Source organism: Arvicanthis niloticus, chromosome 13 (assembly GCF_011762505.2).
Source record: "Arvicanthis niloticus isolate mArvNil1 chromosome 13, mArvNil1.pat.X, whole genome shotgun sequence".
Classification (NCBI taxonomy): domain Eukaryota; kingdom Metazoa; phylum Chordata; class Mammalia; order Rodentia; family Muridae; genus Arvicanthis; species Arvicanthis niloticus.
This window is the reverse complement of record NC_047670.1, coordinates 11,441,132-11,513,220: the sequence shown is the minus strand read 5'-3', so window position 1 is coordinate 11,513,220 and position 72,089 is coordinate 11,441,132. Positions and strand designations below refer to the sequence as shown.

General features: G+C 38.0%; 1 pseudogene; it reads right to left on the bottom strand.

Annotated features, from left to right (window-relative positions):
- Window positions 1-52,213: 52,213 nt before the first annotated feature.
- LOC117718682 (uncharacterized) lies at window positions 52,214-56,632 on the bottom strand (annotated as a pseudogene).
- Window positions 56,633-72,089: the final 15,457 nt, after the last annotated feature.

Below are 72,089 nucleotides of genomic sequence, written 5' to 3'. Positions count from 1 at the left end.
ACAGCTTGTGAATATATCACATTGACGTTTCCTGTTTCCTAAGTGGAACTGGCTCTACAGGTATGTTTACAACACTTTAACTGATTTTCAATTTTGCACTTAGAAAAACTGGATGTAAGGGCTACTCTTGGTTGTCAATTTGACTACAATTATCACAGTACTGTTTACTTGCTCTGTGTGGACTCAATCACACATTCTCTATTGGTGTGGATGTATGGCTAAGGTATTACTGTTTAATGACTAAATATGAGAAAATGATTTTAAAACAATTCACTTTCATCATAACCCTTTTCCTAGTTCATGTCCCTTTCCCAACTATTTTACTTGAGAGCTTATGCTTTTTGCTTTGTTATGTGGGTACAGAATGACTGTCAATGTGTTTTTGTGTTACTTGGGATACGTAGATAGTGCTTTTAACCTTCACTTTTGTTTCTGAAATGTAGTCTTTGCAGTTAAGAGTAATTAGAAAGAGAATACTCTTGTTTCTGTAGAGTTAAAAATGAGATTCCTTGTTTAACCAAACTTCAAGAACTTCCATTTACTTTAGTGGCAAGTGAAACATTTATGTTAGAATAAAATGTTCTCTTCAAAAAAAAAAAAAGAAATTGGTAGAAATGTATTGATATCTGTCAATACATTTCTCATTTTTTTACAAAATAAATATAGCAAATAGGCATATTCAAAAGCTGTTTCTAATTTTCATTATTGAAGCATGAAAGCCCAAATGAATACCATGAAAACGTACACAAAAGATGTTATACTTTCCAGAAGGAGTCCTAAGGCTTAATTTCATTATATTTTTTATGGTATAGTATATAAAGCAAAATAAAAATGCTGATATAAGAGTTAAGTATAGCATTTATAGGCTTGATTTAATAACTGTGTAGCTAAGTTAGCTTGTAGGAAGAATGCATAATATCACCATCATTTTGTGGACTGACCCAGATTTTCGATCACAGAAAAGATCTCTAAGCAATTCTGCTTTAAGGACAACTGTCCATAATCTAATTTCTCATTTTTCAAAAGGAACAAAAATTCATAACAGACCTTCTTTCTACCTAGATGCTTTAACGCACTATTAATGATGTTAGGTAATGAGAAAGTAAGATTTATATTTACACATATATACAGATGATTGCTGAAAATGCTGTATTTCAAAGCTATGGACATTGTCATTTTGTTGTGAAGTAGTAAAGAAGGTCAGGGTATTAAATATGTTTAACTGTTGCTTCTATTTTTCATTATATTGTAAATACCTTCACCTTTCCTTCCTCTCCCACCAGTGTTCTCACCATATAACCATTATATCCTTTATTGCTTGCTTTCATTCAAAGTTATGGCCTCTTTTTATTAATTAATGTGATGTTTATATATGTATATTTTATACAAATATATTCCTGAACTTATCCTACTTGGTTTCTATAGTGTTTAGTGTATGTTTGTTTTCAAGACTGGTATTTTGGTATGGATTGGTGTGAAACTTGTAAAGATTTATATGCCTCTGCTTCCTAAGTGCTAGCATTAAAGGTATGCACTATTATGACTTGCAAAGTCAAAAACAAACAAAGAGATAAATTATATCTTGGTATTTTTTTCAGAGTGTAATATAGTTAATAAAACAACTGTTGAAGTGAGTACATTGATGAATGACACTGTAGAGTAATGACAGGCCCAAGCAGCTCTTGCTGACTTGAATTATAAAGGCTATAATGTGTTTGCTTTGGGGTGAAAGGGGAGACCTTAAGGTATTGACACATATAAAATGGTTAGAAATTTGGACTGGTCCTTACTGTTTTGTTTATTACTTTTCCAAGCTTGTATCTAGTGTAAAAATCTCTAATAAAAATGATTTTCTCTACAACTGTATCCTGGATTTTATCTTCATAGTTTAAAAGTGACTGTAAAATGTCACTTAGTTTGTTTCTAAAAATGGATAGTCTTCTATGATAAAACTTGATGTGCACCAGAAGCTGAAGGTTGTTTTTAGTCTCACTTACGGTTGTATTAAGTTAAACTGAGCATAACTTTTTGATATATTTATAAAAATTGAATGTGTACGAATTAATCCATACTAAAATTCTTATACTCCACAGATAATATTTGGCTAACAGGAAACACCAGACCAATGAGACTAGAATTATGCAATCTAAATTTATCAATTCCACCCTTTTAATATCACTGAAATGTTAATTTTACTATTTCTGAAGTCATATGACTCTTAAAACATCATACATAAAAATTAAGTCTACATATTTTGTATTGTTATTCCCACAAGGTCTATAATAAAAAGTTAAAACCATTACACATAGCTAGGACAATCAGTTCTCCTTAACCATTTTCATGTCTGGCGGACATGTACCTACCTAGGCTAGCAAAAGAGAACCAGAATTCAGAAGGATGAACAGGTTTTCAAATAAACACAAGTTTGGTTTGGAATATGAATATAAGAGACCTAAAATATGAAAAGCATGGAACCAAGAGTAAAAGTTTCAAACTGTCAAATAACACCAGAATGGTTTCAGCTCCTGAAATAATCTCTGTAGTTCCTTGTTGAGACAATAGAAAGACACAAAAGGCCAAGAAAGTTTAGTAATAGGTGGAGAATTATTCTTAGGACAGAAGATTTATGCTGGTGAATGATTCAGATCAATGAGTGAAAAGGAGACTTGAATTGTGAAAATGAAGCCTATCCCTGTTCCACTTGGGGTAGTTACCAGATGAGTATTTCCAAAATAAAATGGAGGAGTAGATTTGTGAAGAGATAAATCAATTACTGTTTGGGTCTTCTTAAACTGTTACTGTTTCACAACTGAGGACAAGGCAAGGCTGCTCTGGGCAGGAACACACAAGGAAGACTATAAACGTATACTGTGTTTTAATTTTTCTAGAGGTTACTTGTGAATTGAAAATATCAACTCTGCATTGCTTTTTACCACCAGTAACCATTAACTGAGTTGCATCTTCTATTAGTTACATTTAAGGCCATCAAAACAGTAGTTTCTAGTCCATATTTATGTTTGAGAGAATAATTTTGGAATAGATACACAATGCAAGAGATTAAAAGTCTCCAGTCATTTTAACCCTCTTAGGAATAGAGCTGAAGTAAGATATGCATTGGAGTGTTCTTCAGACTAGACGCTCATGGGAGTGAGGATCAGTCCACTGAACCCAAATTCAACCATCTCTCTTTATTGCCATGTGTGGTAATGAGGCTGAAGTAGGTACTGAGAATAGTGGGAGGATAGATTTGGAAACAAAGATGTTAAACCCTAGCCCTAGGACTGTTGAACAAGAAAACTCATCTATATTATTTTCAATTTTGTACCAGCAAAAGGACATTGGAGTAGACCTACCCAGGTTTTCTACAAACGAATATTTTAAGATTCTGCAGTTATGACATTCTGGGGGATCCATAGAACCCATAGCCAGCGCTAGCACGCCCTGTCCACCGCTTGCCCCTCCTGCAGTCTGAGGCCTGCGGGTAAGTGCACCCAGGAGCCCCCCAGACACATTCTGGGGGATCCATAGAACCCATAGCCAGCGCTAGCACGCCCCGTCCGATGCTCGCCCCTCTTGCAGTCTGAGGCCTGTGAGTGAGTGCACCTAGGAGCCCCCCAGACACATTCTGGGGGATCCATAGAACCCATAGCCAGCGCTAGCACGCCCCTTCCGCCGCTCGCCCCTCCTCCAGTCTGAGGCCTGCGGATAAGTGCACCCAGGAGTCCCCCAGACACATTCTGGGGGATCCATAGAACCCATAGCCAGCACTAGCACGCTCCTTCTGCTGCTCGCCCCCCCTCCGGTCTGAGGCCTGCAGGGTCTGAGTCCCAGACCAGACCTCTACCAGGTCTGCAGTTGTGTGGACCCCGGATTCCACCTGAGACATACTGGAAGGTCCGCTCAACCCAGAGCCACAGAGGAACAACTGAACTCAGAGTGTCAGACAACATACCCTGAGATATCCAAGAGGAGACACTGCACCCAGAACAGCAGACATCTAGCTGGACTGCTACCTTGGAGGCACCATATCCTGAGGCATCCTAGAGATACCACTGTAATCAGGGCAGCTGGAAAAAAACCACAAAGACATCTGGACTCCTAGAAGACCAAACAAAAGCGAGACAACTGGAAAGACAGGCTTCAATCAGAGACAGAAGTACAGGTAGCACTAGAATTAACCAGATGGCAAAAGGCAGGTGCAAGAACGTAAGCAACAGAAACCAAAGTTACATGGCATCATCAGAACCCAGTTCCCCCATCATAGCAAGCCCTGAACACCCCATCACACCAGAAAAGCAGGATTCAGAATTAAAATCACTTCTCATGATGATGATAGAGGACTTTAAGAAAGACATAAATAACACTCTCAAAGAACAGATAGAAACCCTTAGAGAGGAAACACAAAAATCCCTTAAGGAATTACAAGAAAATGCAACCAAACAGGAGAAGGAATTAAACAAAACCATGCAGGATCTAAAAACGGAAGTAGAAACAATAAAGAAATCACAAAGGGAGAACACCCTGGAGATAGAAAACTTAAAAAAACGATCAGGAGTCATAGATACAAGTATTACCAACAGAATACAAGAGATGGAAGAGAGAATCTCATGTGCAGAAGATACCATGGAAAACATAGACACAACTGTCAAAGAAAATGCAAAATACAAAAAGCTACTAACCCAAAATATACAAGAAATCCAAGACACAATGAGAAGGCCAAACCTAAGGATAATAGGAATAGATGAGGGGGAAGACTCCCAACTTAAAGGACCAGTAAATATTCTCAACAAAATTATAGAGGAAAACTTCCCTAACCTAAAGAAAGAGATGTCCATAAATATACAAGAAGCCTACAGAACTCCAAATAGTTTAGACCAGAAAAGAAATACTTCCCGCCACATAATAGTCAAAACATCAAATGTACAAAACAAAGAAAAAATACTAAAAGCAGTAAGGGAAAAAGGCAAAGTAACATATAAAGGCAGACCTATAAGAATTACACCAGACTTCTCACCAGAGACCATAAAAGCCAGAAGATCCTGGACTGATATCATACAGACCCTAAAAGAACATAAATGTCAGCCCAGACTACTATACCCAGCAAAACTGTCAATCATTATTGATGGAGAAACCAAAATATTCCATGACAAATCCAAATTTACACAGTATCTCAACACAAACCCAGCACTTCAAAGGATAATTGGTGGAAAACTCCATCACAAGGAGGGAAACTACAACCGGGAAAAAGCAGGAAAGTAATCTTCCAAAAACCATAAAAGAAGGTAGCTACACAAACATATCCCCACTGCCAATAACAAAAATAACAGGAAACAACACTCATTTTTCCTTAATATCTCTTAATATCAATGGACTCAATTCTCCAGTAAAAAGACATAGACTATCAGACTGGATACGTAAACAGGACCCAACATTTTGCTGCATTCAGGAAACGCACCTCTGTGGAAAGGACAGACACTACCTCAGAGTAAAAGGTTGGAAAACAATCTACCAAGCAAATGGTCCCAAGAAACAAGCTGGAGTAGCGATTCTAATATCAAATAAAATCAGTTTTCAACCAGAAGTAATCAAAAAAGATAAAGAAGGACACTTCATATTCATCAAAGGAAAAATGTACCAAGAGGAACTTGCAATTCTCAACATCTATGCCCCAAATGTAAGGGCACCCACATACATAAAAGACACTTTACTAAAACTTAAAGCATACATTGCACCCTACACAATAATAGTGGGAGATTTCAACACCCCACTCTCAGCTATGGACAGGTCATGGAAACAGAAACTAAATCGAGACACAATGAATCTAACAGAAGTTATGAACCAATTGGACTTAACTGACATCTATAGAACATTTCACCCTAAAACAAAAGAATACACCTTCTTCTCAGCACCTCATGGTACCTTCTCGAAAATAGACCATATAATTGGTCACAAAACAGGCCTCAACAGATACAAAAAGATTGAAATAATCCCCAGCACCTTATCAGACCACCATGGATTAAGACTTGTCTTTGACATGGACAAAAACATCAGAAAACCGACATACACGTGGCAACTGAACAATGCTCTACTCAATGACAACTTGGTCAAGGAAGAAATTAAGAAAGAAATTAAAGACTTTTTAGATTTAAATGAAAATGAGGACACATCATATCAAAACATGTGGGACTCATTGAAAGCAGTACTAAGAGGAAAAATCATAGCTCTAAGTGCTCACAAAAAGAAAGTGGAAAGAGCATACATCAACAACTTGACAGCAAACCTGAAAGCATTAGAACAAAAAGAAGCTAGTATACCCAAGAGGAGTAGACGGCAGGAAATAATCAAACTCAGGGCTGAAATCAACCAAGTCGAAACAAAAAGAACTATACAAAATATCAACAAAACCAGGAGCTGGTTCTTTGAGAAAATCAACAAGATAGACAAACCCTTAGCCAGACTAACCAAAGGGCGCAGAGACAGCATTCAAATTAATAAAATCAGAACTGAAAAGGGAGACATAACAACAGAAACAGAGGAAATTAAAAAAATTATCAGATCCTACTACAAAGGCCTATACTCAACAAAATTGGAAAATCTGGAGGAAATGGACAATTTTCTAGATAGATACCAGGTACCAAAGTTAAACGAGGAGCAGATAAACCACCTAAACAGTCCCATAACGCCTAAAGAAATAGACACAGTCATTAAAAATCTTCCCACCAAAAAATGTCCGGGGCCAGATGGTTTCAGTGCAGAGTTCTTTCAGACCTTCAAGGAAGACCTAATACCAATCCTCTTCAAGTTATTCCATCAAATAGAAACAGAAGGAACACTACCCAATTCATTCTATGAAGCTACCATTACACTCATACCTAAACCACAGAAAGACCCAACAAAGAGAGAGAACTACAGACCAATCTCTCTTATGAATATTGATGCAAAAATACTCAATAAAATTCTCGCAAACCGAATCCAACAACACATCAAAACAATTATCCATCAAGATCAAGTAGGCTTTATCCCAGGAATGCAGGGATGGTTCAATATTCGGAAATCCATCAATGTAATCCACTACATAAATAAACTCAGAGAGAAAAACCACATGGTCATATCACTAGATGCTGAGAAAGCATTTGACAAAATTCAACATCCCTTCATGTTAAAAGTCTTGGAAAGATCAGGAATACAAGGCCCATATCTAAACATAGTAAAAGCAATATACAGCAAGCCAGTAGCCAACATCAAACTAAATGGAGAGAAACTTGAAGCAATCCCACTAAGATCAGGGACTAGGCAAGGCTGCCCACTCTCACCTTACCTATTCAAAATAGTACTGGAAGTCTTAGCTAGAGCAATTAGACAACAAAAGGAAGTCAAAGGGATGCAGATAGGAAAGGAAGAAGTCAAAATTTCACTATTTGCAGATGACATGATAGTATACTTAAGTGAACCTAAAACTTCCACCAGAGAACTCCTAAACCTGATAAACAACTTTAGCAATGTGGCTGGATATAAAATCAACTCAAACAAATCAGTAGCCTTCCTCTACTCAAAGGATAAACAGGCAGAGAAAGAAATCAGGGAAATGACACCCTTCACAATAGCCACGAATAAAATAAATTATCTTGGAGTGAATCTAACAAAGCAAGTGAAAGATCTGTATGACAAGAACTTCAAGTCTCTCAAGAAAGAAATTGAAGAACACCTCAGAAGATGGAAAGATCTCCCATGCTCCTGGATTGGCAAGATTAATTTAGTAAAAATGGCTATCCTGCCAAAAGCAATCTACAGATTCAATGCAATACCCATCAAAATTCCAAATCAATTCTTCATAGAGATAGAAAAAGCAATTTACAAATTCATTTGGAATAACAAAAAACCTAGGATAGCGAGAACTATTCTCAACAATAAAAGAACCTCTGGGGGAATCACCATTCCGGACCTCAAATTGTACTACAGAGCAGTAGTGATAAAAACTGCTTGGTATTGGTACAGAGACAGAAAGGACGATCAATGGAACAGAATTGAAGACCCAGAAATGAACCCGCATACCTATGGTCACTTGATATTTGACAAGGGAGCTAAATTCATCCAGTGGAAAAAGGACAGCATTTTCAACAAGTGGTGCTGGCTCAACTGGAGGTCAACATGTAGAAGAATGCAAATTAATCCATTCTTATCTCCTTGCACAAAGCTCAACTCCAAGTGGATAAAGGACCTTCACATAAAGCCAGGTACACTGAAAATATTAGAAGAGAAGTTGGGGAAGACCCTCGAATACCTAGGCACAGGGGAAAAGTTCCTGAACAGAACACCAATGGCTTATGCTCTAAGATCAAGAATCGACAAATGGGACCTCATCAAATTGCAAAGCTTCTGTAAGGCAAAGGACACTGTCAACAAGACAAAACGGCAACCAACAGATTGGGAAAAGATCATTACCAATCCTACATCTGATAGGGGGCTAATATCGAATATTTACAAAGAACTCAAGAAATTAGACGCCAAACAACAAAATAACCCCATTAAAAAATGGGGTACAGAGCTAAACAAAGAATTCTCAACTGAGGAAACTCAAATGGCCGAGAAGCACCTTAAGAAATGCTCAACATCCTTAGTCATCAGGGAAATGCAAATCAAAACAACACTGAGATACCACCTCACACCAGTCAGAATGGCTAAGATCAAAAACTCAGGTGATAGTAGATGCTGGCGAGGATGTGAAGAAAGCGGAACACTCCTGCATTGTTGGTGGGGTTGCAAGCTGGTACAACCACTTTGGAAGTCAGTCTGGCGGTTCCTCAGAAAATTGGACATAGCACTACCTGAGGACCCAGCTATACCACTTCTGGGTATATACCCAGAAAATGCCTCAACAAATAACAAAGACATATGCTCCACTATGTTCATAGCAGCCCTATTTATAATAGCCAGAAGCTGGAAAGAACCCAGATGCCCTTCAACAGAGGAATGGATACAAAAAATGTGGTACATTTACACAATGGAATATTACTCAGCTATTAAAAATAATGAATTCGAGAAATTCTTAGGTAAATGGATGGATCTAGAAAATATCATCCTGAGTGAGGTAACCCAATCACAAAAGAACACACATGGTATTTACTCACTGATAAGCGGAGATTAGCCCAAAAGTTTGAAACAACAAAGATTCAACTACCAGAAGACACGAAGCTCATGAAGAAGAAAGAACAAGTGAGGATGCCTAGGTCTTTCTTAGAAGGAGTAACTAAATAACCAAGGGAGCAAATATGGAGACACAGTGTGGGTCAGAATCATAAGGGGGGGTTGTAGGGAGACCATTGTGTCTGGGTATTCATTCCATAGGCAGTCACCAAAAATAGACACTGATAGGGATGTCAGGATGGGAAAGCTGACAGCAGCCTGATAAGGCTGTCTCCTTAGAGGTCTCTCAGAGTCGGACATACCCAGAGACAGATACCCACAGCTATCCATTAATCTGATCAAAGTTCCCAATGGAGGAGTTAGAGAGTAAATTGAGGGAACCGTGAACCATACGGGCTGGTGGCCCTGTGAGGAGAGCAAGAATACCAACCAGCCAGAGCTCCCCAGGGTCTAAACCACCAGCCCAGGTGCACATAGGGAGAGACACATGACTCCAGCTGTATATGTAGGGGAGGATGGCCCTGTTGGGCATAGGTGGGAGACAAGATCATTGGTACCCTGAAGGCTGAGCACTGAGGGGGGGGGAATCTGAGGGTGGGGAGGGAGGCTGGGGGTAGGTGGGTAACACCTTCATAGAGGCAGGAGGAGGGGGGATGGGATAAGGGGTTCCTGGGTGGTGGGGGAAATATGGTAAGGGGATAAAAGTTGAAATGTAAATATTATATCCAATAAAAGAGGGGAAAAATTGAAAAGCGGTTAGAACCAACATTCTTAATAAAATGTCAGCCCTCTTTAAAAAAAAAAACTATCTTGATACTAAAATTTGTTTTGAGAATTGTATATTGCAGAATGATCAGCCTTGGTGTATCTACTCAACAAGCAAGCTGGGCAGACCTGCTCAAACCTCTGAGGTCCGTGAATTCCATCTGGAGGCAGCGAAGACACAGCATCAGAGGATTGTCAACTTGCTCTCCCCCCCCCCACTCCTCTTCTAATATCTCAACGCCCATAATCAGCTTGAAGAAGCTAATGATGAGTCAGCGCCCCTATTCCCTGGGCATGGGGACTGAGGTGGTAAATGTTGGGCTGTCTCCCTAGGGAAAAGTAGTGGTTTTGTCGGAATAGAGAGGATTAGCTAGGGTTTATTGCATAGCCATAACCTATTAGTAGAAATCTGTATAATTAATATCAAGATGAAGATATAAATTCTTAAATGGCACCAATTTACTTTGTTTACAAATTTTAAGGTTTTCATTGGCATGAGCTTCTTAGTGATATAAGAGTGAGATGAATATTGTTACTCTCATAGGCATTGTACCAGTATAACACACTTAGGAATACAAAGCTTAGACCCAGTCCTTCTTTAACTTTTTTAACTGATTTGAGATGGTCAGCCTGTGAGTTAAGGGACTATAGCAAATTCATGACTTGGAGTTTATTATAAGGGTGTTCTCTATGTTTTATTTAGAAATAGCTGAGTGGAGTTAACAGGCAACAGTCCAGATTACCTTACATGGATAGCTGGTTTTCAAAACATCAGAAATCCTTAGAATTGACATGACAAACATTTCAGTATTAATGTTCATTTTCATTAGAGACCTGTCTGCTCCGGACAGCTTCCTATGTTAAATTCTAAGAAGAAATTGAGCATCCTTGGAGTTACTCCAGTTGTGGTGAGACAGCCACTAGGCAAGAATTGCCACTTTCCTTCTACAGACAAATTACTGTCCAGAAAAGGACACACTTGCAGAATAGTCGACTGATTATATCTGCCTAGACAGAGTAATCAGCCCTTAATAATTCTGCAGCACTAAGGTCTGTCAGATGATCCTGGGCCAGAAGGCAGAAGAACAGATGCTCCAACGTTTTGAAGTAGAGCAAGTGTCCAGGTGTTCAGAGGTCTCTATAAATTGGCTAAGTTTTAGAAGCTATGCTTTGTGCTTCCCACAATTATAGTCAACTCAGTCATTCTGGATTTCTGATGGGGTTGAAAACTTATAGCTATTTACTTTGAGAGAAAAGATCTGAGTGTATGGTCATCAGCTGACATTCATCCTAAAGCCAAGGAAAAAGCCAGGTTCAGAACTAAGTGTTTTAGTTAGGATAGATGACAGAGGTGCTGGTTAGTCAACAAAAGGATGGACTGGGTATTAGGACTATCTTGTACCTCACTGGTACAAATAGGCATAATTATGCTCTAATTGTATTTCGAGAGAAAAGTTTCCTTTTAACAGGAAGGGTGATGTGTAGGAGGAGCTAAGGTGGGAGGAGTACTGAGAGGAAGAAAAGGAGTAAGAAGAGGAGAAGAAGAAGGAGAGGAGAAGCTAGGTGATGAAAGAGAGATAGAGGGGGGAGACAGGGAAGCAGATGTTCATGTATCTCCACCAGTCAAAGATAGTTGATATATCTAGGTTGGGTAGTGGGTTACACTTCTGATTGAACAATACCAAACTTATAAAGCCTATGATTAACATTTCTTAAAAAATGTATAAATGCAAAATGAAAAGGGGGCATGGGATAGGGGTTTTCTAAGGGGGGGGGATGGGGAAACAGGATGGTATCTGAAGTGTAAATGAAAGATCTAATAAAAAAAAAGTAAAAAAAAAAAAGATTCTGCAGTTATAAATAACATTTTTACTTTTGGAACATAGTTCATTCTTAGACTATGGCTATATATGTAATGATAAAGTATTTTTGCAGATGTGATAATCGTAATAGGTATCAGAAATATTTACATATGCATTTGAATACTTCTGTGAATGTTTATTTTTCTAGCTCTGTGATAGGCTTAATATCCATGACTAGGGTCTTTTGAGAAGTAAAAGCTATCCTAAGAATTTTAAATGTCTCATGATACTCTGGGAAAAGATACACACACACACACACACACACACACACACACACACACACACATGTCTGTGTGTGGGGGGGTGAGGGGTACTTACATGCACTCCTATTGTTCATCTCTATATCCTTATTTTTATCTTTCAAACTATTGTGAAGGAAGATCCTCAAAGAGATACTGAGGAGAAAGAAATGACTTGAATTATCTCCTTTTCATCAAATGATATATGTGCCAATTACAGCAGGCATTTTCTTCCTATGTTTCTTGTTAAATCTTCCTTAGAATTTTTAGCCATTTTGACCTTTGAAACCAAGTGGTGTAATTACCTCAGTGGCATCTTGCTAACCTTAAAGAATAATGCAACCTCACTTGCTCATAGAAATCGGCCATAGGAAGAACGAAGGCTCCTTAGATCTGAAACATTGCTTTGTGACAATTGTCTTGATTTTTTAAAGATTAATACTAGGGGAGCGGAAGTGTTCTAAGTCAGAGCACTGTGCAGGTTTCATTGTAATTAGTTTCTGTATTCAGATTAATTCATGGGCCCATTGTCAACAATTAAAATATCCAGACTAGATAAGGTAATCCATATGTTAGAGGAAATGAATGAATTTAAAGTGCATCGAATGTGAACAGAAGTCAGTGTGAAGTCAGGGTAGTAGGAAAGGGGAGATCAGGTGCAGAGGGTTTATCACTAGAATTTTTAATCTTAGTTTTAAATAGTTTTATATGTTTTTTCCTAAAAGGCACAACTTCTATTTTATGCTGCTGTTTGTTTATAAATGATCTTTTGATCAAATATAAACTACATGGAAACAAATCTACTATGTATGAATAATTTAGTCTCTTTATTTCATTTTAATATTGAGATGTCTTTATAATTTCATAGAGAGATTAGAAACTTCATTCTTTGCTTTAAATAAGCTGACATTTGCCAGTTTTGACCACCTGGAGTGTATGTGGGATGAAACACAGAAATGTTCTTGTTGGTTTAACTCTAAAATATCCCCATGTTTTTACATGTGTGTTTGGGATATCTAGTGATTTTAATCAGCATTTATTAAACATTTGGTCAAATATAATTTCCATGATTTGTATTTCTGTTGGGCCAGAAAGAATTAAATAGTGATTACCGTCTTTCTACTTGCAAACTGCATTTTGACTATGCTTTGCTCTGGATAAACAACGAGCAGCTTTTAGAAAAGCTTGAGCAGCGCTCAAGAGGCTGCATCTTCTGGAGAATATGTCTTGTCCTCCAGTACTGAGTGCCTAATGACCCTACCCCTCCTCCGCACCTCCCCCCCCCCAGACTTTTCTTTTCATGTGATAAGGAAAAGTCACTTCCCAAGCTCTTATTTGTATGGCTGTTTATGAAAATTGAGCTGTTTTGTTATGCTTCTTCTGCATGTCCATTTATGTTGACTGTAAGCTTTCACAGCATTTGCTCTAAGCATTGTTTCTGATCCTTAAGTAGAGCCATCCACTGTTGTCTAGTGGTCACACAGAAATCACTAACACTTCCAACCAGAGTTTATGGGTCTCTAAGGGAATACTTTAGCTTGAATTCCTTGAGGATGGCATTTACCTCTCTTCCTCAGCAGTAGCACTGGGATGCACCTTCAGGATGTACCCCAAATACCAAAGCCAAAATAGTGGAAATACTAGCTAATCACACATACTTTCCTCTGGGTTGATAACATATATTTTTTGTTTAAAATATAATTATAATTACATGAATATCTATGTTCTTTGGTAATTTATCTGGACCTGATTTTATAAAAAAACAAAAAACAAAAAACAAAACAAAACAAAAACCAAAAACTGATATCTTCTGTATTTTCATTCTGTCAGAATTGTAGAGTTGGAGCGCAGTGTGACTGATTCTTTTAGATTCATGTCTTTGGGATTAATCTATGAAGACCCTTGGGATTATTCCTTTCCTTCAACTCAACAGTACAACTTGTTCCTGAACTGACATCACACTACAGCTCACTGTATTCATAGTGTCAACAAGTCCATCTCCTCTTATTAATCTATGTACTTCTTTGAATAAGTAAGATGGAATGTGATTATTGGAGCAAAATAATAATACCAAATAATGATAATACCAAATATTCAAATTTTAGTCTTTATGTGAGTTTGTCGCTTGTGAATGAGACTTGCCTCCAACAAAACAAATTTGTATTTGTTAAGCAAATCCTGCTCTGTAAAATGTTTACCACAATGTTCATTTTTCTTTTTTAACAGGGTTAGAAAGAAAGGAAATTTTACATAAGGAAGTAGTTGAGGTAAACTTTAGAAGTTGTTTTTTTTTTAACAGTCTTTACTTCAAAAGAAGCTACTACCAAAGCTTTAAAAGTAGACCTCTGTATATTTAATTCAGTACCCATATAAGCCCAAATATATGTGAGACACCCTTCAATAGATTCTCTCTAGTAGCACCCTGTGCTTCATTTCAATGTGTTAATGCTATTAAACTATAGACTTTGACAAAAAGGTGGATGATCCTGCAGAGATTTTTGCCTCATGTCTATCTTTTAAATAACATCCACATGCTTTTTGTGGCACCAACCATGAACTCATATTTAGAGCTTAACTCTGAGAATCAAAAATCCTTAATACAATCTTGTCAAAGATATTGTTGACTTCCACCTGCAACCCCATTTCATTTAATTTACTTAGAATTAACTTAATCGCTTTGGTGGCCTGTGGAAATAAAAGCACTCTCATTCTTCATGGGGGTGTCATGTAATTAATGTATTGAATTTGTGAATTAAATAATGCTGGAGTGCTCAGGGTAGCTGAAGTACTTTTATAATGGTTACTTTGTCCTGCATGTATGCACAAATACTGTCTCAGGGGAAACAGCAGGGCACATTAGAGGCTGCTTAAAAGCTCTCCTTTGGTACCTAAGAGAACTCACATGAGCAACTAAGGATGCTTGGCTAGTATCTATAGTAGATTTTCACTCAGCTGTCTAAATGTTGAACAGTCCTCAAATTGTAAGAACTACCTCAACAGATTCATTCTCTGGCTGAAGACATGATAAATATTAGTTCTGAGAACAGATTTTATGTATAATGTGCAATTATATAATATATATATATATATATATATATATATATATATATATATATATATCATGCAAATAATTTACAAATAAAAAGAACAATATAAGGAAAATGGATTATCTTGTAGAAAAATCCCAATCAGATGACATACAGAATGGCAGAGATACTATCTAGACACTAACCCTACTTCTTACCTTTCTTAAGCAAATAGTAGTAGACTTGACTATGAGTTATGCATAACAAAAAAAGACTCTTCCTACAGCAGGGGAGAATGGGAAGAGAAGAGGTCATTACCTGATAATGCAACTGCTTTTATTTGAAAATAATTAGAAAGGGTAGCAAGAAATAAGTAGCCCAATATTATTTCACACAACCGAGTAATTCCGTGCATTAGTGACAACTTCCTGGGTTTCTTAGGAAACTTACCAAACACTTAACTTACCTATGCTCTTGTCTACCTCACTTTAAAACAGAGATGACAGTGTGATAGAGTATAGGACTATGCTAGAAGTTGATGTGATGATTGTCCAAACTTTGGGAAAGTTTAAAAAAAATCTTTAGTAGAAACTTTATTTTGTTCTTAACATCAATCTAAGGCACATTGACATCCTGAAGTTTCAAAATTTACCTTTATTTTGGATGTGTTCTATTTCTTTCTTTAAGGAATGATGTTTTATTGTGTTTGGGATTGTAAGGTGTTAGGGATAGAAAGAGCAAATCAAGTTTCTTTAGCATCCTTTGTCAGTTAACAAATTATATTAAAGACAAGAAAAAGCTTAACTACTGTCTAGTCATGAGACAAGACTATGATCTACATGGTATAACTCTTGGACTGTTGTGATTTCCTGTATAAGCCATTGAACAAGGAATTTTCTGAGAGTTCTACGGAACTGCTTTGTCACTATAGCTTTCAAGTCTTGGCTAAGCTACTTGCAAAAAATAATAACAAAATAAAATTTATATGATTATAACAACAATAATTAACTAAAAAGCCAGTATTCATTCTAAAATACAAAAATAAGTTAAAGTACAAATATATAAAATTTCTTTGTTTTTCATTTGTGTATATAAATAACTAAAGATATTGGTAGTCTTGTATTGATAGAAACAACTTGCAAAGAAAGGGGAATAGATACATATCTCCAGGAGCAAAATTGCTCTTTTAACCAGGACAACTGAATAGCTTCAGTCTCTCTGTATAAGTAGAGGCAATATAAAAGTTCCACAGGACACTTCAGATATTATAGACAGTTGATATGGAAGATTCCATCTGTAGGTAAGTTTCCATGCAGTTTCAAAAGACAGACTGGTTGATCACTTTTTTAACCTCAAGATTGAGTTATTTACTAAAAATAACTGTTTCTTGTTGTGGCGTGGTTCAGTGTTAGCACACACCTTTAGTCCCTGTGGCTATAATACATATACACTCTTATTATATACCTTTAGTTCCAAACAACAAAAATAAAGTTAGTCTGTAGAAGAAAGCACTCATGATAAAAAAAAAAAAAGTGACATCTAATTGAGTGGAAGACAAAGTGATGAATAAGAGAACATTTGACAGAATAGGATATGTCCAACTCCATGATTAGAGAAAAGAAAGAGAAGCTATTTAAGAGAGCATGGAGAGAGAAGAAAGAGGAGAGAAGAAGGCAGTTTTACTAGGACAGTTATATAGAGACAGGCTTGAGAGAGAACAAGTTAGACACAGATGAAAACAGAATGAGCCAGGGAATGAGGAGCCAGCAGATCAGAACATATTACCAACACTAATATAAAGCCAAGAAGAACAGTTCCATTAGAAATTTAGAGAAGCTACATTGAATCAGTCAGTGTGGAGAGGTGTTTTAAGCCAGAATAGTTGAGTTGAACCAGCAATCCATAGTTCAGAAAGAACTAGAACGGGTAAGCTTATTCCACAGTAAGTCTCAGAGGCTGAAACTTTCTAGGCCTAGATAAGACTTTATGGATGCTAGAAGCTTCCAGCACTAGGCCTACAATAACAGATTGAGGCAGTAAGTCTCTGAGGTTACAAGTATATCCAATGAATAACAGATACTTTTATTCTGTACTTCTACAAGTGGAGGCCCTGTGAATGCTGCCACAGTCTCTGTGGCTTCATGTTTGTTGGTTCTGCTGTTTAGGTCTTTTTTCCTCAGTGTCTTCCATATGCTTAGGTTTTTAAAATCTTTATACGTCCACTTCTGCATAGTTTCCTCAACCCTGAGAGAAACGATTTGATAAAGGCAACTGCTAGGGGCAAGAAACATTTTTAAAAAACATATTTTTAAGCATTTTAAAAATTTTTTCTTTATTTTTCCTTTTCTTTTCTTCCTTTGAGATTATAACATAATTGCATCATTTATCCCTAACTTTTCCTTCCTCCAAACCTTCCATATAGCTCTCCATACTTTTTTTTAAGATTCATAGCCTCTTTTCATTAATTGTTGTTACAGGCACATATGTACATACATACATACATACATACATACATACACACATACAGAGATTCATGTGTTTGTGTGTGTGCGTGAAGATATATTTAGGCTACTTATCAATGATTGGCTTTAATATATATTCTGAAAAATAATGTGCCCAGTCTATATAATGTTTCTTGTATATATGTTATGCTTTCAAGGCTGAACATTCAGTATTAGATAACCAATTGTTGATTCTTCCCTGGTAAAAACAATTGCTCTCATTATCAGCATTGTTCAGGTGCTTGTATTTCTTTGTATAAGTTGATGTCAAATAGCCTTTTTCTTTTCCTATTGAGTATTCTAGTTCAGGTTCCAGGCCCATATTATATATATATTTTTTATTTTTGAATGAACCATTTGTTTTTGATTTTGTGGATTTTTTTTTAATTTCTCTGTCTTCTTGATGCTAATATTCTGCCAAACCTATGGCTGCCAAAGATTCACTCCCATTTTGACAGCTTCCTGTTCATTTGGTTGCTTGTGCCTTTTCTTGTATAGTAGCTTTTTAGTGTTATAAAGTCTGACTTGTCTATTGTTGACCTTAGTTCTTGGGTAAGTGGGGTCCTACAGAGAAAGTCTTTTTCTACATCTTTATGGTGTATCATACTGCCTATGCTTTCTTGTGGCAGTATCTGTGTTTCAGGTTGCACTTTTAGGTCTTTAATCCATTTAGAGTTATTTTTGGTGAAAGTTGGTAGATATGGGCCTAATTACATTCTTCTTCATGTAGACCATCTTTTTGAAGATCCTTCCTATTTTAGCATGTGTTTTTTCTTTTTTTGACATCTTTGAGAAATCTTAGGTGGTTGAGTTTATATTTACTCATGTTTAATCATTAGTTTTGCTTTAAGGGTATATACTCCTGTTTTGTGCCAGCAAAATGCACACTGCATACACAGACACACACACAGACATGCACACACATACAGACACACACACACATAGACACACACACACTTTTTATTATGACTCCTCATAAACCATAGGAAGATGTTTTGCATTTCTGTAAAGAATGAGATTGGGATTTTGATTGAGATTATATTGAATCTATAAATGGTTTCCGTAAAATGTTCATTTTCACAATTGAATGTCTTTATCTCCTTCTTCAGGGGTTTAATGTTTTCATTATAAAGGTCCATCACCTCCCTGGTTAGGCTTATTCATTCATATATATATATATATATATGAATATATATATATATGTCAATAAATATTTTTATATATATAAAATATTTATTGAGATTATTGTGAATGGGACTTTGTTCATGATTGTACTCTGTAAAACTTTACATGGAGTATAGAAAAATCTATTCATTTGAGACAGTTTATTTTGTACCCTGCCATATTACTGAATTTATACATAATTTATAGAAGTTTTCGGTCTTTGATGTAGAATGCATGTCATAGTTGGGTATCTTTCTTATTTACATCCTTTTAATTTCCTTCTTTTACCTTACTGCTCCAGGTAGTGTTCTTTGAGCATAACATTGACAAGGAGAGAATGGTACACAAGCATCTCATATTACTAATTTCAGTGGAATTTCCTCAAGTATTTCTGCATTTACTTGTGGGCTATGGGTTTTGTGTTAGATTAATTTCAAAATTTGCAACTTACAGATGGTCAAAATGCAAGTATGGACAATGGATTGCAGCTTATTAAAGGGTCAAAACTGGTCAGAAGTGAGTTATGTAGTTCATACTTAAAGCTTAGAAATGTAGTATTGCAACAGAAAACTATCATTCCTAATATGAGATGATGTAAAAAAAATACAGAATGGGGTCATCATGGCATTTTCTGGTACTCAGAGGTTTTATTGGAAGGGGTATTTCTGTGTCTTCTGAAGATGTGTCCTTGGGTCATGTGTCAGGGACTCTTGACTTGATCAATTGCATTGGATCATGTGATTGCTGTCCTGTAGAAGAGACTTAGAATATAGTTATTAGAGGGCTGTATGCAGATAATTTGAGTATAGATATAAACAAATTTTCCAGGAAGGTTGGAGCAGTGGGAGGAAAAGAGGTAGGAGAAAGAAGGAGTAGAGTTGATTCATGATGATATTGACTGGTCCCATTGCCAGGAAAGATGCACCAAGATGAGCTAGAAAAACATAGCAAGGAGCTACAGAGCATACATATGGACACTTGATTTTTGACAAAGAAGCCAAAACCATAAAATGGAAAAGAGAGAAGATCTTCAACAAATGGTGATGCTCTATCCATATGTCTCTGTGTAGAAGAATGAAATTGAATCTATATTTGACATCCTGCTCAAAGCTTAATTCCAAATTGATCAAAGAACTCAATGTAAAACCAGATACACTTGATCTAATAGAACAGAAATTGGAGCATAACCTTGAACATGTTAGTACAGGAAACAAGTTCTTGAACAGAACACCAATGGCTCAGGCACTAAGGTCAATAATTAATAAAGGAGACCTCATGAAATTGAAAACCTTCTATAAGGCAAAGGACAACATCACTAGGACAAAACAATTGCCTTACAGATTGGGAAAAGATCTTCACCAACCCTATATCTGACAGATGGCTAATATCCAAAATATATGAAGAACTCAAGAATTTAGACACCAACAATCAAAATAACCCAAATAAAAAAATAGGGCTCAGAGATAAATATAATTTACAATAGAGGAATCTTGAATGACCATGAAGTACTTACAGATATGTTCTATATCCTTAGTTACCAGGGAAACATAAATCAAATTAATTCTGAGATTCTACCTTATAACTATCAGAATGGCAAAGATTAAAAACTCAAAGGACAGCACATGCTGGGGAGGTGGTGGAGCAAGGGAAACACTACTCCACTACTAGACGGAGTACAAATTGTACAACTACTCTGGAAATCAAGTTGGTACTTTCTCAGAAAATTGGGAATAGTTATATCTCAAGACCCAAATATACAAGTCCTGGCCATATACCAAAATGATGCTCCACTGTCCCAAAAGGACAATTCTTCCATGTTCATAGCAGCTTTATTTTTAGTATCCAGTAACCATGACAGAAGAAAATAGAGGGTTAATATAAATATCTGAATTCCACATATCTGAATGTGGAAAAGGAATAGGAATCCATTTTATCCAGAGCTTCTCCACAGCACCTAAAGGGTCTTTGTGCAGATGTATCAGGAAGATATAAGTTAAGTTGTTGGGAGAGCTTGCATGGAACATTTTATTGGGGTATAGTATAAGGTTCAATAAGTAAATATTTACAGGATAGTATTAAAAACACATCTCTGGTTAATATCAAATTGTAATACACATACTCCAAAATGAATCAATTTAATTCTAAGCTGAATTCCCTCAAAAAAAGTGATTTTCAAGTTTTAATTTTTAAATTTAAAAGTATATTCCTAGAAACAGTGTCTGATCAGTAAAGAATAAATGATTGACTTTAGAAAGTTCTTTTAATTAATTAACAAAACATTTTTAAAAAATCCCTACATGTTCATTCCATACACTCAACAAATAGATGAAAGTAGTCAGTCATGTCAAATGTGTAATGAATAATTTAAACTGAATTAATAGAAAAGGTTAAAGCAATCCTTTAACCAACCAAATTTTTAAAAGCTTTAACAAATACTGCCTTTGGATTTTCTTAGAAAACATAGTGGTAAACTCACACAGCATGAACCTTCTTTAACCTTTAATCTTTACTTTAGTAAAGATGGTGACTAGTCACATGGCTGCCAACATGGCTGCCACATGGTTGTCATTTACTGTGAATGTAGGTCACAAGTCAAGATAGCAGCAAGCTACATGGTACTCCAAGGTGAGCCCAGCAGATGCATATTCTTTTCCTAAATAATCTTTGAGTACAACTTACATACATGGTATGGTATAGCAAATCATTATCTATAAGTGAACTTTTAAATAATATTCAAGGAACATAGAAATCTAAGACACAGAAAGTTAGTTTTCAACAAAAGCTTTACAGATAGTAAACAAAACCAAGAGAAATGAGTTGTGGAGATAATTCAGAAAATTAAACCCCTTGTCATTTGTATAATCTATAGGAAGTAATTTACTTCATAGCTTATCTCAGGTTCAAGTGTCTTTCTTTTATTAGACTTTTCTTCCTTTGTCTACCTTTCCCTGTCACAGAGGCAGTTGGATGGCCCGACCATGGACTGAGACTTTGGAAGAAAATTTGTAACAAACATGCTTGTGTCTGAGGCATTTGGACCAAAATCCAACTCTAGATCCAGCCTTCTTGGTAGAGTAGAAGAGCCAGCGAGGAACAATTTTCCATACCCCCCCCCAAAAAAAAAAAACATTTGAATTTCTCTGAAACTGAACTCAGTGATCTACTCAGTATCTGTAAAGAAGTTTTGTGTGTGTTTGCAGATGGGAGAAGACAACCTGCAATGTTTTTAGCTTTTACCAGTTAAAGATACAAACAGAATTTCCTAGGTTTGGAGAGGCAGAAACATAAATAGGCAAAACGGCCTACGGCAAAATGGTTACAAAAAGGCATTCTGGCTCTGGGTATGGTTGTAAGTCCGAGCTTTGAGAAAAATTTAGGTGAGCTGGATGGTTTATGGGGGACAGAAGACTACCTTTCAATCTTATGAAGTTACTTATATAAGTTTAGGTATAAGAAATAGAATGTTCTGAATGTAGGACAGTGGTGGCAATTTATCCAGTATACATTGAGGCAACATCTGTCTTGAAAGGGAAAGAACAGTCACAATTTTCAATTCTTCTAGTTTGAGCTCCTTTAAGTTATCCCTCAAACAGGCCAAAGGAATATCTTTTGGTACAAAAAAAATTAAAACCCACAACGGGGCCCAAAACTAAGTTACAGACATGGTCAATGTCCACCTGTGTTGAGTGTCATCTATGTCTGGAAATGACCAAATGCTCTTGGAACATAGGTGATATCACCAAATATATAATTCCAGTGTATAAAGAGCCATGAGGCCTTTAGAAGGTTGTAACAGTTTTCCGCTGAAGGAGTGAGGTCCTGTAGCCAGTAGAAAATCTCCAGTCCCTTTAACTGAGGGGATTTTAAGAAAGCTCCAGTGAGCTCCAGAAACCCAAATAGGGCACCTCCGTGTTATGTCCAACAGATTACCTTGTACAAGCCTTTAGCTATGTTGGATGAATCTTCTGCTTAAGTGAAATATGATCTCCCATCTAGGCCAGACTGTGTAAGGTAAGTAAGGTGAAAAAGAACCCAGTGAAAAGACAAGGTTGCCTGAGAAACAGGTGGCTCTTCCATTCTCTTTCAAGTCAGGGCATTTAAAAAAGCCAGGGAGGTTAAACCATGCATGGGTGGGCTTTAACATCACATCTCAGATCTTTGTAAAACCTTTGTTCAATTTAAAAAGCAGCTGTAGACAGAAATCAAAGACGTTTGCTTCCTCTGACTTTAGAGAGGACCATGGAGACTCATGGCGAGGGACATCTTTGCCATTCATTTGCAGATGGCCAAAATGCCAACAGGCAAAGATGGACTGCAGCCTCATATAGGGACAGAAAGAGTTTCTATAGTCAAGGGAATCTGGGGAGCTGACTCTCCTAGTGGGAAACTATCATTTCTTACATATAGCTCTTCTTAGTTTATTTTGTTTTAAGCCATGTTTCTCCTATTCTACTTTAATATGGAGCAATGTATTTGTATTTTGTATTTGTATTTTGTCTATTGATTTGTCTATTGGAGTAAGTAGGGTATTGAAATTACCTATGCTTTTAAATCTAGTAGTATATGTGATGTGGGTGTATCAGAGTTTGGTACATATATGTTTACAATAGTTATGTCTTCTAAGTAAATTGTTTTCTTGAGTAGAGTGAGTTATTGTGGGGCTGTAGCGCATGTGTGGGCCTGGGTTCTGTTGGACTGAGTTGTGGATCCAGTGTGTCTGCCACCCCAGGTGGCTAGGGCCATGGCTCAGGGGGCAGAAGTGTGGGAATTTGACTGAGTTTACTCCACATGGTGCTGGATTGATGTGGGGCTACGGGAAGCTACAGAGCTCCACTCAGGACATGGGGAGATCTCAATCTGAGGTCCCATGTAGGCCAAGGCTCTTGGCTTGGGGACCCCAGGGAAAGAAGGCGGAAGAGAATTGACTGGTCTCAGACTCTTGGGCTATGAGGTGCAGCTGTGAGGCCACTGAAGAGTTGAGATGGGAGTGGTGTGTATGGGCTGGACCAAGCGCAGCCAAAAGGGGTGAGGAGGAGAAGCTCCGGCTATGCCCCTGCAGGGTAGATGAGACTCTTGGTTGAGGCAATTTGCTTGGCTGGGTCATGACTGGCTCAGCTAGCTTGCTTGAGTTGGTGGGTTCTGTGGCTGGAACTCAGAGATGTCCTCAGAGGGAGATTAGATGGTAGCTTGGCTTGGTAGTTGAAGACCTTTTCCATCATCTCCCACAGTGGGCCTCAAGTACAAGAGGTAGTCCATGGTCTTAAAACATTTATTGTCGTGGCAAAAAGTGAATGAATCTGTACCCTGTGTTCTCATGGAAGGCCTGAGGTTAAATACCTTTTGCAAGTAAAAGGAGGGTCTGGGAAGGAATGCTTAATTGGCTACACTTAATTGGCCTTTAGGTATCTCATTAATATGGAGATCTCTTGAGGCTCTGTGGCCTGTAGTCATGCCCTCTACCTGTGCTATAGTGACACAATCCTCTCTTTGGGAGGGGCTGTAGAGGGCTGTCTTAAGTGAAAGGAACCAGGGCTCAGGAGCAAGATCGAACATCTACCATCCCTTTAGGGTCTCTGGGGTTTGAGGCCTGTGCTTGACCAGGTACCCATCTGCCTCTCACAGCCCAGTGCCCCACAAGTTATCTCTCTAATTTCTATCAATTAGTTTTAGTTCAAATTTACTTTTTTAGATATTACAACAATGATATCTATTGGGAGCCGACTTTTAGCAGAAAGTGGCTAGATTATCTTTTCAGCCATCTGGAACCATATTCCCTGATAAGAGATTTGGTTTTCAATAGCCTACAACAACTGAAGCACACTCTGATATCCCACATATTTTGTGTTGCTGTTTATTGCCCCCAGCTGCAAGGCACACGTGGTAGCCACGCCTGCAAGGCATGCAGTTCACGTGCTGTCCACGTGCTATCCAGGCCATATATGCCTGTAAGGCGCACGTGGTATCCAAGCCTGCAAGGCACACAGTGCACGTGCTATCCACGCTATAGACGCCTGTAAGTCTTACGTCATATCAACACCTGCAAGGCACGTGGTATCCACGCACCTACAAAGCACGTGGCAAAAGCGTATAAATACCTCAGAATTCCCTTCAATAAAGGAGACTTGAGACTTGAGACTTGAGACTTGATCACACCCTGTCTTGTCTCCATTCTTCGTGTCTCCTGCTCCTGCAGCCCCACTCTCTCTCTTGACCAGAGCACTTAGCCGAAAAGTGTTGAGGCAGAGTACGGGCCGCAACAGATATCTGCTTGAATCTTAACACCATTTGATTAGAGTATGTTTTCTTGGTACCATTTGATTAGAGTATGTTAGAGTAAGTTTTCTTCTATAATTTTGTTGAAATTATGTTTACTGGCTCTTTAAGTTGGAAGTTTTCACTTTCATCTATACCTATTATCCATAGGTTTGGTCTTCTCATTGTATCCTGGATTTCCTCGATGTTTTGTGTTAGGAGCTTTTTGCATTTTGCATTTTCTTTGACAGTTTTGTCAATGATTTCCATGGTATCTTCTGCATATGAGATTCTCTCTTCCATCTCTTGTATTCTGTTGGTGAAGCTTACATCTATGACTCCTGATTTCTTTCCTAGGTTTTCTATCTCCAGGGCAGTCTCTCTTTGGGATTTCTTCATTTTTTTCTACTTCCATTTTTAGATCCTACATGGGTTTTTTTTTTAATTCTTTCACCTGTTTGGTTGTGTTTTCTTGTAATTCTTTAAGGGATTTTTGTGTTTCCTCTTTAAGGGCTTCTACCTGTTTACCTGTGTTCTCCTAAATTTCTTTAAGGGAGTTATTTATGTTCTTCTTAAAGTCCTCTGTCATCATCATGAAGGTTATTTTAAATCTGAATCCTCCTTTTCCAGTGTGATGTGGAGTCCAGGACTTGCTATGGTGGGAGAACTAGGTTCTGGTGATGCCGGGTAACCTTGGTTACTGTTGCTTATGTTCTTGCACTTGCCTTTTGCCATCTGGTTATCTCTAGTGCTACCCAAACTCACTGTTTCTGAGTGGAGCCTGTCTCTTCTGTTATCTTGCTTGTGTAAGAACTTCTCAGAGTCCAATTGTTTCTGTGATCCTTTGATACTGAGATCCTGGGTGGAAGAGCTCCTGGGACCCTGAAATCCTGTGATTTTTGTGTGTTAGAGCTTCTGAGAATCTAGCTTTCTCAACTGCTCTGAATGTCATGGACTCTCAGCTGTTCTGAGTACAGTGGTTCCTCTAGGATGGGTCAAGATATGATGTCTTCGAGGGAGTAGGCCAGCTAGGATTCCATGGCTCTTAGTGCAGTGGTTCCGCTAGGATGGGTCAAGATGTGGTGTCTTCATGGGAGCAGACCATCTAGGAGTCTGCCCCATCAGAAAGACCAAAACAAGTGTTAATATATAACAATACTAAAATATTTTCTGGTATGAGTCCACACAAAGAAAAAAATTAGAAATCAATAGAGTGACTTGATTAAAAAAATACACAAACACTTGATTATTAAACAGTACATATTTGGCTAAACAGTACTCATAGAAGAAATTAGGGAGAAAATATAAAATTTTCTAGAATCAAATGAAAATGAAAGCATCATGGACCAGAGCTTTTACAATATAGCCAAAGTATGTTTAAGAGGAAAGTTTTAGATATAAGTTTATGCATAAAGAGATATAATAGAAATAGCCTAATGATATAGCCAAATCTTTAGGAGTACTCAAATTCAACTGAAGGCAAAAATAAAATAAAATAAAATAAAATAAAATAAAATAAAATAAAATAAAATAAAAATATAAAAGAGCAGGTCGTAATACTAGATTGCTTACATAGCACTAAAAGAAAATATGCAATTATGGGGGGCGGAGGGGTAGATGAGAATAATAGTCTTAACCAACACTAGACCCTGCATACTAAAATATTCTCCTGACTGACAAGATATGACCACTGAAGTAGTATTGACATAATGGTTATGGAGCAACTAACTGCTTTTTATTAGATGTAGAGCTTTCACCGCAGGAGAGATTACATGTTTAGTGCAGTTAAAGCCCATGACCAGGAGAATCATACCGCCTTAGAAGAAAACATATGTCTGTTATTTGCTAAAGATCATCTTGTCAAACTCTTTTTTAAAATATGTATGTTTGTACTCAGAAATGTCTACCGTGATCTTCTTAGTTACTGGTAGATTATCTATAACTAGTGGACTTTCCTAAACCCTAGCCATATGATCAGCATAATTGAACCTGGGGAGTTATTGTAAAACATGAAAAGGGTACATGTCTAGGAGTAGGTTTCCCACAAAGACTATCTGGGGATAAAAGACTAACATGGATGGCACCCTCTAACAGGCTGGCAAGAAAGGCTCAATGAAAAAATGTGTATTTGTATGTTTCTGTTGCTTTCTAAGTGAGAACATCTATTACTATAAAAGCTGACTTCCATAGACCTCAGACTCCAGATGCATCAGCTTTTCAACATTGCCAGAAGACCAACATTTTTTTAGAGAGGTTCTATAATGCCATGTCTACAGCAGGCATTATTGTTGCTAGTATAGGACCAATAGATTATGTGATTTGTCAAAAAGGAATCTTTAAAGTAGCACAATAGGATTTATCTCTCACTCTTATACTAATTGCATGTGATTACATTCTTAAAACTAAAAATCATTAATGTATAATAGATTTAATAGAATTGAACTCTGGATCATTTTTGTTTCTATTGTTTCATTTATTTTGATATGAAAATAACATTTATACAAACAAAACTTATTTTTAATTTTTCTACAGATTTATTTTACTTTTTAAAAAAATTTATGTATGTGTGAGTATGTGACTCATGTGTGCCTGTGTTTTTAGAGTCCCAGAAGAGGTCATTGTATTCCTTAGAGAGCAGTTACAGAAGGTTGTGAACTACAAAAATCTATTTCTCTGGAAAATCAGCAAGTTCTCTGAACTGCTAAGCCATCTTTTTATTCCAAACTTATGTTCTGTTAGTTCATGAAAATTATCTATAGGTTAAACCCTCCAGTTTGTTTTTATCCAACTCTCACATTGCCTCAACTGTCATATATTTTCACCAGTATGAGATACCAGGCAATATGCCCATGCAAAATTTTCAGAGAAAAAATTTTAAAATTAACTTTAATATCTACTTGTTTAAATTCAACAACAATAAGTTGAGATTCAGTCTTTGTGGTTTATTATTATTATTACTTTTGAATATTACAATGACATAAATATATTTTCTTTTTATCAAGAGACTCAGATTAGCAAGTAAAAGAAATAAACATATAAATAAGTGAGCAAACAAATAAATAAATAAAGTCTGTAAATGGCTCTAACTCTACTGACTATAATAGAATGCAACCAGTATAAACCGGGAAAGTCAGCAATCTTTTTTTTGGGGGGGGGGATATTTTATTTATTTACATTTCAGATGTTACCCCTTTCCCCATCCCTCACAACCTTCATCTTATCCTCTCTCCTCCAGCTTCTATGAGGGTGTGCCCCCACCTACCCACTCTCTCCCACCTCCCCACTCTCAAATTCCCCCACACTGGGACATCCAGCTATCTTAAATGGAGTTTCGTCTGTTCTCTCTAAAATTTACAGATTATGACAATGAATCCCAAGCTAAGAAAGCAAAGATAGAAATAAGATGCTACAAATGGTGAACTCAGCAGACCAATACCACATACTTGTTTCAAACATACCCAAAGTTTATCATATGCTGAGGAAAACTGTATATCAAGAATCAAAATTATCTTATGGTATTATCAAAACTCAGGATATATACCTAGAAAACTGTCAATGATACTTTCTAAAGATGCAATCCCCATACTATGAGACAACAAGAGTGATTTTAACAGCTGATGCTGTGACAATACTATAGCCAAATGCAAAAGACTGAGGTTGGATCTTGTTATCATAATGTAAGTCATATCGAGTGGATTAAAGTCCCAAACAAAAAGCTAGAACTATAAAGCAATTTTTTAGGAAGTTAAAAACAAATTTAAGATCACTATATATATTATCCCTTGTTCTTTTTGTACCCTTTAAACACTCCCACATATCTCTCTTTGTTTTCTTCAAAGTTCATGACCTCTTATTTTTATATATTAATTGTTGTTACATGCACATACATGTAATGTGTGTGTGTGTGTGTGTATGTATGTGTATGTGTATACAACTTTCTCAGTTTTTATAATGTTGATATTGGACAACCAATCGGAGAGTCTTCCTGAGGAAGACATTTTCTGCTCTCAGCATTCTTTAGGCCTATATTTCTTTGTGTAAGTGTGCGGGCTCTTGGACATTCTGGTGTCCATGTTAACATATCTATTGCTGCTGTCCTGATTCCGTTTGTTTAGTTAGGAGACCTAATGGATATAGCTTTTGACATTTCTAGGAGATATGATTTCGTATAAAACTTATCCCATTATTCTTATACTCTTTCTGCCTCCTCTTCCACAATGTTTCCTGAGTCTGAGGTGCAGAAGTTTATTTGTTTGGTTTTTGGAGTTATATCCATTAGGAATCAAATAACAAAAGTATTAACCATAATATGGAAAAATATTATAGATGCAGAGAATTTCAGTTCTAATGTACAAATAAATTTTGAAAATCAAATGAAGTGTCATGATAAAAAATCTTAGATGACATTTATTATCATAAAAAATGAGGTTTACTTTGGAGCCAGTATGATCAAAAAGTAATTACCATAACTTTTCATATGATAGATAATTTACAATTTTAACTTACATGATTTTTAAAAATAACTTCAGACATAATGGTAATTTTTATAAGATAGATACCAACAGCCCAAATAACATAATTTTATTTTTTATGCTACAATTTTAAGTTTAATTTGTTATGCAAGAGTAAATGACAAATATAGTATCCAAATCAGTTAACTAATATTGCTTGATTTTATTTTCTCCCTTCCCAGTTTCCACTCCACAAACCCCTATCCCATCCTCCTACCCCTGCTTCTATGAGGGTGGTTCTCCTTATACCCGCTCCCACCTCACTGCCCTAGCATTCCTCTACACTGGAACATCGAGCCTTCACAGGACTAAGAGCCTCTCCTCGCATTGATGCCAGATAAGACCAACCTCTGCTACATATGCAGTGGGAGCCATGGGTCCCTCCATGTGTTTTGTTGGTGATTTAGTCCTTGGAAGCTCTGGGGGCTCAGGGTCTGGTAAGTTGATAATGATGTTCCTCCTATGGGGTTGTAAACCCCTTTAGCTCCTTCAGTCCTTTCCCTAACACGTCTATTGGGGTCCTCATACTCAGGACAATGGTGGCAGCAAATGTCAGCATCTGTATTTGTCAGGCTCTGGCAGAGCCTCTCAGGAGACAGCTATGTCAAGCTCCTGTCAGCAAGCACTTCTTGGCAACAGCAATAGTGACTGGGTTTGGTGGCTATATATGGGATGGATCCCCAGGTGGGGCAGTCTTTGGATGGCCTTTCCTTCAGGCTCTGCCCCACTTTTGTCCCTTAATTTCTTAAAACAACTAATTAAAGTCTTAATGACAATATTTATCTAGTTAAGAAAACTAAAATAGCTGGGATACAAAGAGATGCTCAGGGAAAAATCACATTTGCTGTTGAACTAGATGACCTGAATTCTGTCATATGGAAGAAGAAGATTCAATCCTCATAGTTCTGAAGTTCTTATCTACACACATCCATGCATTGGGCAGGCGTGTGTGTGTGTGTGTGTGTGTGTGTGTGTGTGTGTGTCTGACACACACAGGCACACACAGATATACACACATTTTAGAGAAAAAATAGAAAACTATAAGAGTTGGCAAGGTGGTCCATATATGTACTTTCTGCATTTTCAGAGCCTGTAGAAAGAGAATTGACATGAGATTCAGGCCACCCTAATCTACCAAGTGAATTTTATGTAAGTTTGAAATGTGTAGCAAGATTAAAGAATACAACAGAAAGCTATAGGAATCAAGATTTTGAGTTTTCTGCTTCCCTTCATTGAATTTGAACTGAAAAAACCCACTAAAAAAAATTCTTGTGAATAAAATGTTAGTATTTCAAAATACAATTAAAGTGGTAGATATATAAGAAAATAGTATAATTAAGAAGAAATTAACAGGGAAAAAATCAAAATGTTCTATCACACAATTAAATATTCATTTAAATATTAAATTAAATATTCACCAGAGAAATTAAAGACTATTTGTTTTTGTAACTCAACAAAAAAAAGATTTTTAAAATATTCTGGTAAGTAATAGTAATGTGGTTCTTCAGTGATCCTCAATAAGTATTTCTATCAATATTTTTCCAGAAAAAAATCATCCTATCAGCTATGTAAAATTAAGTTTCTTTTCTCAGAATGAGGAAAAGTACTTTAGAAATTAAAAATAAATAAATAAATAAATAAATATCCCTGAGGTGATGAGCAGAACCTCAACTTTACCTATAATTCTAGTTTTCTCATTGAGTAAACTAATATCACTACCATATGGGAATCAAGAGTATTCGCCATGATTACATTAGAATTACATATACAGTATGGAAATTGACATAGCACTTATTTTTCTCCCATACCCCTCTGTCTTATACTGATTACATTGACTCCCTCTTGTTAGACATGTTTCAGTTTTGAAAAATAGAAGGTGATTCTCTTTAATAGACAAAAGAGATTAAATTTTTATGAAAAGGGAAATACTTCACTTCAACAATTCATTCATTCATCCATTCATCGATAAGATGGGCATTCAAATGAGTATTAAGGAGAAAGATGAATAAAACAAGAGCTCTTCATTAGAAACAAATGGAACACAGACAGAATAATTTGAGTGCTAAAAGATAATACAATTGTTTTCCTATGGGAGAGAAAAGGATTATAAATAGTTAATGTTTATATTGTTAGAAAAGTGCTTACATGGTAACATTTTAACAAGGATTTGAGGAAGCAGTGTAGACAAAGGTTAGGTATAACAGGAGTTGGAGAAGACGTTAATGAAAACTTGTCATACAAACTGAAACTTTAAATTCAAAACACAAAGCAACATTCATCTTTATCTAGGAACAAGAAGTCACAAAACTAGGCATAAGTTTATTTAACCTTCAAAAGAAAATATTTTAAGAGTCTGAACTGTACATCTGATAATAAATGAAACAGACTTTGGCATTATCTCCTGAAAGCATAAAGTTAGTACCCATCACCTTAAAATGTCAGTTGATTTATAATACCACAATTATGTCCACCATATTACAGAGGCGGGCTTTTCTATTTTCCTTTTAAGCTTCACCAAATTTCATGATTGAATTCAATAGCCATACATAAAATCTTTTAAACAGATTTCACAAACAAAAAGTATTTTAGGGTTCTGTTTCAGAAGTACTTCGAAAGTTTCCAATTTAAAATATTTTAATGAGAAACTCCTATTGATAAAGATATATTTTATTTTGACTGATTGTAAAATAAACAACTCTATAATATTTTGTCTAATATTCCTATAAGTTCCATACCAAACTTTTATGAATATTCAGAGCAGAATACATTGGATAACTATACATTCTGATAGCATAGGAAGTTGATCAGAAGTATGTCTCAAAATTCCTGAGGAGATTTTCTAAGAGCAAGGCCTTGTTTTTTGGGCTTTTGCCGTGACTTAATATTGAATACCATCATCCTGAAACTGGTTCATTTATGACTACAGAAAAATGATTAAGTATTTCTTCAAATTGTTTTTTCCCTCAGTACTATTTAAGGGAAAGTTGTGATAAAGTTGTTCAACTTCAAAACATATAATCTAGATCATTTTCGATGAAGCCAAGAAATAACTTGTACAGAAATGTCTATAGGTTCATCATAAAACCAAGAGCATTTCGAATTTGACAGTTCTGAGAGGCTTCCGCCTCCACAAAATAACGAACCCATCCAAGCACAAGGTTAATTGTCTCCAGATCAAGTTGTTAATAATATTTTTTAGAGTCTTGGTAGTTTTTGAAATCTTAATCAATAAGTGTGATCGGTGACCTGACAATGTCATACAGATTATTCATTCACTTGGTCATTTTGACTTTTCCAACTATCCTATCTTAGTGTTCCCAACACCATTCTCATGTACACACTTAGATGCAAGGGTTTTACAGAGAGTTTTTGAACATATACTTTGCACAGTTGTTTTGGGTTTATGAATTCTTAAATGTATGTCTCACTTTTGGGGTATGTAACCATTGGTCTCAAAATATTGAAAAATGGATATAAAATAGAAACTGCTGTAGTCATCAAATTAGAAAATATAGATAAGACAAATGCAAAGGGTAGTACAATGTCTTTCATTGTTCCTTTGATACTGTATCATCTACATTCCTAGTACAATAATTTGATGTTTGGCAAATTATCTGACTACAGTTAATATGCACTCATGTGCATGACAACACAAATAAAATCATCTGAAATTTTCATCATATAATAAGGCAATAACTTTTTTCTAAGTTTGAATCAACTGTGATGTTTCATTGCCCTTTCTTTCCAATTGAATTGTGCCTTCACATTTTATGTCTTCATTTTCATATTGTGTTTTGTCTAGTGTCAATTTTAGTCTGATACAAATTCTTAGAGAATGAACAAAAGATACTAATTTCAAAATCCAGTCAAAATATTTTGTATACCCATTACTAATATCTGATGGTATGAAGCAGAATGAAATTATCATTTTTTCAATTATAACTCACATCAGTTAAAACCTGAATAGAATTCATAAGTTAGAAAAGGCTTTCTTATTTTCATATTATAATAAAAATACCCACACCAAATGGCTCAAAAGAGGAAATATATTGGATCACAGTTCAGCAGTTTTCAGACCATTGTGGCAGTGAGTATGTAAAGAAAAGCAAAGGGGCCTTACACCACTATAGATGGGAGGCAGAGAATGTAAGGTTGGAGAATGAGGTAGGTGGGGTCTGGTTTGTGCTAAAGAGCTTCTTTCTTTTCTTTTATCTCTTCCATGTAGGTCCCTAGTCTACAGTACTGTTTCACACCATTTCATGTGTCTTTCCCTATTCAGTTAAAATTCTTTGATTACATACTTTAGAAACATTGCCAGAGTCTTGATTTACTAACTTTCTTGATATTTGAGACCCTGTGAAGTTAACAATGAAGATTAGCCATTTATCTATTCATACCATAACTTAAAGACTATTTTCAGAAAGATGGTACTAGGTTTGGTAGTGCAAATGAAAACATATGACCAATAGTTTTATGACAATAAACCACTAACAGGAAGATTCAAACATACATGTACCCTGAAGTAAGTCTGTATCCACACATATTTACAATTCAGTATTTATCTATATGGTTATTTGACATTATCCAAAGGTGGACTGGTGTGGGGAGAATCTTATTGAACAGAGAATAATTATACACATCTCAAGTAAAAGCTTACAGTTCTTACTTATCCAGATTATGGGTGAAAAAGAATTCTATTTTATGTAAATGTTCTGCCTCTCAAAGGACAATAGCATAAAAGAGGGTTTGGATGGCTGCTAAGTACAAGTGACCGAAAGCCACCATGGTCATCATTTCCTAAATCAGTAAATCTTTCAATATCATCAATACTTCAGCAAAAAGAAATTGGGAGGACTGGGGGCTGTAAGACTTTGAACTGGATATAACGTCTATTTTAGATACCACTATTAATCATGTTGTCATATATTCCACTGCTGTTGGTAAAAGTAAATATAATATTTTATAAGAACTTTAAATTATTTCATTGTACTGAACTGTTTGTTTTATTAAAGACGTTATGAAACTCTTATACTTTTCTGGTACATCATTAGGTATATCAATCTTCAAAACAGATCTAATGAAAATGTAACGTGAGATTCATTGAATATGCAATAGTCAATGTTATAATGATGCAGTACAAGATGTTAAAAAATTAATTTTTGGTTTCCTATACTTAGATTAATCAATATATCTAAAATGTTATTATGTAAACATGTAATCAATAGGGTAAATTCTTACACAAATCACAATCTCTGATATAATTAAGTTTCAATGAAACTTTATTAAATTTCCATTTCTTGACAGTTTTGTATCTCTCAAATTGCAATTCTTCTTTTAATTCTCTTCAAAGGTTCAAAACATATAAAACTATTTGTAGACTGTACATCATAGGAAGGTTGGTGGCAGACTAATTTTGTTTTCATGTCTCACTTTGTTGACCTCTAAACTTGAATATTAATAGAGATGTAATTCTTAATGGGTTTTAAATCTATTTTAACTTAATTTAATGCTATCTAATAAAAACTAAGTTGGAATAAAAAGGCTAAAAGCTAAAATTAGTGCAAAAAGGCCAAAATTGTTTATGAGTTATTGCTTGATGTATGAAAAACACCAAGCAAGTGAATAAATTCAATGAACATTGTTATTATTCCAGAAATGGCAAGTTGTCCATCCATTTAATTGTCTACTACTCTATTTCTGTTTTAAAATCTATTAAATTGTCCTGTTATTTGCTATTGTTTGCCAATGTGGATCTGTGATGTATGGTTTTAATCCCTCGAAAAATACACTGAAAATGATGTATTGGTAACAGTGTTTGTGGGAAGTTGCAAATATGTATGTTGGCTTAACATTTATGAATACAAATTTCTGAGTTTATAATAATGAGTTATTTATTCATATTTATTTAAGTTATGTAGCTCAATAATTCTATATCTTAGAGGCCCTTAACCATGCCTCACAACCTCTTTGTGGGTCTAACAATTCTTTCACATTGGTTGGATATTAGATATTCTACATATCATATATTTATACTGTGATTCACAACATTAGCAAAATTATAGTCATAATGTAGCAATGAAAACAATTATATGGTTGGGAGTCATCACAACATGCAGAACTGTATTAAAGGGTCATTAAAAAGGTTGAGAACAACTCTGATATTCACTAGCTGTAAGAAACATAATTTTTTTCTAGGAAACAATTTTTACATGTGTTGGTCCAGCAGCTAAGAGCATTTGTAATTTATTCAAAGAACTAAGGCTCAGTCACTATTACCCACATGGTACATACAAACAGCTACAGATTCATTTCCAAGGAATCTGATACTTTGTACTAGCCTTTGTACAAATCAAATATAGATATAGTATACACATATACATGAAGGCAAACAGCCATACATATTTAAAAGTAAATTCTTTTTAAAATGTTCTATCACAAACAAGAATCATCTGACTTGTTTGCAATTCTAAAACCAAATAAATTGTAAGTATATAATTGAATGTTGTGTAAAGCCTCTTTTGCTAATATATTTGTCTCCATCATTTCTCAAAACAAATAAATGAATGATTTTAAGTCTTAAATCATTGTTTAATTTTAATATTAAACTTTCAAAGTCAAATATCTTTCAGAAGCTAAATGACCTTAAAATAGTCATTAAAACATCATTTTTCTTTTACCAACCTTTTCTAGGCTGTATCAGAGTTTAATAAAACCCTGTAGATTAATTAGTCATGACTTGAAGGCTTAACTTAAAATATGAGAATATTATGTTAATGTATTATAACATCAAAAACACATTTAAGTGAACTATAAATGAAATAAATTGCTCACTCTTAGAACTTCTGTTATACCATCAAAGTCAATGTACATTGTGCCATTTGAGAATAACTTATGTGCCATTTTATATTCTTTGACAATTAAATATAGGACTAATCACTGTCTACCTGTGGCATGCAGTAATCCTCCCTTTTCATTCTTTTATTGGAAAGAATAAATAAGTTTACTATATTTTCATTATCTTCTGGCATATTATAGTACTTAGAATTCACCTCAAATCTTGCTACTCTAAGGTTGTTGTATCAAAAGTCATTTTTTTTCCACAGAAGTTTTACAGTTTTAGAAGCCTTCTCAAATACTGCTTGACTGGCTTGGTCTCCTCCATGGAAACACTTTATGAATTTTGATCTTTTCATCTTAAGTCAAAGGTAAGCATAAAATGGCTCCTTTTTGATTTTAGAATTTAGTTAGGTGAAAATAACTAAGATTTGAGCCATAGAAGCTCAGAAATTTCAAATATGCAGATGTCATATTAATTTGTACAGAATCATTAATTTTAAAGTAGAGATGGTCCACAAATTCAATGACTTCTGGCATAATGAGAGTACTTTTTCCATTGAATTGAAAATTCTACAATTTTTCCACTGTGACAACATAGCTCTAATCATTAATTTAATAGTTATAAAAATCCTTCAAACCAGAATACCCAAAATGGAAAAGAGTTCAGTATCAACACCAGTTGAAAGACTTGATTGGATGTAGAAGAAAATAGACACAAATCCTTTTCTAAGATACTAGAAATTCTGAGATCTGAAGCCTCAGAATTTAAAACTAGATTTAATATGTCAAGAAAATAATTAGTTTTTTCTTCTTAGGAAGAAGCAAGGTCCTGTGTGTTGTTTATTGGGAGGTACATAGAAAGCCATGTTGTAGGGACCAACAAGGCAAACTGATAGTGTCTAATGTCTGAGTTCCAATAAAACTGGAACAATCATTTGACAAATGTAACTTCATTTTTAATTAAAATAAAATTATATCATTCATCTTCTTTCCTTTTCTTCCTCCCATCCCTCTCATATCTCTCATCCCATCCTTTGTTCCTCTCAAATCTCTACCTTCTTTTTCTTTGACTGTTACCATTTTACACACATACAAACACACACACACACATACACACACACACACAGAGAGAGAGAGAGAGAGAGAGAGAGAGAGAGAGAGAGAGAGAGAGAGAGAAGTAAATACAACATGCTGAATTTGTTCAAAGTTGCTTGTTTACAAGTACATGACATGACTTTAGGCCTGACCACTTAGTATTGAATAACTAATTTAGTGTATTTTCCCTGGGGAAAGATACCTTCTTTTCGTTTAGCCTTTCTTGATTGTCTTGGGGTAACCCCAAGTTTTTTTAATTTTCTTTATTCTTCTCTCATATATTACACCTAGACTAGTTTCCCTTTCCAGTCCCTCCCCCTGAACCATTCTTCTTTTTCCCTTTCTCTTCAGAAAAAGGTAGGTTTTCTAAGAGATACCAACCAAACATGGCATTCAAGTTGTAATAAAACTGTACCTACCTTCATGTTAATTCTGGTTGAGGCAACCCAGTAGGGGGAAAAGGGTCTCAAATATAAGCAGAATAGTCAGACAGTCCCTGCTAGTCCCACAAGAAGGCCAAGCTGCTACACAACTATAACATATGCAGAGGGCCTAGGTCAGACCTCTATAGGCTCCCTGATTGTCTGTTCAGTCTTTGGGAGCCTCTGTGAGCTCTGGTTAGTTGACTCTGTGGTTTTTCTTGTGATGTTCTTGAGATCTCTGGCTCTTACAATCCTTCCTCTGACTCTTCAACAAGATTGCCCAAGCTCTATCTAACGTTTGGCTGTAGGAATCTGAATTTGCTTCCATTAGTTGATGGATGAAGCCTCTCTGATGATGATTATGTTAGTATCTGGCCTACCAGTGTTACAGAATATAATTAGGAGTCATTCCACTGCCATTTTTTTTCTGGTAGTGTTTGAGTCTATCCTAGGTCTCTGGGTTTCCAGCCTCTGGTTCCTAACCCTCCAGGAAGTGTCAAGTATAGGCTCCTTCTCATGGCATGGAACTTAAGCTAGACCAGTCAGTATTTGATTACGCCTACAATTTCTGTACCACTATTACCACTGTACATCTTTCAGGCAAGACAATTGTAGGTGGTGGGTTTTGTGTCTGGGATGGTGTCCCAGTTGCTCCACTGAAAATCTTGCCTGGTTACAGGAAATGACCAGTTCAGGCTCTATATTCCCTATTACTAGGAATCTTAGCTAGGTGATGACACTATTTTTTTAAAAGGGAGGTACCACTCACATTTTCATGTCAAGAAAATCTTCGTAAGTGTTAATTATTATCAGAAACTAAAATTCACAAAAAATCCATTATTAAACTAAATGTTATCAGCCATGTGAGACAAATTGGTTAGCTAGACTAATAGGCAAAGCTGTAGAACAGGCAGAAGGTGTAAAAGTTGATCCAGTCATTGAATTTAGCTGGGTTACTTTAAATTATGAGAGTTATATATAAAACTCTGGAAGAAAAAGTTGAAGACATGGTTGTGAAAATGTAGCTTAGATAGGAGAGCGCTTGCCTATTATTCATTAAGGTCTGGGATTCTCAGCTCTGTATAAACCAGGCAAGGTGCTCCATGACTGCAGTTCTTACACTTGGAGAGACAGAATTTCACTAACATCAAAGAAGATAGGAATGAAGGAAGCCCCAGTTTTGAAAAAATAAATGAACAAAACAAAAACTAAACTAATAAATATCAAAAACTAAAACTTTTATTTTTATAATCTAGTTAGATGAATTAAACAAACTGGAATTAAAAACAACTTATTAATGACATTCTTTAAAATGGTAAAAAAAAAAAATGCATAATAGAAAGAAATCAGAACATAGGAGTCTAGTAGAGTAGATTTGAATTCAAAAACATTTACCCAACAAAGGCAACAAGGGAGAATCAGGTACATCGTAACACATTTAATAAAACTTCTGATCTATCTCCTCACATAGCTGGTCCTGAAAACTTCCTCTTAGGAACACAGGGTACAACAGTTTCTTGAAGAGAGGGAAAGGAGAGTGACAGCCAAGGAAGGCCTGCCACATGGTCTTCCATTCAGAGTGTTCATTCCTTGATGCTACATAATTAACTCCAATATCTGTATGTTAATCTGTCAATTTATGAATAGACACATCACTTCTTTGTCAGGCAAATCTCATTGCAACTTTCATGCTTTGGTGTAGTTGGTCCACAGTATCAAAGATGAAAGAAATTAGGTGTTTTGATGACTAGAAAGTATTTTTATTGGCTATTTCCTTTATTTACATTTCAAATGTTATTTCCTTTCCAGGTTACACCCCCTGAAATCCCCTATCCCATTAACCCTCCCCTGCTTCTATGAGGTAGTTCCCCACCGACCCACTCACTTTAGCCTCCCTGCCCTCGAATTACTCTACGTTAAGGCATCAAGCCTTCATGAGACCAAGAGTTTCTCCTCCTATTGATGCCCAACAAGCCCATCCTCTGCTACATATGCAGCTGGAGCCATGGGTCCCTCCATGTGTACTCCTTGGTTGGTGGTTTTGTTCCTGGGAGCTCTGGGTGTTCTGGTTGGTTGATATTATTGTTCTTCTTATGAGGTTGCAAAACCCTTCAGCTCCTTCAGTCCTTTCTCTAACTCCTCCACTGGAGACCCCATGCTCAATCCAATGGTTGGCTGTGAGCATCTGCCTCTGTATTTGTCAGGCTGTGGCAGAGCCTCTCAGAAGACAGCTATATCAGGCTATGGCAGCATGCACTTTTTGGCATTCACAATAGTGTCTAGATTTGGTGAATGTATATGGAGAAAATATATTTTATTGGTTTTTTTGTTATTCCCTTTCTTAGTTTACCCTCCACAAACCCTTTATTTCATTAGCCCCCTGCAACCTGCTTCTATGAAGGTGCTCCCCTACCCACCCTCCAACTCTCACCTCATCACCCTAGCATTCCGCTAGGCTGGGGCATCAAGCCTTCACAGAACCAAAAGTCTCCTATCCCATTGATGTCAGATAAGGCCATCCTCTGCTACATATGCACCTTAAGCCATGGGTTTGTAGTTTAGTATATGGGAGCTCTTATGGATGTAGTTGGTTGATATTGTTGTTCTTCCTATTGACAAACGCCTTCAGCTTTTTCAGCTCCTTCATTCCTTCTAACTTCTCCAGTGCCTGGGTAGGACATATCAGGATGACCAAAATATCTGAGCCTACTTCTCTGTCCTGACCCAAAGTAATTTTCATACCTGAAGCTTATTTCTTTGTTCTAGCTTAATATTTAGATTTTTGCCTATAATTATTTCTTTGTTCTAGACTAAGATTTAGATTTCTGCCTGAAATTACTTCTTTATTCCAGCCCAATGTCAGATTTCTGCCTGCAGTCCATTTCCTTGCCCTTGGCCAATGACAGATTCCTGCCAGGCTGCACAAAAGCTGTCTACATCTCCCCGTTTTTATTATATAAACCAGACTGAGCCTGTCTTAAGTCATTCTGACAAGAATATCTTCCTTACCCATCATAGAATATGCATTATCAAAGGCAATGCACTTATGATTTAGGTTGGTAAGGCTCTGTGTAGAATCTTACCCGTCCTGGGCTTGCCAGCTTGTTAAATTAATAACTCTGTCGGGGGTACATTTTCAGTTTCAAGTCATGTACTTTGGATGTCAGCCTGTTGATGTAGTTAGAGACAAGCTTTAACATGATGGGCAGAAATAAAAGTAATCCCAGGACAAGAAGGGCTAGCCTGATCAAGCTCTATCTGCCATTCCTGAGGTTTGACCAAAATGGAAATACTGACCTCAGGTCATGGATAATTTTATCAGCATTATCTTCAGCATCAAAGCTCAGCATAGCAGCATTCTTTAAATTCATAATCTCACTATGCAAAGTTAAGGAACCCAGAGAGGTGTTAGGATTATGCAAAATATCCTACAGGTGTCTTTAAACTTCTGTCTAATTATAATAACAATCATTGTAAATTTTAGAAGTAACACTACTCCAATGATATTTGTCAGGACACTTGGGATGGCTCCTAACTCTTGAACCCTGAACCTCCTTCAGATAATTTGAATAGGTTATAGAGCACCATCTGTTGTTCTAGATACCTATATAAATCCTTTTGTATACTCAATACATTAGCAAATTTTTTTTGCTAGATAGTTAACAAAAATAGTTGTCTTAACTCCTTATGTCAATGCTATTGCAGAAGCTTTGGTGCTAGCAATTAATGAAATTAAAGCTGTTATACCAGCAATAATCAACTCTACTACCCTCTTGCTTCTGCTTAAAGCCTAACTCACTTCTTCCAGAACTTTTAAGCTTTTTCAGAGAATCAAGATTTTCTAATACTCAGAGAAGTGATACAAAAGCTGGATGATAGACTCCCGTAACACACATGCCAGTTTTCAACACACTAACATAATTGAAAATTATACCGTCAATGCAACTTACAATAAGTACTGTAGAAGAGACAAAACTAATTTTAGCTTGACAATTAAAAGAGCCTTAAAACATACACTAATCATTGTTTGAAATCCAGATCCCATCCCAACTTTATCTCTTGCTATCATAGCATCATAGTGAACTACAGTTAACTTCCAAATATGTCTCTGACAAAGTCCAGATCCAGCCTTCCAAATGTAGACTGTTATTTCCAATATTGGATTAATTTCTAGACCAGTACATGATTGAGTCCTAATAGCTGGTCACCTTTAAGAAAAACACAAGAGACATAATTTCTCTTTTTGATTCTCTATAGCAAAAGGCCTAAAAACTTGAGGCAAAGCAGCTTGTCCTATCTGGATATAGTCAAGCAAAGGTGAGTCAGGAACATATGTCCAATACAGCTCCCCAATCACCCTTGTCAGGGAAATCAGCAAGCTCACAGGTTAGCATCATTCTTTGTCTCAACAACAGTATGTCTCACCAATCTTTTTAAAGGTCCATGGGCATCTTCCACAATACCTTGTCCTTGAGGATTATATGAAATCCCCATAATAAATTGTTGACCAAAAGTCTCAACTGCCCAACTACAATCGCCAGATCTATTGTCTGATTTTTTTATTAAATATTTTATTTATTTACCTTTCAATGTTATTCCCTCTCCTATTCCTCCCCCCAAACCCCTTATCCCATCCACGCTCCACTCACTTCTATGAGGGGGTGCTCCCTCCATCCACCCATTCCTGCCTCCCTGCTCTCAAATTCCCCAACACTAGGGAATCCAAACTTTCAGGGACCATGGCCCTCATCTTCTACTGATGCCTAACAAGGCCATCCTCAACTACCTATAAAGGTGGAGCCATGAGTCCCTTGCTTTTTGTTCCCAGGCTGGAGGTGTAGACCCTGGGAGCTCTGGTTGAGTATTTTGATACTCCTTCTAAGAAGGACCAAAGCATCCACACTTTGCACTTCCTTCTTCTTCTTGAGCTTCATGTGGTCTATGCATTGTATCTTAGGTATTGTGAGATTTCAGGCTAATATCCACTTATCAGTGAGTGCATATTATGTGTGATTTTTTTGTGATTGGGTTACCTTACTCAGAGTGATATTTTCCAGTTCCATCTATTTGCATAAAAATTTCATGAACTCATTGTTTTTAATAGCTGAGTAGTACTCCATTGTGTAAATGCACCACATTTTCTCTATCCATTCCTCTGTTGAAGGACATCTGGGTTCTTTCCAGCTTCTGGCTATTATAAATAAGGCTGCTATGAACATAGTGGCGCCCATGTCCCTGTTGTATGCTGGAGCATCTTTTGGGTATATGCCCAGGAGTGGTATACCTGGGTCCTCAGGTAATACTATGTTCAATTTTCTGAGGAACCATCAGACTGATTTCCATAGTGGTTGAACCAGCTTACAATCCCACCAATCAATGGAGGAGGGTTCCTCTATCTCCACACCTTTGACAGCATCTGCTATCACCTAAGTTTTTGATCTTAGACATTCTGACTGGTGTGAGGTGGAATCTCAGGGTTGTTTTGATTTGCATTTCCCTAATGACTAAGGATGCTGAACATTTCTTTAGGTGTTTTTTGGCCATTCGAGTTTCCTTAGTTGAGAATTCTTAGTTTAGCTCTGTACCCCATTTTAATAGGGTTATTTGTTTGTCTGGGGTCTAATTTCTTGAGTTCTTTGTATATCATCATATCATATCAGATGTAGGATTGGTAAAGATCTTTTCCCTATCTATTGGTTGCCACTTTGTGCTACTGACAGTGTCCTTTGCCTTACAGGAGCTTTGCAGTTTTATGAGGTCCCACTTCTCAATCCTTGATCTTAGAACATAAGCCATTAGTGTTCTGTTCAGAAACTTTTCCCCTGTGCCCATGTGATTTAGGCTTTTCTTCATTTTCTCTTCTATTAGTTTCAGTGTGTCTGGTTTTATGTGGAGGTCCTTGATCCACTTGGACTTGAGCTTTGTACAAGGAGATAAGTATGGGTCAATTTGCATTATTCTACATGCTGATCTCCACTTGAACCAGCACCATTTGTTGAAAATGCTGTCTTTTTTCTACTGGATGGTTTTAGCTCCTTTGTCAAAGACCAAGTGACCATAGGTATGGGGGTTCGTTTCTGGGTCTTCTATTCTATTCCACTAATCCTCCTGCCTGTCTCTGTACCAATACCATGCAGTTTTTTATCACTATTGCTTTGTAGTACAGTTTGAAGTCAGGGATCGTGATTCCCCCAGAAGTTCTTTTATTGTTCTTTTGTTGTTCTTTTATTGTTGAGAATAGTTTTCGCTATCCTGGTTTTTTTTTTTTTTTTTTTTTTTTGTTATTCCAAATGAATTTGAGAATTGCTCTTTTTATCTTTGTGAAGAATTGAATGGAAATTTTGATAGGGATTGCATTAAGTCTGTAGATTGCTCTCTGCAAGATAGCCATTTTTACTATATTAATTTTTCCAACCCATGAGCATGGGAAATTTCTCCATCTTCTGAGATCTGCTTCGATTTCTTTCTTGAGGTACTTGAAGTTCTTGCCATATAGATGTTTTACTTGCTTGGTGAGAGTCACACCAAGGTACTTTATATTATTTGTGACTATTGTGAAAGGTGTCATTTCACTAATTTCTTGTTTATCTTTTGAGTAGAAGAAAGCTAGTGATTTGTTCGAGTTAATTTTATATCCAGCCACTTTGCTGAAGTTTGTTTATCACGTTTAGCAGTTCTCTGGTGGAAGTTTTAGGGTCACTTTAGTATACCATCATATCATCTGCAAATAGTGAAATTCTGACTTTCTCCTTTTCATTTTGTATTCCTTTGACCTCTTTTTGTTGTCTAATTGCTCCGGCTCGGACTTCCAGTAGTATATTGAATAGGTAGGGAGAGAGTGATCAGCCTTGTCTAGTCCCTGATTTTAGTGGGATTGATTCAAGTTTCTCTCCATTTAGTTTGATATTGGTTACTGGTTTTCTATATATTGCTTTTACTATGTTTAGGTATGGGCCTTGGATTGCTAATCTTTCCAAGACTTTTACCAATAAGGTATGTTGAATTTTGTCAAATGCTTTCTCAGAGTCTAGTGATATGATCATGTGTTTTTTTTCTTTGAGTTTGTTTATATAGTAGGTTACATTGATGAATTTCTGTATATTGAACCATCCCTGCATTCCTGGCTTAAAGCCTACTTGGTCATGTTGGATGATTGTTTTGATGTGTTTTTGGATTTGGTTTGCAAGAATTTTATTGAGTATTTTTTAATCAATAAGGGAGATTGGTCTGAAGTTATCTTTCTTTGTTGGGTCTTTGTGTGGTTTAAGAATGAGAGTAATTATGGCTGCATAGAATGAATTGGGTAGTGTTCCTTCTGTTTCTATTTTGTGGTACAGTTTATAGAGAATTGGTATTAAGTTTTCTTTGTAGGGCTGATAGACCTCTGCACTAAAACCATCCAGTCCCAGACTTTTTTTTTTTTATGACTGCTTCTATTTCTTTAGGGCTTATGGGACTATTTAGATGATATATCTGGGCCTGATTTAACTTCGGTAACTGGTATTTGTTTAGGAAATTGTCCATTTCATCTTTATTTTCCAATCTGTTTGAGTATAGGATTTTATAGTAGGATCTAATGATTCTTTGAATTTCCTCAGTTTCTGTTGTTATGTCTCCCTTTTCAGTTCTGATTTTATTAATTTGAATATTGTCTCTATGCTCTCTGATTAGTCTGGCTAAGGGTTTATCTATCTTGTTGACTTTATCAAAGAACCAGCTCCTGGTTTTATTGATTTTTTTAAAATAGTTCTTTCTGTTTCTATTTGGTTGATTTCAGCCCAAAGTTTGATTATTTCCTGCTCTCTACTCCTATTTGGTATGTTTACTTCTTTTTGTTCTAGAGCTTTCAGGTGTGTTGGCAAGCTGCTAGTGTGTGCTCCCTCCAGGTTCTTTTTGTAAGCACTTAGAGGTATGAGTTTTCCTCTTAGCACTGCTTTCATTGTGTCTCATAAGTTTTGGTATGATGTGTCTTCATTTTTACTAAATTCTAAAAAGTCTTTGATCTCTTTCTTTATTTCTTCCCTGACCACATTATCATTGAATAGAGTGTTGTTCAGCTTCCATGTAAATGCAGGCTTTCCATTGTTTTTGTTGTTATTAAAGACCAACCTTGGTCCATGTTGAGCTGATAGGTTGCATGGGACTATTTCAACTTTCTTGTATCTGTTGAGGCCTGTTTTGTGACCAATTACATGGTCTAATTTGGAGAAGGTACTATGAGGTGCTGAGAAAAAGGCATATTCTTTTGTTTTAGGATGAAATGTTCTATAGATATCTGTTAAACGTATTTGGTTCATTAACTTCTGTTAGTTTCACTGTATCTCTGTTTAGTTTCTGTTTCCATGGTCTTCCATTGCTGAGAGTGAGGTGCAATGTGTGCTTTGAGCTTCAGTAAGGTTTTTTTTTTTTTTTTTTTTTTTTTTTTATTGAAACGGGGTGCTCTTGCATTTGGCGCATAGATGTTCAGAATTGAGAGTTCATGTTGGTTGACTTTTCCTTTGATGAGTATGAAATGTCCTTTCTTATCCTTTTTGATAACTTTGAGTTGAAAGTCAAGTTTATTTAATATTTAAAAAGCTACTACAGCTTGTTTCTTAGTACCATTTGTTTGAAAAAGTGTTTTCCAGCCTTTTACTCTAAGGTAGTGTCTGTCTTTGTCACTGAGGTGAGGTTTTTGTATGCAGCAAAATGCTGGGTCCTGTTTACTTACCCAGTCCATTAGTCTACGTCTTTTTATTGGGGAATTGAGTACATTGATGTTAAGAGATATTAAGGAGAGGAGATTGTTTCTTCCTTTTATTTTTGTTATTACTGGTGGCATTGTGTGGCTATCTTTTGAATTTGTTGAAAGAATATTACTTTCCTGCTCTTTCTAGGTTATAATTTCCCTCCTTGTATTGAAGCTTTCCCTCTATTATCCTTTGTAGTACTGGGTTTGTGGAAAGATATTATGCAAATTTCATTTTGTCATAGAATATCTTGGTTTCTCCATCTATGGTAATTGAGAATTTTGCTGGGTATAGTAGCCTGGGCTGGCATTTGTGTTCTCTTAGGGTCTGTATGACATCTGTCCAGGATCTTCTGGCTTTCATAGTATATGGTGAGAAGTCTGGTAAAATTCTGATAGGTCTGCCTTTATATGTTTCTTGGCCTTTTTCCCTTACTGCTTTTAATATTCTTTCTTTGTTTTGTGCATTTTTGTGTTTTGATTATTATGTGATGGGAGGTATTTCTTTTCCAGTCTAGGCTATTTGGCCTTCTGTCAGGTTCTTGTATGTATATGGGCATCTCCTTCTTTAGGTTAGGAAAGTTTTTTTCTATAATTTTGTTGAAGATATTTATTGGCCCTTTAAGTTTTGAATCTTCAATCTCTTCTATACCTATTATCCTTAGATTTGGTCTTCTCATTGTGTCCTGGATTTTCTGGATGTTTTGGGTTAAGAACTTTTTGCACTCTGCATTTTCTTTGACAGTTGTGTCAATATTTTCCATGGTATCTTCTGCACCTGAGATTTTCTCTTTTATCTCTTGTATTCTATTGGTGATTCTTGCATCTATGACTCCTGATTTCTTTCCTAAGTTTTCTTCCTTCAGGGTAGTCTCCCTTTGTTATTTCTTTATTGTCTCTACTTCCATTTTCATATCCTGGATGGTTTCGTTCAATTCCTTCACCTATTTTGTTGTGTTTTCTTGTAATTCTTTAAGGAATTTTTGTGTTTCCTCTTTAAGGGCTTCTACCTGTTTACCTGTGTTCTCAATTTTTTTGAGAGTGTTATTTATGTCCTTCTTACAGTCCTTTATTATCATTATTAGAAGTGATTTCCAATTCGAATCTTGCTCTCCTGGTGATATGTGGAATTCAGGAATTTCTATTGTGGGAGAACTAGGTTCTGATGATGTCAAGTACCCTGCATTGCTTATGTTCTTGCACTTACCTTTACCCATCTGGATTTCCTTAGTTTTGCCTGTGCTGTCTCTGACTAGAGCCTGTCTTTCCTAATATTTTGGTTGTGTCAGAACTGTCTGGGGGTTGTTGCTGTTGGGGTTAGAGCTGAAGACCAAGATCTCCTTAGTGCTTGGACACAGACTGAAAGGAACCAGTGGCCCAGGCCAGGAGTGAATTTCTGTTTTCCAGTGGGTCCCAGTTACTCCCTGTTTGGGGCCAGTGTTGCTTTCTCCTTACCTAAGATACTCGAGTCTGGTTTTATATGGAAGTCTTTGATACACTTGGACTTGAGCTTTGTACAAGGAGATAAGAATGAGTCAATTTGCATTCTTCTTCATGCTGACCAACAGTTGAACCAGCACCATTTGTTGAAAAGACTTTTTTACCCCACTAGATGGTTTTAGCTTCTTTGTCAAAGATCAAGTGATCATAGGTGTGTGGGTTCATTTCTGGGTCTTCAATACTATTACATTGATCTACCTATTTGTCTCTGTACCAATACCATGAAGTTTTTATCACTGTCACTCCTTTGAGGTCAAGGATGGTGATTTTTTAAGGTCAAGAATAGTGATTCTTCCAGAAATTTTCTTATTGATGAAAATAGTTTTCACTGTACTGGGTTTTTGTTGTTTCAAATGAATTTAAACATTTTTATTTCTATCTCTGTCAAGAATGGAGTTGGAAATTTGATGGGGATTGCATTCAATCTGTAGATAGCTTTTGGTAAGATGGTCATTTTTGGCAGATTAATCCTGCCATCCATGAATATGGGGGATCATTCCATCTTTCAAGGTCTTCTATAATTTCCTTCTTTAGAGAATTGAAGTTATTTTTCTATAGACCTTTCACTTGCTTGGTTAGAGTTTTATCAAGATGTATTTTTTCTTTGCATGGCATTCTTTATATTTTTAAATTATTTTTTCTAATCATTTACATCTCAAATGATATTCCATATCCAGGTCACCACTCCACAATGTTGCCACACCACATCTGCCTTCTCCTCCCTTCCTTTTGTCTCCATAAGGGGGCTCCCCCAATCACCCATACTCTGTTACCTCACTGCTCCAGCATCCTGCTACTCTGGGGCATCAGACCTCCACAGGACCAAGGGCCTCCTCTCCCAGTGATGTCTGACAAGGCCAGCCTCTGCTACAAATGTATCTGTAGCCATGGATCCCTCCCTGTATACTTGGCTGGTGGTCTAGTCCCTGGGATCACTGGGTGGTCCAGCTAGCAGATGTTGTTTTTCCTATATGGTTGTGTAAGGCTCAGGAAGCCCCCAAAGGGGATCCCACTCGAGTCACAGGATGGTGCCCACCCAAAGGACACACGGAAGACCAACTTGCTGCAAGAACACGAGGTAGTTTAATGGCAGAACGTTCCGGGCCGACACGTGTCTCAATGTAGGAGGCAGGGGCATCAACCTCGTGGCTCCAGGGTTTAGGGTTAATATAAGCTCGGGGTGGGGAAAAGGAGAAACTTTCGCGAGGGTGCACACGATTGGTTGTTTTCTAATTTTTGAACATCTGGCCAAACCGGTCCATGGGGGCAGGGAGCAGTTCCTGCAGGTGGATGTTTATCTCTTATCTTCATTCCTGGGATGACTTGGGTAGCCCATTGTCCTGTAACTTTGCATTCTTTGTTTACGGATTAACTGGCCTCTGGTTGGCAAACCAGAGGGGCGACTTTAGCTACTCAGGCTAGGGAGAAAGAATCTATAAGACCCTTTTATATATGTTTTTCATGGGACCCATAAAATTTTCTTTTATTTTCCCTCTCCCTCTCCTGAATAATTTTAACCTTAAAATATCTAGCCTAGGCTCTAAAAATCATTTTCTACCTTATCAGGATCTTCCTGTGGTTGGCACTGTAGTCTCAACACCATTAATTGGACAGCATCAACTCTATTTTTGACGATGGTCATAACTCTATTTATCACACATGGGCTGAAAATCAAAATTAAGCAAATTATCATCACCGGTCCAGCCAAGGTAGAAAACAAGGTAGTCATCCAGGGAGATCCTGAGAACCAGGACTCGAACCAGCCCTGTTGGGCATCTCGATCTTTTTGTCTCTTATCTAGTCTTTCCCTAAGCCTCTGCATCGAGTCTCTGACTACTCCAGTATGGTCAGCATAAAAGTAACACTCTTCTTTAAGGGCTGCACACAGTCCACCATCTTTTAAAAACAACAAATCGAGCCCTCGTCTGTTTTGGAGCACTACTTCTGTTAGAGATGTCAAAGATTTTTCTAAGTTGGAAACAGATTTTTCTAGTATTTTTAGGTCTTCATCAATAGCAGTACTGAGAGCATTAAGGCCTTGCTGGCCGGTGGCCAGTGTGGCAGCTTCTGTTCCTATGCCAGCAGTAACGCCTGCACCCAGTAAGATGGCTAAAGTGAGGGAAACTGGCTCTGTCTTGTATATTTTTGGCCTAATTTCGAATTTGTCTTTGAAATTACCCACAGCATGATAGTAAATTCTGGGTACCAGCTGCACAAGCACACAAAAGTCTGTAGTTGGTTCGAATACACTTGTAGACACACAAGGGGTGAGTCCTGTACTGCAAGCCCACCATCAGTTGGGCCCTGGTACCAAATAATAGGTGATAGATGTTTTAGGACAAGAGACTGTCTGATTACACAGATGTCTGTGGGAGGCAGGTGGGGTACCTAGGCAGAGTCCTGAATCTGACTCCGATACTTCAGTTAGAGTTAGTTTTCTCTCAGTTCCCCAAGTGCAGGAGTGATGGGAAGTGGTGTTATTAAAGGCACCGTTCATGGCGATTCCCTCATAGTATGGGGGTGTTGTTGCTAAACATAGCCAGCAAGATTCAGTAGAGTCTGGGCTTGTATTATTTAGAGTGTGGAAGGCTCCAACGACCAAATTAAATAGTCTCTGTCCTGTCGAAGGATTGGGTGGTGTGGTCAAGATCTTGGGGCCTTGTGAGGGGGTAAAATCATAAGGACCAGCAGTCACTGGCGCAGGTTGGACTCGTGTTTGAGTAAGGGACTTTAGAGGGGGCCCCTGATCAAGAAGGACTTTGTTAGGTCCCATAGGCGTTGGAGAGGAGGTTTCTAGGGTCAACTTAATTTTAAAAATTAACCCAGGGTCTTTTCCAGCAGCATCTATACGCAATCCCCAGTTGTTTCCCTTAAGCCAACTCTGATGGTCTTGTTTCCCTGCATTAGTGAATCTTATAACTATGGGGTTGCAGTAGCTATTTTTACAGGCTCCATTGGGACTATTTTCAAATCCACACCCATTCTCAGGATATTTAGAACTATCTCTCTCTCCTTGGTTGGACTTATCATAGCTTCTGTTCCTCTTTACCGTAATCAAGTCCCATGTGGAAGTAGGGTTCCAGTAGGCCTCACCGGTAGTTTCACATCCCCATGTAGCGCAATAAAAATCAGAGGTCCCCCCACACTTGTGTCGGAGCTTTCGATTGTGGCCCTGACCAGAACAAACATACAATCCTGAGGACCGGAGATTAGCCCGGTAGAATTGTCCTGAGCACCCAAGTGTGCTCCCTATCCCGTTAGGAACACACTGTCTTTCAGCGGGTGGTTTAGATAGGTCTGTGTGGTCTGGAAGATCCCAGGTAAGCAATCCAGCTGCTAACTTACAGATATCAGGCGTAAGATCTGGCCACCAAGTCCATGGAGGATGTATAGCAGTAATTGACCACACAGCGTTTCCTTCTTCATTAATCACCTCCCAGGTTTGTCGAATGGGGGTATGGGGGTTGCTGTCCTGACTCAGGATTGCGTTTACGACATAAATGCAACTTAAGAGGATTATTAGTCTTTTCCAAAATCCACTCATCTGGACTAGTTTCGGGAGGGGCCCTTTTGACATGTGAAGCATGAACCCAGGTGGGGATCCCTTCCACCTTAATGGTGGTTGGGGTTGTCAACAGTACTAGGTAGGGTCCTTTCCAGCGCGGCTCGAGATTTCCCATCCAGTGTCTCCGTACCAGGACAGCGTCTCCAATCTCAAACTGATGGGGAACTGCAGGCTCTCCGGTGGTGTAAGTGTCTTTCAGCTGTTCCCAAATATCTCTCCTGATCGTCTCAAGGGCCTTTAAATGGGCTAAAAGGTGGGTGGAAGGTATAAAATTATTGTCATCAGGGTGTGCCACACTATCTAGGGTTTCAAACAGAGGCGGAGGTGCACCGAACAGTATCTCAAAGGGTGTTAGTCCCAAAGGTCCGGGTGTGTTGTGGACCCGGAACAGGGCTAGGGAGAGAAGGGCTGTCCAGTCACTCCCACCAGTCTCAATCGATAATTTCGTAATGGTCTCTTTAATAGTTCTATTCATTCTTTTTACCTGCCCTGAGCTCTGGGGTCGGTAAGCACAATGTAACTTCCAATTTATCCCCAGTTGTCTGGCCAGTCCCTGACTTACCTGGGCAACTAAGGCAGGCCCATTGTCTGACCCAATTACCTTAGGTACTCCAAATCGGGGAAGGATGTCTTCCAGTGTCTTCTTGGCCACTACATTTGCTGTTTCTTTCTTGGTGGGAAATGCTTCAACCCACCCTGAAAAAGTGTCTATGAAAACTAGAAGATATTTGTTGCCATATCGGGCAGGTTTGACTTCTGTGAAATCGACCTCTCAATAAGTTCCAGGTCGATCTCCCCGTAGGCGCTTTCCCCCACTATGCCTGCTGGATCCGGCATTAGTGAGGGCACACGTCCTGCAGTTTCTTACCAGATCTTCGGCTGTCTTTTGGAGCCTAGGAATGTGGTAAGGGGATTTGTTGGATAGTTCTATCATTTTTCTGGCCCCCAGGTGGGTGAGGTGGTGCATACTGGTCAGGTATTCTAGCCCCTCTTCTTCTGTGAGGACTCTCTTTTCGAGGGCCCTCTCATCCTGGCGGGGCCCCACTTTGGCTATTAGAGTCATTGGTCCATGTGCCGCCTCTTTAGCCATCTGATCTGCCATCTGGTTTCTCTTTTCGATAGGGCCAGTCCCCTTCTGGTGTCCTGGGCAGTGGATGATTGCCACATTTCGTGGCAAGTGGATAGCCTCTAGTAAATCAAGAATCTCCTTTTTATTTTTAATGTCTCTGCCTGCAGACGTCAGCAACCCACGCTGTCTGTAAATTGCCCCATGAACATGGGCTGTTGCAAAAGCGTATAGGCTATCAGTATAAATGTTTACAGACTTCCCTTCTGCCAGTTTTAGGGCTTGGATCAGAGCAATAAGTTCTGCTTTTTGCGATGAAGTTCCTTCCGGCAGGCTGCTAGCCCAAATGACAGTCCTTCCATCTACTACTGCTGCCCCAGCCCTTCGCTTACCTTCTTTCACGAAGCTACTTCCATCGGTGAACCAGGTCTCTGCCTCAGGCCATGGCTGGTCGGTCAAATCTGACCGGGTCCCTGTTTCTTCAGCCAGTATCTCTTCACACTGATGTACTGGTGTCTCATTGGCTTCAGGTAGCAGGGTAGCAGAGTTGAGGACGGCAGGTGGAGCGAAAGTCACTCACTCTGTTAGTAACAAGCTCTGGTAATGGGTGATTCTAGCGTTGGTTATCCAGCGGTCTGGCGGTTGTCTGATGATGTTTTCAAGGGCATGGGGGGCCACTACTGTCACTTTCTGGCCCAGAGTTAGCTTATCAGCATCTTTTATCAGTGTGGCTGTTGCAGCTATCACTCGAAGGCAAGAGGGCCATCCGCTAGCTACAGGATCTAGTTTTTTTGACAGATAAGCCACCGGACGCTTCCAAGGTCCTAGAGCTTGGGTGAGGACCCCTCTGGCGATCCCCTTTCTCTCATCAATATATAGGGTAAAAGGCTTGCTTAAATCTGGCAGTGCTAGGGCAGGGGCCTGTAGCAGTGTCTTTTTAAGAGTTTCGAAAGCCACCTAGTGTTCTTTTGTCCAGATGAACTTCCCTTTTTCTTTTGTCAAGGGATATAATGGGGCTGCCAAAGTGGCGAATCCTGGAATCCAAAGCCTACAAAATCCCGCGGTCCCCAGGAATTCCCTTACCTGGCGAGGGGTGGTTGGGGTTGGGATTTGTGTGACTGTCCATTTTCTGGCTTCTGTGAGCCACCGCTGTCCATTTTTTAGGGTATATTTCAAGTATGTCACCTCAGTTCGACATAGCTGTGCTTTCTTAGCAGAAACCCAATACCCCAACTCACCTAACTCAGCCAGGATCTTCTGAGTCCCCAGTTCGCAATCTTTTTGGGTCTCTGTGGCCAGCAAAATGTCATCAATATAAATGATAAGAGTCACCTGGGGGTTATTAGCGCAGAAGGGGGCAAGGTCCCAGTGTAGAGCTTCATCGAATAGTGTTGGGGAGTTTTTGACTCCTTGGGGTAACCTCGTCCACGTGAGTTGTCCGGTTCTCCCACTCTCAGGGTTCCGCCACTGGAAAGCAAACAGGGGCTGGCTGTTTGGATGTAACCTCAGACAGAAGAAGGCATCTTTTAAATCTAAGATGGTATACCAGGTTCGAGTGGGTGGCAATGTACTGAGCAAGTTGTAGGGGTTGGGCACTGTAGGGTGGACATCTTGTACCCTCTTGTTGACTTCTCTAAGATCCTGTACTGGACGATAGTCGTTTGTCCCCGTTTTTTTTTACTGGCAATAAGGGAGTGTTCCAAGAGGACCTGCAAGGGACTAAAATCCCCTGTTCTAACAGTCTCTTAATGTGGGGGCATATGCCCTCTCTAGCTTCCTTGCTCATGGGGTACTGTCGAACCCCAATGGGGGTGGCTCCAGACTTGAGCTCAGTCACCACAGGGGGGGCCTGTCTAGCCATTCCCGTGCCCCCTGTCTCAGCCCACGCCCGAGGAAATCGAAGTAACCATTCCTGAAGCTCCTCGGAGGGCTTCTCTCTCTCTTGGTATAGCCGGTATTCTTCTTCTAGCTGAAGGGACAATATTAACATTTGGGGTGTCTCAGTTCCCCATGACAGTTCCGGTCCAGAGGGGGCAAATTTTATCTGGGCCTTTAGTTTGGTTAACAAGTCTCTGCCCAGTAAGGGCGTAGGGCACTCTGGTATTACTAAAAATGAGTGGGATACCTGGTTTCTTCCAAGATCCACTGTACAAGAAGTCGTCCACGGATACGGTTTTTGTCCTGTAGCCCCAATCACCAGCGTCTTTTTATCTTGTATCTTTCCCAGAGGTTTTTTAAGCACAGAATATTCTGCTCCCGTGTCCACCAAGAAATCTATAGGGGTCCCCTCTATTTTCAGAGTTACCCTAGGCTCAGAGAGGGGAACCGAACCCCGACTTCCCTAATCTTCACTATCTAAGGACAGCACTTTGGTCTCTTTCTTTTTAGGACACTCTCGGGCCCAATGGCCTTTCTCTTTGCAGTATGCACACTGGTCTCTCTCCAGTAACAGCTGGTCTCTTTTGGGTCTCCTTGGCCCCTGCCTTCTGCCGTCACCCAGGTTCCCTGTCTGTCTAGCCCTTCCAGTTCCCTGACGCCTTCCTTCTCCTACCACTGCGGCCAGTATCCTTGTTAGGTTCTCTTCTTGTCTCTTTTCCCTTCTATCTTCATCCTCAGACCTTTTTTTCTTTTCTCTCTCCTGTTTCTTTTCCTCTGGCTCTCTCTTATGATACACTTTCTCAGCCTCTTTCACCACATCTCTGATAGTATAATCTTGCAGTCCCTCAATACGCTGTAACCTCCTTCTAATATCCGGGGCAGACTGTCCAATGAAAGCCATGATTACAGAAGCTCGCTGCCCCTCTGACATAGGGTCAAAAGGAGTGTACCTAAGGTAAGCCTCCATGAATCTCTCTAGGAACACAGAGTGGGGGTTCTATCGCTCCTTGCATAACCTCTCTTACCTTTGCCAAATTGGTGGGTTTTCTCGCTGCACCCCTGAGACCAGCCACGAGAGCCCGGCGGTAAATGGACAGCTGTTCCCTACCTGCTGCCGTGTGGTAATCCCACGGAGGACAGGTCAAGGGAAACCCCTTGTCTATAGCAGCCTGAGTGGCGGGGTGTCCTTGATTATCTCGGATATTTTTCCGAGCCTCAAGGAGAATCCTCTCCCTCTCTTCGGTAGTGAACAGTGTCTGTAGGAGCTACTGACAGTCATCCCACGTGGGTTGGTGGGAAAACATCAGGGACTCTATCAGGCCTGTGAGTCCTGCAGGATTTTCTGGAAAAGGGGGATGGTTAACTTTCCAATTATAGAGATCAGAGGAGGAAAAAGGCCAATACTGCAGGAGCTGCAGCTCATTCTCACCAGTTGGGGGCGGCCCAATGGCCCTAAGGGGCAGCGCCACGGTGGAGTCAGGTCCTACAGGAGTGGCTCCACATCAGCTCCTGGTACCTGCTGAGGGCCCCCCTGTGGCCCCAGAGGCTGGGGCCAGTGCAGGGGCTGAGGGCAGAGTGCAGGTTGGGGAGCTGGGGGGTAAGGTGGGGGCAGGAGAGTGGGCCATTCAGGGGGTTCTTCTATATCAGGGTATATATTTGAAACGGACGCCGGCTGGGTGCTGGGCTCACCTTCTTCATTCTGACTTGGTTTCGGTCTTCCTTCTGTGGAGCCCTCTCGCACAGCCAAGACCCAGGAGCTTGGTTGGCGAGGTGGGAGGAAAGGCTCAACCCACAGGGGTGGATAATGAGCCAAGTTTTCCCACACGGTGATGTATGGTTGATGATCTGGATGCGACCCTGGTCCTTCCTGAAAAACAACTGCCCTAACGGCTCTAATGGTGGGTAAATCAAAAGTCCCTCGAGGTGGCCATCCCACATTGAAAGTTGGCCACTCAGAGGTGCAAAGGGTCCGCCAAGGCCCCTTTTTTACAACTACTGACAATAATCGTCCTCTGTCCCTAACGTCCGACCAATGGTCCATAGACAAAGACAAAGGGATTGTCACAGCCTGTCCCATCTTGTCAACCAGAAAACGCAAAATCAGGATAAGAACACAAGACCCTAGCACAAAAACGGGATAAGAACACAAAACCCTATCACACAAACAGGATAAGAACACAAGACCCTAGCACTGCCAAACACACTCGCCCATGTTTAGTCTTATATAGTCAGCCAAATGCAAGTTCCAATGGGGCAGGTCCTCGTACCTTCCCCTGTAGGAGGAGTGCTTTGTCTCCTTCATTCAAAAAAAATGGGCAGTCAGGCTATCCTGACTCCCTTCCATTTGGGACGTCTCCCAGATTTTTCAGCCTCAGACCGTTGGACCTCATGGTCGCACAACGGCAGCTGTCAGAACCTAAACCTGAGCCAGAAGCCAGAATCCAGACCCAAACACCGCACTCAAATACACCTCACTCACAGACACACAGACACACAGACTTAAACCCACCTCCAAGAGGTCTTCGGAGGTCCTAGGTGATCGCGCAAACCCTGGACAGGCTTCCCGGCCAATGCACCAAGATGTAAGGCTCGGGAAGCCCCCAAAGGGGACCCCACTCAAGTCACAGGATGGCGTGCACCCAAAGGACACACGGAAGACCAACTTGCTGCAAGAACACGAGGTAGTTTAATGGCGGAACGTTCCGGGCCGACACGTGTCTCAATGTAGGAGACAGGGGCATCGACCTCGTGGCTCCAGGGTTTAAGGTTAATATAAGCTCTGGGTAGGGAAAAGGAGAAACTTTCGCGTGGGTGCACATGATTGGTTGTTTTTCAATTTTTGAACATCTGGCCAAACCGGTCCATGGGGGCGGGGAGCAGTTCCTGCAGGCGGACGTTTATCTCTTATCTTCATTCCTGGGATGACTTGGGTAGCCGATTGTCCTGTAACTCTGCATTCTTTGTTTACGGATTAACTGGCCTCTGGTTGGCAAACCAGAGGGGCAACTTTAGCTACTCAGGCTAGGGAGAAAGAATCTATAAGGCCCTTTTATATATGTTTTTCATGGGACCCATAAAATTTTCTTTTAGTTGAATGCCCCTCCACTCCTCCAGTCCTGCTGCCAGCTCTATTGGGATCCCTTAGCTCAGTCTCATGGTTTGTTTCAAGCATCCACATTTGTATTGTTCAGTTGCTGGGTGAGCCTCCCAAGTCACAACAACACCAAGTTCCTGTTATCAAGTACCTCTTGGCAATGGCAATAGTGTTGGGGTTTGATTTCTGCAGACAGGATAGATCACCAGGTCAGGCAGTCTCCAGATGGCCCTTCCTTCAGTCTCTGCTCCATATTTTGTCACTATTCTTCCTTTGGACAGAAACATTTTCGGTTTAAAAACTTTGAGATGAGTGCATGGCAAAATTTCTCCACCAGTGACTGTGCCTATCTGTTGGACGTGGTCTCTACAGGAGACACTTCTCTGTGAATTTTGGTTAAAGTCATATCCACTGGATCCTGGAAGCCTCTCATTTCCGTGTAGTCTAGTACCACCTGTGTCTATCCCCAGTTCCTCATCTGTAACTCTTGCATATTTTTGTTGATTTCCTGACACTCAGTACCTCTTCCCTGGCCCTTCCAGTACTTAATATGGCACCACCTGATTTCTTCCTCCTCCTCTCTCTCTCCCAAGTTCCCCACTTCCTTCAATACCTCTAATCAACATGTCCTCTCCCACAATATAGGACTGAAATATCTATAACCTGGTCATCCATCCTTTTAAGTTCCATCTGGTCTATGGTTTGTATCATGGGGATCGTGAGCTTTTGGGCTAATATCTACTTATCAGTGAGTACAAGCCATGTGTGTTCCTTTGTTACTGGGTGATATTTTTTAGTTCCATTTATTTGCCTGTTGTTGGTTTTATTTGCTAGAGCACAGGGACATCCTCCATAAGGGCAACACAATGGCAGGCTCCAATAACATGAGAAAGTCCAGTTCCAAGAGTTTTATTGACATGGTGGATTGTAGTTGAATCTGGATGTGTACCCCCTCAAAAAAAAAAAAAAAAATCAAAAACAAAAACTCAAGGGGGACTTGACTTAAATAGGAAGGGAGAAGAATGGAGGGTCAGTTAGTTAGCTATGCCCTCTGGCCTTTAGGTAACTCATTAATATGGAAATCTCTTGAGGCCTGTAGTCATGCCCTCTACCTGTTGATGGTGATGCAAACCTCTCTGAGAGAGGCTGCATTGAACTATGTGACTAAAAAGTCAATGGAGGTCTAGACCCTGGGTTCTAGGGGCATGGCCAAACACCTGCTGTTGCCCCATTGGGGTTGGAGTTCAAGGCCTATGCCACACCAAAAAACAAGACACCCTACACGGTCTACAGCCTGTGAATTTCATGAAGTTGTTTTTAAGAGCTGATTAGTACTCAACTGAGTAAATGTACCACATTTTCTGTATCCATTCTTCTGTTGAGAGACATCTGGGTTGTTTCTTCCATCTGGCTATTACAAATAAGGCTGGTTTAAACATAATAGAGCATGTATCCTTGTTATCTGTTGGAGCATCTTTTGGGTATATGCCCAGGAATGGTATAGCTGGGCATTCAGGTAATACTATTTCCAATTTTCTAAAGAAACGCCACATTGATTTACAAAGTGGTTTTACCAGCTTGCAGTCTAACCAGCTTTGGAGGAGTATTCCTCTTTCTCCACATTCTTACCAACACCTGCTGTCACCTGAATTTTTGTTATTAGCCATTGTGACTGGTGTTATGTGGAATATCACAGTTGTTTTGATTTGCATTTTCCTGTTGACTAAAGATGTTGAACATTTCTTTAAGTGCTTCTCAGCCATTTGATAATCTTCAGTTGAAAATTCTCTGTTTAGTACTATACTCAAATTTTTCATAGGATTACTGTTGGTTTTCTGGAGTCTAACTTCTTGAGTTCTTTGTATATTTTGAGTATTAGTCCTCTACCAGATGTAGGGTTAGTAAAAATCTTTTTCCAATCTTTGGGTTGCTATTTTTTTTTTCCTGTTGACAGTGTCCTCTGCCTTACATAAGCTTCTCAAATTCGTGAGGTCCTATTTGTCAATTGTTGATCGTAGAGCATGGTGTTCTGTTCAGGAAATTGTCCTCTGTGCCTATGTGTTCAAGTCTCTTTCCCATGTTCTCTTCTTTTAGATTCAGCAAATTTGGTTTTATGTAGAGGTCTTTAATCCACTTGGACTTGAACTTTGTACAAAGAGATAAAAAATGAATCAAACTGCATTCTTCTATATGCAGGCTGAAAGTTGAACCAGTACCATTTATTCAAAAATGCCATTTTTTTTCTCCATGTTAGCTTCTCTGTCAAAGAACAAAAGACCATAGATGTGTGGGTTCATTTCTGGGTCTTCAACTCTATGCCATTAATTAATCTGCCTGTCTCTGTACCACTGCCATACAGTTTTTATCACTATTGCTCTATAATGCAGCCTGAGGCCAGGGATGGCAAGTCCCAAAATTTATTTTATTTTGGGAGATAGTTTTCACAATCCTGGTTTTCTTGTTATTCCAAATGAATTTGAGAATTGTTTTTTCTAACTCTGTGAAGAATTGAGTTGGAATTTGGTGGGAATTTAATTGAGTCTGTAGATTTCTTTCAGTCAGATGGCCATTTTTACTATATTAATCCTGCCAATCCATGAGCATGAAAGATCTTTCTAGCTTCTGAGGTCTTCTTTGATTTCTTTCTTCAGGGACTTGAAGTTCTTGTCATACAGATTTTTAACTTGCTTGGTTAGAGTCACACCAAGATATTTTACATTATTTGTGACTATTGTAAATGGCGTTGCTTCCTTAATTTCTTTTTCAGCCCATTTACCCTTGAGTTCAGAAATGTTGAGAACTGCACTAGCCCCACATTGGGCACCAAAAAATGTTGCGTCAAAAATGTTGTGGCCCAAGCTGGAGCCTCACTTTGGGCGGCCTAAAATGTTAAGGCCCTCTCTGGCCTTAGCGGCCACTGTATCCAGGTCCAAGCTGCCGCTCCGGTCTGTGGGTCGGGGTTCAACAAGAGAGAGAGTGATGACAGACTCGAAGAATGGAGACCAGACAGAGTGTGATTCAATCCAGTTTATTCTTCAGTCTCTCTTCTTAGTCCAAGTCCCAAGTCTTGAGTTCCTAGTCCCTAGTTCCCAGTTGTACTCCTTGAAGTGTCTGATTCTCTGTTACTCCAAATTGTTCACTCTAGAGCCAAGTGTCTTCTACCTAATGTCAAGTAATCTGTTGCTTTCTCTGTCTGCCTCTAGCCTTTTATATGTCTCACTTCTAAGCCACGCCTTTAGTCACGCCTTTAATCATGCCCTTAGGTCTTGTCTCTAAATCTGATCTCTAAATCACACTCTTAAGTCACACACCTTTAATCTCACACACCTTTAATCTCACACACCTTTAATCTCACACACCCAAGGAAAGTCCTGGGTATCTAAAGCAAGATGTTATCAGAGTGTGCTCAGCTGTTGTAGGCTATTGTAATCCAAATCTCATGTCAGGGTATATGGCTCAAGATGGCTGCAAAGCTGATAGCCGCTTTTTGCTAAAAGTCGGCTCCCAACACAGAAAGGCTACTGATTTGTTAGAGTTAATTTTACATTCATCCATATTGCTGAAGTTGTTTATCAGCTGTGGGAGCTCTCTGGTTAAAAATTTGAGGTCACTTACGTATACTATTATATCATATGCAAATAGTGATATCTTGACTTCCTCCTTTCCAATTTGATTTTTCATTGTACTGACGATGACTAAGGACTTTGAACATGTCTTTAAGTGCTTCTGGGACATTAAAATTTCCTCTGTTGAGAATTCTCTCTTTAGCTCTGTACCCAATTTTTAATTGGGTTATTTCATTTTTTGGTGTCTACTTGCTTGAGTTCTTTATATATATTTTAATATTAGTTCTCTGTCAGATATAGGGTTGGTGAAGATCTTTTCTCATTCTGTAGGATTCCCATTTTGTTCTATTGATGGTATCTTTTTTTTTTTTTTTTTTTTAACAGAAGATTTTCAGTTTCAGGAGGTCCCATTTTTACTATTTTAAACCTACTGATCCATTAGAATGGGAAGGCTATCCTTTTTTTTTTTTTTTTTTTTTTTTTTTTTTTTTTTTTTTTTTGACAGGGTTTCTCTGTGTAACCTTGGCTGTCCTAGAACTCACTCTGTAGACCAGGCTGGCCTCTAACTCAGAAATCAGTCTGCCTCTGCCTCCCAAGTGATGGGATTAAAGGCATGTGCCACCACTGCCCGGCTATCCATTTTCTTATATCATCTTCAACTTCTCTCTTCAGAGAGTCAAAGTTCTTGTCAAATAGGTCTTTCACTTGTTTGGATAGACTTAGGCCAAGACATTTTATATTTTATTTGTGAATATTGTAAAGGATATTTTCTTAATTTCTTTCTCAGCATGTTTATCACTTGTATAAAGAACTATCAGTTTTTTGAGTTAATTTTTTATCCAGTCACTCTGTTGAAGGTGTTAACCAGATATGTGAATTCTTTGGAAGAATTTTGGCATCACATATATGGTATATATGCAAATAATAATACTTTGATGTCTTCTTTTTGTATTTTAGTATCTGTTGTCTCTTATGGTTTGCAAGACATCTTCTCAGACTCTGCTGGGTTTTAGAGTCCCTGTTGAGAAATCTGGTTAATTCTGGTAGGTCTGCCTTTATATTTTACTTGGCTTTGTATTTTTTTAGAGCTTATAATATTCTTTCTTTGTTCTGTACATTGAGTATTTTGTTATTCTCTGGCAAAAAGATTTTTTTCTTGTCCAGTTTATTTGGTGTTCTGTAAGCTTATTGTATTTTTGTAGGGACCTTTCCTTAGGTTGGGAAATTTTCTTCTTTGATTTTATTGAAAATATTTTCTAAGCCTTGGAGCTGAGCGTCTTCTCTTCTTCTATTCTTATTATTTTTAGGTTTGATCTTTCCATAGTGCCCCAGACTTCCTGGATGTTTTGTGTCAGAAACATTTTAGATTTAACATATTCTTTAACTGATGTATCAATTTATTCTCTCTTATCTTTTATGCCTAAAAGTCTACTTCCATCTTCTTGCATCTTGTTGGTGATGCTTGCATCTGTAGGTCCTGGTCTTCTCTAGGTTTTCTATCTAAAGGATTCCCTCAGTTTGTGGGTTTTTTTTTCTTCTATTTCTACTTTCAGGTCTTCAACAGTTTTATTTTATTCACTTGTTTGATTGTATTTTCCCTTATTTCTTTAAAAATTTATTTGTTTCTCTTTTGAAGGCCTTGATCATCTTTATACAACTGGATTTAAGGTCATCTTTTTATACTTTGGATATGTTAGGATAAGCAAAGCTTGCTGCAGTAGAATAGCTCTGGTGGTACCATATTGCCTGGTATTTGTTAATTGTGTTCTTAATCTTGCAATCTGCCATTTGATTGTCCCTGGTGTTGGCTGTATATTTCTGATGCTAACATGATTCTTTAGGGAGTCAGGTAGAACGTTGGCCCTGACAAAGAAGTTCACTTCTGCTCGTGCCCCAGGTAGAACTGAATGTTCTGGAGAGTCTGCAGGCCTCCGGATGGGAAACATAGCAGTTGGCCTGGTGATGGAATTTAAGGTACAGAAAGCAGCTTACTCTGCTTTTTGTACTTTTAGGTGTACCTGGCAGGCAGGAGATAAGCTAAGTAGGATCTAATCTGGATTGATGTTCCTGGGCCCCTGCAAGCCTTGATGTTCTTGAGATCTAGCAGGCCTCCTTGGAAGGATAGATGATGGAGCTTACCTATGTTCCAAACAACTCTTAAACACAGTAAATGATGAAAATAAAGCTAGACCTCACAGCACCATGGTAGGAAATGGAGAGAATCATCTCTGAGGGAAGACTAGCCTGCCCTCAGTTCTGATGATTACTTCCTGTGAGGTACAACAATATATTCAGACTGCCTAAGATTTTTAAAGTAAGCTATATATCTATATGTTAATACAAAGTCTTATCATATTAAAATTTTGAAAATTTATCGTGCCCAAATATTGTTCAGGCACTGCAGTATCCAGATGCCATAAAGGGTATTCAAAAATAAGCATACAAAGAACAGAAACTATGAGGTAAATTGAAATTTCTGGAAACGAAGTGTGTTTAAACAACTACTATTAGCCCTCAGTCAGCTCTAAGGCCCCTGGAATTAGAGTTCACAGTAAGGAATGCACTAATCTTTTATCAATTAAGTAAAAGTGCACTTTTCTTTGCTTCAGTTGACAATTCTCTAATTTAAAAACACTGACCAGGGAACTAATTGAAATTCTCACAGCCACAAATTGCAGTGTAAACAGGAAAATTGTTTGCTAGGAGAATTCTTTTTTTCACGTGGCAGGTCTTGAGTTTAGAGTTACTTGGGATTTAGGCTGAAATTTAAGTGCATTGTGGAATTCTGTCAACCAGTGGCAGCCATGTGCCTTGGAGAGAGTGCTCCTGGTGATTGAAGAAAATTTCCTGTGCTTAAATCAATCAGCAGACAGTAGCTTCAATGCATGCTTAAAACTTAGAGTACCCCTCTGTTTCTCTTCTAGTATAGCAATCTTTTAATAACATACTAGAAAATAATTATAAGTAACAATAATATATATATATATAAATAATAATATAAATATAAAGCTTTGATATTCAATGGTGTCCTTAGAACAAATATTTTAATACATCATGAAATAAAACATGAAAGGTCTTAAAAATACCATCTACAATTAGAAAAGTAATAACCTTTTGACAAGAACAATTATGTTGTCACATAAAATATTATAGTTAATGTTAAAATGTCCAGAGAAAACACTCTTTTAACAATTTCCAAAATATCCTTATAGGTCAATACTATATATATATGTATTGAAAACTGCTTTTATGGATTTAATTTAGCAGGCTAAATTTAGCATGGTTTTTAAAGTATAGAATATTCTACAATATGAGGTAGTGAAATGTTTTTGGGGGTAAAGCTTTGCCATAAAGGCATGAAAACTTAAATTTGGATTCCAGGAACCTATGAAAACTCAGTGATATAGCACCAATATATAATTCCAGTGCTTCTAGTGCAAGATGAAAGGGTGTAGGGAGGAAGAAAGTGCTCAGAAAGACATAGGGGTGAGAGGCCAAACCTATTTCATCTTGGGACTGAACTAAATGAAAAACAAAAAAACAAAAGCTGAGGACTTGACCCCTGCACTGAAGAACTAGGAAGGACTCCAAGGCTTGTCCTTGGCTAGAGTTCGTTCCAATCTACCCCCTAGCAAGAGTTAATCAAGGATTAGTCTGATTGTTTCAGATGTACTTTCACCATTTTATGTTTTTGCTTAGTAGACATTCAGTTAGATGCTTTCCAAACTGGCCCATACCTCTCTTACTTGCATTTCCTATAAAACCTTGTCCTGTGAGTCGGGGTGACTCACCAAAAACCATTCTGTGGGCAGGCGGTGAGTCAGCCCAAACTTGAGTTTGTAATAAAGAGACCTTAATGGAATAAAATTAATTAATTAATTAATTAAAAAACAATTTCCAAAATATCCCCATAGGTCAATACTATATATATTGAAAACTGCTTTTATGGATTTAATTTGTGTTCCTTGACTGAGATAGGATTTCTAGACTGTGGTGATTTCAGTGAGATATTTAGTGAAATGCTTGAGAAAGGGTTCACTGTTGCTCCACCTCAGATTCAGACTGTTGTCCAATTACCTGTGAATAAAAGCCCCAATCCCAGCTTGCTCTTCTATAAGGAAAGGGTGGATATTAAGAAATGACTTTTAGTTAGAGGAACTTACTCATTTGGAATGTACCCTTGAAAGAGATACTGTGTCCCAGGCCTTCTTCATTCTCTTTGCTTCCCATGTAAGACAAAGACACACAGCCTTGTTCAATCATATGATTTCTGATTTGGCAAGGCAGAGAAGCAAGAGCTCACTGCCTATGGACCTAAATCTCTGTAACTATGAGTCAAAGTGAGAATCTCCAACTTTTAAGTTGGTTATCCGAAACATTCTGCCACAGTAATACAAAGCTGACCCATGCAAAAGTTCCCCATCAAAATGAATATTGAATTCACATCGATATATTTGGGAGTGTAAAAAAGTCTAGTGTTTCTTGGGTTTATTTGATCACAGAAAAACAAAACAAAACACACCCAACAAACCAACTAAATCTTTCTCCATAAAAATCTTTAAGTTTCTGGTGTTTTACTTCATGTTAGCCCACTGGCTTCTAGTTCCTTGTCTTACATATGTACCACAGTAAGTTCTACTTTTATAACATAAATATCTAGTAGCTTCAAAAGTAGAGTCTTGATGTCTGTTATGTTTTATGTTTTATAACTATTAGCACTGGCAATACTTTGCACTTTGGGGTCATAGAACCTTACTGGACAACTACTCCTGATACTAGGTTGCAGTTATTTAGTGTGATACTATGTGTAGTTGGAATATTACACCCCGTAATATTATTATTCCATAAATAATGTGTTATATATATGCATATATATGTATATACATATGTATACATGCATGCCCACATGTACATGCATGTGTACTCAACTTTCATATGGCTTTTCCAGAAGGCCTTTAGTGTTAGATATTTCTCCCCATATTCCATCCTCTACCCTTCCCTTCCATCCATGACTTCATTTAATTATTTTTATTTTTGGATATTTTGGGGTCAACGTATAAAGCATTGGGTTTTACTATAATATGATTAAATACATCTTGTTTTAGATGACCATCTTTTGGCTCTTTTTCCTCATCCCTAATCGCTCTGTCTTCTACTCCTTGTTACCTCTTCATGGCTTTTATGTCACTTGGTTCTATGATATTTTCTTCAGCCTTCCTTTTTTCTCCTCATGATGCTCTTTCTACTTCCATGTTCTGTTTTTATACTCATAATAACATATATGTATATTTGTATGTACACTGAAAACTAGGATCCATGTGACATAAAAATACAGCATTTCTTTTTCAGAGTCTGGGTTATCATTTTCATTTTCATAGTAGGTCCCCCAGTATTTTCACAAGTCTCTCTCTGGAATTTTTTTTGATGAATTTTTTACATTGCATTTCAGTTGTTCTGGATGTAGACAGTGTATTAGTGTATGTGTATGTTGGTAGGATAACTAAAAATTGAGTTAATAAACTGTGAGTAGACAATAGGAACACTTGGCTGCGGAGCTATAGCTCATGTGTGGACGTGGGTCCTGTTGGGTTGTGTTGTGGTTCCCATCTGTCTGCCATGGCTCAGGGAGGCAGAAGCACAGGAATTTGGCTGAGTTCACTCCACAAGGCACTGGGCAGATGCTGGGCTAAGAAGCCTCGAGACTCTGCCTGGGCATGGTGATGTCTCAGCCTGAAGTCCTGTTGGGGCAGTGCTCCTGAGAGGGAGTCAGTCCCTGGCTGAAGTGGCTGACCAGGAGGCCAGTGGTATCTGTCTTTGGGCTCCCAGATGCCATTGGGAGCCGCAGAAGAACCTGGATGAAGTGGGCATAAGGGCTGGACTGGCCTGCAGCCAAGATGGATAATAGAGAGGTAGAGAAGCTCCTGGCATGCCTGTGGGGTGAGAGACTATTGGTTATGGCACTCACTTGGCTGGCTCAGCTAGCTTGCTTGAGTTGGTGGCCTCCACAGCAGGAACATAGAGAAGTCTTCTAGCAGGAGATTAAGCAGTGGCTTTGTAGTCAAAGGCCTTCTTTGCGGTTGCCCACGGTGGGGCCCCAAAGACAAGAGGAAGTCCATGGTTTTAAAAAGTTTATTGTCATGGCAGAAAGTGGATGAAGCTGTATACCCATACCCCCAGGGCAGGCCTTAGGTTAAATACTGTTTGTAAGAAGCAGGGTCTGGGAAGGAATGCTTAATTGGCTATGCCCTCTAGCCTTTAGGTATCTCATTAATATGGAGATTTCTTGAGGCTCTGCAGCTATAGTGACACCTTCAACCTGTTGATGGGGCGTTGCCCTATGTTACTGAAAGGTGCTGATCAATGGAGGTCTTCAGCCTCCTGTCAGGAGCCTGGAGTCTGGGAGTGTGGCAAAATGTATGTGGTCTCTTATCATCCCTGTTGGGGCTCTGGCAATCTCTAGCCAATGCTCCACCAGAAACCAAGCTATCCTTTCACGTTCCCACACTTTGCATTTTAGTTAAGCTTGAAAAGAGTTCGGTTCTTTTACATGTAACACAGGAGAATAAATACTAATTAATGAGTAAACTGTGGTTGTACGACGATGCAAATAGGTCTAATTACAACATTATCACATGTGTATATAATGTGCTTTGATTCTCTTCAACTCATATTGATCTCTCAAGTCTCAGTTCTCCGATCTTACCTACAGGTTCCAACAGCTGCAGTTCCTCTTTCATATATTTTAAAAATCTAAATTTAATATTTGAGCAAAAATATGTAGTACTTATTTATCTAAGTCTGGTTCATTGTTCTTAACATACTGATCTGCAGTAACATCAATTTCTTTCTAAGGATATACTGGTGGTTTGAATAAGAATAACCCCCATGAGCCAATACATTTGAATGATTGGTCCCCAGTTGGAAAGGACTGAAGTATGTCCTTGTTGGAGAAGGTATGCCACCAGGAGTCAAAAGCTCACCTCACATCAAGTTAGCATACTCTCCTTCTTGCTCTTGCTGCGCTCCTCTCTATACTTTCATATGGGTCAGATGTAAGCTCCCAGAAACTTTTCAAGTGACATGTGCTGAGAACATGGTGTAAACCTGAACAGGCCCTATTAATTCTACCTCATTTTCTGTGATCCATGTGAGCATCTGTGGTATAGTGTTTAAAAGATCTTGTTTTTTTGGTGTTCTACATCCCTTCTGGCTCTTAGTCTCTTTTTGCCTCCTCTTCCACAGGGTTCTTTGATACATGAGAGGAGGGATTTGATTAAGACATCCCATTTTGAGCTGAATGTTCCAAGGTCTCTTACTCTCTGAATGATGCCTGGCTGTGGGTCTCTTTATTAGTTTTCATTTGCTGTAGTAGGAAGATTCTTTGAGGAGACTGATCTATAAATACAACAGAATGTCATTAGGAGTAATTTTATTGCAACTTTTCTCTCTTCTTTCCTTCCTTCCTTCCTTCCTTCCTTCCTTCCTTCCTTCCTTCCTTCCTTTTTTCTCTCTTTCTTTCTTTTAGAACAAAATACTTGGATTTATTCTAGGTCTCTGGGCTATCTGGTCTTAGGTTCTTGGTTACCTGGATTCAGTTTTATAGAGTAGACATTATACCAAATCAGATATTAATTGACTACAACCACAAGGTTTGTGATATCCTAATATATCTTGCAAAAAGAAAATCATTGTAGATCAAAAAGCTGGGGACTAGATTTTTGATAGCATGTTGAATACCTTCCTGTACCAAAGATGTTACAACATAGGGGTGAAGGGTTTATTATAGGCATCTGTTCTACTTTTCCATGTTCAATCAGGCCTGGAGATGTTGCCTTGAACTGTCAGTTTGTGATGACCAATGTACTTCCAGTACTGGAAGCTACATTTGGTGACAAAGATGGCCAATTGGGACATTGTCTTCCTCCTCATTTAGCATTCATCCATAACTATTTTATTTACATTTTCAAAAGAATTGTATCTGTATCCTCTAGCCCATTACTCTATACCTGCCCTTTCTTGTTCTGTGGATTGTAGCTTTGTTATCATTGACTTAAAAACTAATATCCACATATAACTGGATGCATACTACATTTTTCTGTCTAGGTTTGGATCTCCTTACTCAGAATAATTTTTTTTTCTGATTTACCTGAAAATTTCATGATGTCATTTTTTTAAATGGCTGAATTATACTCCAATGTGTAACTAACATTTTCCTTATCGATTCTTCTCTTGAGTAATATCTAGTTTGTTTCTAAATTCTGGCTATTATGAATATAGGAACAATGAACATGTTTGAGTGTCTTTGTGCTAAACTGCAAAAATACTTATCAGAATAAAGTAATGAGTAAGTAGCTTACCCCCACCCTCAAAACAACTCAAAATGAGACAACATATATGAAATGATATATTTTAAGGTTTCCAAACATCATACAATATATAATGGTCATTCTCAAGGAACTTCCAGGAGTATTTGTTACCTTGATTACTATGATACTAAAAGGAGGAACACCAAAGTCATGATCTAAGGAGTTGCAACTGAGTCAGAGTAATATGTCTAGTCCTCCTGGAAAAAGAACTCACAGACCAGAAAGCCATCTACAAAGTGAAATCTAGTGTTCAAGTAACTTTTGTGCAAATTCTGTTGAATACTAAACCTGTATTCAGGTAAATGAATAGCCGAGGGTCAGAGAACCATCTGGAATGGTGACATGAGATGCTATACTTAAATATAGCCAGGCTCAGTGCCCAGGTCCACCAATCAGACTTCAAAATATCACAATACTTACACCCAGGTAAGTAGACTCAGTATTAGGTTGTGCTTCATAGTGGTGAATTATTTTTCTGAATTCTGCTCCAGACCTACTTAATGAACCTTTATAACAGGACCTAATATAATACAATAATTTCTAAATTATTTCACCACTTACAAGAACAAAACTAAGAATATTCATAAAAGTACATAGGTATCTAGCACAATTAAGTAAAATTCATACCTGGCATCTATGAGATATCATTAGACTTATAGATAACCAAGACTATAACCCTATTAGAAAAAGTGAAATCAATTAAATAGAACGTGAAGCAGAAACAGAAATGTGAAATTATTGGAGAATGAGAAAATATTATACGTACATTCAAAATGTTCAAAATTCTAAGTAAGAATATATAAGTAACACACATAGACCAATCTTTATGATATGAAAAAAAAAACAGTAAATAAAATTTATCATGGCTGGAATTAAAAGCACATTAAAGAGATGAATTACTCTTCTGTATAAAATGACTGAGAAAAAAACCAATATCATCAAATTAAATAGAAGATACAAGGGAAGGAGTAACATGCTCTTTTTAGCCACTGTTCTACATGATTAAACCAATCGACTCATTTGGTTCTCACAATGATGGTACTCACTTTTGTATAATAAAAAATAAATAAATAAACAAACTTAAGATCAAGAAACTCGCGAAGCACTTTTTATCTAAAATACTACCCTTCATAGGCAATAGAAGCCAATGTTTGAGACTTTTGCTTTATTTCAACTCCTCACAAACATCTTTTTCTCCAGAAACATAATTGCAATTTTATTTATTTATTTATTTATTTATTTATTTATTTATACATATATACATACATACAATAGCAATTCTATCTATCTATCTATCTATCTATCTATCTATCTATTTATTTATTATTTAATATTTTATTTTTATCTTCTCAGCATTCCTACCACCTGGGATACATATTCCTATTTAGGGCAGAATTGCACAACTGGTGTCCATAATACTGCCTGGTTTTCTTTGGATAAACTTAGTCTCTTCCTACACCTCTACATAACGAGGACTCAGAAATGTCTCCCCTAGTAATTGTTTGTTCTCATGGCCCTATCTTGCTGCAGAATGTCATAGTAAACTAATACAGTCCAGTAAGCTGATTCCAAGTTTATTGTGCCCAAGAGTGAGATACAAATTCCAGTCACAGTAACAATAAACAAAGGAGAAGTTTCACTCATAGTCAATGATAAAAATACTATTTTTAAAATTCTGAGTTACTTAACATGTGGTTTTGTTCAACAGACAGACCTATGACATTGGACAGAGGAAATGTAAAGAAAATCCTCTTTTGCAGCCAGCAAACATAGCAATATTGCCTGGGGAATGCTGCTAGCCATAATTTTCAAGTCCACTTAGTAATCAGATAAATTGTGGCTTGTTAAATAATGTGACAAATTCATGGAGATATTAGCTTCTTTTGTTATGTTAAGCTCTTTAAAATGTCATATCTGGAAGATGGAATTTAAAATAATGGTGTTATAAGAAAATATCCATTAAATAACAGTCTTCACATAAGGCAGATCTCACAGAAATAACATGATGAAATGATCCTACTCATATAAATGAGAAAAATTAGACAAATTTTTAAAAATCTCTAGCAGATTTCTTGACTTGAAAATATCATGTGAAGTTTGTTTAATATTTTTTTAAAAAATTGAAAAAAGAGAAAATGAATGATTTCATGGTACAATATGACTTAATTTTTAAAAATTTTAATCCCAAAACTACAAACATTAGAGTAAAAAAAAGTGTGAGGAGGAAGCTTAATAAAGATCTCTGAGATGTTTTCTTTTTTTCCTTCTGGTTCCCAGTTTAGCTGTGCATTGCTTTCTGTTTTGGTCTACACTGGAGTTGTCTGTGGTTTTGTAAGTACTTAGCCATCTTACTGTAAGTCACGCAAATTAACTCACAGAGGTTGTGCAAATAAAAGAATACAGATAAGATTAATGTTGTGCTGAGTAAGGCTGAAGAGGCATAATCTGTTATGGCAATTTTAAAATGTCTGGAGAAATAAGATTGTTCTTAACTGTTGTTTTATCATA